Source organism: Prionailurus bengalensis, chromosome A1 (genome assembly GCF_016509475.1).
Source record: "Prionailurus bengalensis isolate Pbe53 chromosome A1, Fcat_Pben_1.1_paternal_pri, whole genome shotgun sequence".
Classification (NCBI taxonomy): domain Eukaryota; kingdom Metazoa; phylum Chordata; class Mammalia; order Carnivora; family Felidae; genus Prionailurus; species Prionailurus bengalensis.
In genome coordinates, this window is record NC_057343.1 from 175,178,710 (window position 1) to 175,250,798 (window position 72,089).

At 41.1% G+C, this 72,089-nt stretch overlaps 1 protein-coding gene across 1 annotated transcript; it reads left to right on the forward strand.

Annotated features, from left to right (window-relative positions):
• The first annotated feature begins 23,340 nt into the window (after positions 1-23,340).
• On the forward strand, positions 23,341-41,353 carry THOC3 (THO complex 3). Its single transcript, XM_043595519.1, has 6 exons — positions 23,341-23,704; positions 24,469-24,625; positions 26,060-26,264; positions 33,575-33,736; positions 33,856-33,956; positions 40,769-41,353. Exons 1-6 carry the CDS (start codon positions 23,438-23,440, stop codon positions 40,930-40,932), a joined length of 1,056 nt encoding a protein of 351 aa, XP_043451454.1. The 5' UTR covers positions 23,341-23,437; the 3' UTR covers positions 40,933-41,353.
• The last annotated feature ends 30,736 nt before the right edge of the window (positions 41,354-72,089 follow it).

A 72,089-nucleotide genomic window follows, 5' to 3' on the forward strand; every position in this document is an offset into this window, starting at 1 on the left:
TAATCACAAAAGGGACCACCAAATGTCTACCTTCTTTGGAAGGGAAAAAGCCCATAAACAGAATTACAAGGTAAGTCCCATCTTTCAGAAGGAGAGTAGAGATCATACACCTAGAAGTGCCTTGCACACTCAGAAATACCTACATATAGGTAAGTACTGCCTTCTTTTCTCCCTGTGACACTGCAGGGCAGTGAAAAGAAGGCTGGCTTCCTGGGTGAGCAGAAGGGGATTTGAATCCCGGCTCCAGCAGAGATTGATGTGAACCCACTTTCCTCTTCTCCTTGGGTTGTTCGGAGAGTTAAAGGACATAACCTATTTGTAAAGCGTCTAGCATAGCAGCTGGCGCACGGGGGATTCTTAGCACATCCCTTCCCCTTGAGGAAGGGCAGCTTCTGATGAGAACACAGAGGCTGTCCGCAGAGACATGTCCGCAGACTGTCCACTTTCTCGGCTCTGTCTCAGATTGTCCACGGTCAGAGCTGTGCAGGCCACGTTTGTCATTCCAGAAGTAGGTGCTGTGAGGAGAGGAGACTTCTCTGTCACACCTCGGCGTGGCGGGAGGTTCAGAGGAGAAATAGTACATCTGCTTACTGTTGCAGTCTGTTTGGGTCTGCGATGGATATGTGTACATGTGAACAGGTGGAGCATACGTCAGAAGTGTGCACACCAGTGGGGGAAGAAAGAGTAGCTGAGATGGCTGGGAAAGGATTGGATGGAGAGGAGGTGGGCTTAGAGCAAGCGTTGATCAGAGAGGGTGCGACTCTGGGGGTGAGGACATGTGAGAAGGGGTGCTGCAGCTTGGGGCAAAGTGGAGGCAGTGGCAGTGTCTTGGGACGTGGAGAAGATTGTCAGGTGGAAAATGAGGTGGGGCTGGAGAGAAAAGAGAGAGAGGGTGTCGGGCTCTGGCGATGTCAGTTGGTACTGGTTAAGGGTATGCCCTGGTGAGTAGGGCAGACCTGGAGAGGCCTGGGTTCAAATCATTCTGGAAGAATCTGGCCAATTACTTCACCTCCCCAATTTTGGTTATCCTTAAAATGTACATAATAACAGTGTAACTTATGAATACTGTCAAATGCCTGGCACATTGTAGATGGTCAGTAAATAGCAGCTATTGTTTTGTAGATGTGAATGTTATATCTGTGGGCAATGTAAACCTTCCTCCCTTATGAGGCTTATCCTGTCCCTGGGCTAATCACATTGCATGCAAAAGGGAGGATTATAGGATTATAAAGAAGGCAGTATAGGCCTTAAAAAAAGGAAGTGAGAACTGGACAAAGGAATAATTAACACTTACTTTCTAGTGCCCATTTATAGACCAAAGACTCATTGTTAGCATTTAAGGACACTAAATTTAAAACTATTCAAAGTTACAAATTTACTACAGTTTCCATGTTTGATTTTTGCTCAGATGGGGCCACAAGCTGTTGAACTTCAAGACATCTATCACCTCAGTCTTTCACCCCTTACAAGAAGCAGGCAGAGTATGAAAATATGTCTTCCCAACCAGCAGTATCATAGTAACAAAGTCCCTGGGTACAATTTACCCAGCTGAAGCTTCACCAAGTCCCTCTTCTGGTAATTAATTACTCTTGAGAGGCGTTGTATCTAAAGGGAAGAGTTGTCCCTGGAGCTACCTTGGGTTGGCCAAGAACGAGTTACTAAACTCACCTTGTTTCTTTTTACCTTCTTGGTATGGGTACTAGAATGTAGGTCAGGCAATGGCACAGATATACAAGGAATCTGTCAAAACATCTCAGAATGTCCTTGAGGACCAAAGGAAATCTGGGCTAGGCACAAGCCCACTTGTACCTGGTCATCAACTATACAAAGAGTGGGGATTAAAGTCAATTTGGAAAAAAGTTTCTCTCTTGAAATGAGATAGCAGCATGGAGTTCAGGTAGAAGATGATCAGGCCTATGATTATTGAACATTTATGACAGACTGTATCTCCACAATGCTTTGTTCAACACGTAGTAGAGCTCCTGCCCTCTTACCCTCTTTGTAGAAAGGAATCTTTGTTGGATTGACCAAACATCTGAGCTCCCTTTGAGTGCTGAGCATTGTATAAGAGACAAAGGGGAAAATCAGACCCTGTACTCTGGACCCATTTTACAAATGAGAGCTGAGGTTCAGGGAAGTTGGAGAACTTACTCAGGGTCACCTGGTCAGTACATTAGTTTGAAGCCCTCCCCATGGGTCCCAAATTCCAACTGTTTAGGTTCAGTCCAATCTAGATGTCGCTTATGAACCACAGATATAAAGATACAGATATAAAGATACACAGATATAAAGGCTTGGGAGTCTTAGAAGATTGTCAACCATCAACACTGGGATTCATCTGGTTCTGGCAAAGCTGTCATGATGGGCAGAAACCAGACAAAAGGTTTGGCTTGGTGAACCAAAGGGAAATAACATATGAGGGGCAAGGAGGTTTATCCAGCTAGCCACTCAACACCCTTTGGCAGTCCTGGGCTGAGCACTGAGGGTACATATGTGAAGATCAGCCAGTTTCTGTGCTCAGGAACCCACAGCCTGGTGTGGAGATGGTGACAATTCAGTGTGAGAGTGGTTTGTAGAAGAGTAACTCATGGCACAAAAACAGACACTCAGATCAATGGAACAGAATAGAGAACCCAGAAATGGACCCACAAACGTATGGCCAACGAATCTTTGACAAAGCAGGAAAGAATATCCAATGGAATAAAGACAGTCTCTTCAGCAAGTGGTGCTGGGGAAACTGGACAGAAACATGCAGAAAGATGAACTTGGACCACTTTCTTACACCATACACAAAAATAAACTCAAAATGGATGAAAGAACTAAATGTAAGACAGGAAGCCATCAAAATCCTCAAGGAGAAAGCAGGCAAAAACCTCTTTGATGTTGGCTAGAGCAACTTCTCTTTTTTTTTTTCTTTTTTCTTTTTCATTTCTTTTTTTTTTCTTTTTTTTTTTTAATTTTTTTTTTCAACGTTTATTTATTATTTTTTTGGGGGACAGAGAGAGACAGAGCATGAACGGGGGAGGGGCAGAGAGAGAGGGAGACACAGAATCGGAAACAGGCTCCAAGCTCTGAGCCAACAGCCCAGAGCCTGATGCGGGGCTCGAACTCACGGACCGCGAGATCGTGACCTGGCTGAAGTCGGACGCTTAACCGACTGCGCCACCCAGGCGCCCCCAGAGCAACTTCTTATTCAACACGTCTCCAGAGGCAAGGGAAACAAAAGCAAAAATGAACTATTGGGACCTCATCAAAATAAAAAAGCTTCTGTACAGTGAAGGAAACAATCAGCAAAACTAAAAGGCAACCGATGGAATGGGAGAAGATATTTGCAAAGGGTTAGCATCCAAAATCTATAAAGAACTTCTCAAACTCAACACCCCCCAAAAAAAATCCAGTGAAGAAATGGGCAAAAGACATGAATAGACACTTCTCCAAAGAAGACATCCAGATGGCCAAGTGACACATGAAAAAATGCTCAATATCACTCATCATCAGGGAGATACAAATCAAAACCACATGAGATACCACCTCACACCTGTCAGAATGGCTAACATTAACAACTCAGGAAACAACAGATGTTGGCGAGGATGCAGAGAAAGAGGGCTCTTTTGCACTGCTGGTGGGAATGCAAACTGGTACAGCCACTCTGGAAAACAGTTTGGAGGTTCCTCAAAAAATTAATTACCCTATGACCCAGCAATTGAACTACTGGGTATTTATCCAAGGGATACAGTTATATTGTTTTGAAGGGGCACATGCACCCCAATGTTTATAGCACCATTGTCAACAATAGCCAAAGTATGGAAAGAGCCCAAATGTCCATTGATGGATAAATGGATAAAGATGTGGTGTATATATACAATGGAGTATTACTTGGCAATCAAAAAGAATGAAATCTTACCATGTACAACTATGTGGATGGAACTAGAGGGTATTATGCTAAGCGAAATTAGTCAGAGAAAGACAAATATCATATGACTTCACTCAGAGGAAGACTTTAAGATACAAAACAGATGAACATAAGGGAAGGGAAGCAAAAATAATATAAAAACAGGGAGGGGGACAAAACATAAGAGACTCTTAAATATGGAGAACAAACGGGGGGTTACTGGAGGGGTAGTGGGAGGGGGAATGGGCTAAATGGGTAAGGGGCATTAAGGAATCTACTCCTGAAATCACTGTTGCACTATATGCTAACTAACTGGGATGTAAATTAAAAAATAAATAAATTATTAAAAAATAAAATAAAATAAAAATGGTGGACCACTGGCGGGGGGCGGAGGGAAGAAGAGTAACTCAGATCATGTCTCTCCCCTGCTAAAAACACTACAGAGGCTTCCCTTTGAACTTTTTTCCAGATCTGGTCTTTCTAAACCATGTCCTTCTTGGCATTCACATCTTAATTCGGAAGGCACTCCCTTTCTTTTTTTTTTAAACAACAGTTTTGGGGCACCTGGGTGGCTCAGTCAGTTGAGTGTCTGACTTCAGCTCAGGTCATGATCTCATGGTTAGTGAGTTCGAGCCCCACATTGGGCGCTGCACTGACAGTGAGGAGCCTGCTTGGGACTCTCTCTCCCTCTCTCTCTGCTTCTCCCCTACTCACGCTCTCAAAATAAATAACAAATAAGCCTAAAAGAAACCCTCCAAAACAAGTTTTATTATGTACATACTGTGATAGGCTGAATGATGGCTTTCAAAGATGTGTACATCCTAATCCATGGAACCTGTGAATATGTTATCTTACCTGATAAAAACAAATTTGGATATATGAGTAAATGAGGCATTGGAGATGGAAAGATTATCCTGTAATATCCTGTGAGCCAGGTGTAATAACAAGGGTCTTTCTAAAAGGGGGACAAATGGATGAGAAAGAGAAAAGGGAAGTATAACATTTGAACCTTTGAGGTTTAAATGATACAAATGGAAGATATAGGAAGAGGCCAATTGCCAAGGAATGCAGGTAGGCTCAATAAGCTGGAAGAGCAAGGAAACAGATTCCTCCCTGGGCTTCCAGAAGGGACACATCCCTGCCAACACCTTGATTTTAGACTTTTGGCCTCCAGACTATAAAAGAATAAATTGGTGTTTGAAACCACTAAGTTGTCATTTGTTGCAGCAGCAATAGGAAAGTAATACACATGCAGTACAATTTGGTGGATTTTTGTATATTCACAGAGCTATACAATTTATCATCACAATCAATTTTAGAACATTTTGTCACCTTCTTCCTCCAAAAACTCCAGCCATTAGTGGTCACTCCTCTTTTCCACTTGTAGGTACCCATGTGGCATTAAATAAGTTCCCTAACTCATGTGAGCCTCTGTTTCTTAATCTGTAGGGGGGATACTGCCCACTTCAAAAGATGTAAGAGTTCAATGAGATAATGTAGTGCTCAGCACAGTGCCTGAAGTCAGCATTCACTAGGCTGTTTATTATTTTTATTAAAATCAGTGAGGAGGCTGTTGCAGAAGTGCCAGGGAGAGGGGAAGGAGAGGCTGAACGAGGCCAGTGGCTGAGTGATGGAGAGGAGGGGATCTGGTTTCTCTGGGAAGCCCCAGGCCCTGTGATCCTCTCTCATCAGAGTCTGGTTTCACCTCCTTTCTTCACTGGGAACTTGGTTTAAATCCGCGGGCTGGTCCCTTTCTGGCCACTAGAGGGCAGTGGAGGCAAGGCCGCACAGAGGTTAGGTGGGCGTCCTGAAGATTGGCGCTGGTCTGTGCATTCAGCCTTTCTTCGTGCTCTGAAGCCTAATTGTGTATTTGCATTGTACTCTCCTCTCCCTCGTTGCTCTGTGTAGCTGATGGCATTTTTTCAAACACTGCATTGGTGGGCACCTCTGAGTTCTTGTTCCATCTGTGGCCTGGGATTAGTCATGGCTCAAGCCTCTCGCTTTCTGGCAGCTGTATTTATTTCTGAAGGGCACAAGTAGCTGCAGAACATGGTGGCCTGGGCTGTGCAGCTCAGGAGAGCCTAGGACAAACCTCAGTTTTTCTTTTGCCAGTTCAAAACATGGGGACTATTCCATCTTGCATTCCTCCCCTGCCCCCCAGGCCACATCAGTACCACCCAAATCGCATGGACTGAGGTGGCAGGTGGTGGAGTGTGGTGGGTATGATTCCTCAAAGGAAATTCAGATGATTTCACTAGAGGAAGGAAGAGTGGATGTTTAGGCAAAATCCACAGATGTCGACTACAGCTACTATGTGGGAAGAGAATAATCCACTGGCTAAGAGCCCTGGCCTGGGACTCCAGTTCCCTGTGAGAGAATCCCAGTTTCACCATTCACAAGTTGTGTGACCGTGGCCGGCTCACTCACCTGTCAGTCTGCCTCTCAGTGTCCCATCTACAAAGCGGGAGTGATGGATCAACATTGTAGGCCTGAATCAGTGGGAAAGCACATTGTAGAGGGATCAGGCAAGCTCCAGAGGGTGTCCCTGCAGTTTGGCGTGGCATGAAGTCTGAAGTCTCCGCGTTGTTACCTGACCAGTTCCAGGGCAGCTGTCCAACAGACAGGCAGCCAAAGTCCTCTGGGTTCAAGTTCTCAATCTGCCACTTACTGGCTACGCGCTTTCCTCCTCCATGAGTGAGGATCATCGTTCCTGCCTCCCAGGGTCGTTGGGAGAAGTGATGAGGTGACGTACAGACAGTGCCTGGCACTGTAGCAGTCTGTAACTAATGATAGACGTGTTCTCAGCACAATTACTACTCCAGAGCATGTTAGGAGTCCAGGTGCGACTCTGGCAGGACAGGCCACGTGCTCTGTGAACAAACAACCATCCTTCTGGATAGAGTGCATTTGGCTATCAGCCAGGGCCTTGGGAGGCTTTGTGTAGCCTGGCCCTTCCCTCCTTCCTTTCAGCTTGAGGAGGGTACACCCTCACAGAGGTTCATGTTTCACTCTTAATTACTCCTCGGGCTCTACTTTCATTTCCACTCCCAGTCAGACAGTTTGAATAGAATCTCATCTGGAGTGTGTTAACTATTCTCCCCATCATTGGCAGAGATCTGGAATCGGCTCTGCATTAGGACAAGCTGTAAATAAACACATATTCGCTTAAATGTGGCTCCTGCTCCTATCCCATAGCCTTATCTTAGATTTGGGCAGCTTTAAGTCATGGAACACAGAGTGTTTGGAAAAGACCTTAGAAATCATTGAATCCAGTCTACCCATTTTACAGAAGAGTAAATTGAAGGTATTTAGTTAAGTCACCCATGTTTACATAGACAACTTGAGGTTACAGATAAAGATGGAAATGAGGTCTTTTAGTCCAAAACTTTCCATAGTAACCCAGTACTGCAGTCAGTCATTCACTCATTCCTTCAAAAATATGCGTACCGAGCATCTCCCTACCTATACCTTGTCCTTTTGTGGGCATTGGAAAAACAGATAAACAAGGAATGATTTGCCCTTGAAGTGCTTATGAACTCTTTGTCCATTGGTCCATCTATCCATCTAATGCGTGTGTCTCTTCATTCATCCATTTCTCTGTGTATCCATTTACGTTTCTCCTGTGCATCTTTTCATCTATCCCTTAATCTTCATCCTTTTGTACATTTGTTTTTGTCCATTTATCGCACCATAGATTGTCCACCACATTTATTTATCTTTCTTTCTGTCTGTTTTCTTGCCCACCTGTCATCTGTTCCTGTTTCCATCCAGTCTACTTCTCTTTTGATCCACCCATTGGTCTCTTCATCTATCCAGAATTTCTTGAGTATCTATATGGCTCCAGGTTTTTGGCTGGTGCTCAGGACTGAGAGAAGTAAGAAGCATTTGTATTTGAGTCTTTGTATGAACATATACTTTCTTATCTTTTTATTAAGTACCTTGGAGTAGAATGGCTGGATCATATGGTAGATATTTATTTAGCTTTTTAAGAAACTGCTAAAATCTATTAGGTATTTACCCAAAGGATACAAAAATACAGATTCAAAGGGGTACATGCACCCACGTACGAAGGGTACATGCTGCTACAACGTTTATAGCAGCATTATCAACAATAGCCAAACTATGGAGAGAGCCGAAATGCCCATCAACTGATGAATGGATGTGTGTGTGTGTGTGTAATGGAATATTACTCAGCCATCAAAAATAATGAAATCTTGCCATTTGCAATGACATGGATGGAGCTAGAGTGTATTATGCTAAGCAAAATAAGTCAATCAGAGAAAGACAAATATCTTATGCTTTCCCTCATATGTCAAATTTAAGAAACAAAACAAATGAACATATGGCATGGGTTGAGGGAGAGAGAAGAAAGGGAAACAAACCATAATAGACTCTTAACAATAGAGAAAAAACTGAGAGTTGATGGAAGGAGGTGTGTGGGAGATGGGCTAGATGGATTATGGGTATTAAGAGGGGCACTTGTTGTAATGAGCAGTGGATTTATGTATAAGTGATGAATCACTGAAATCTGCTTCTGAAACCAATACTGCACTGTATAGTAATCAATTAAAATTTAAATAAAAAAACTGCTAAAGTATTTTTCAATGAGTTTTTACTCTCTTATATTTCTACTGGTTTCTCCACAGTCTTTTAAACTTTTTGCATGATCATTTATTTTAATTTTATTTGTTCTAATAGCTCTAGTTTTGATTTGTTGTTCCCCTATGACAAATGCTGGTGAGCATCTTTGTGTGCTTATTTGCTAGCCGTATATCATTTTGGGAGAGTGTGTGCAAATCTTTTGTCTGCTTAAGAAATTGAATTGTTTTCTTATTGAGTTGTAAGATTTAAATATAAATTCTAGGGGCACCTGGGTGGCTCAGTTGGTTGAGTGTCTGACTCTTGATTTTGGCTCAGGTTGTGATCCCAGGGTTGTGGAATTGAGCCCTGCATCAGGCTGCATGCTGAGCACAGAGCCTGCTTGGGATTCTCTCTCTCTCTCTCTCTCTCTCTCTCTCTCTCTCTCTCTCTCTCTGCCTCTCCCCTGCTCATGCCTTCATGCTTTCTCAAAATAAATAAATAGAGGCACCTTGGTGGCTCAGTCAGTTAAGCGTCTGTCTCTTGGTCTCGGCTCAGGCCATGATCTCATGGTTTGTGAGTCTGGTCTGAGCTCTGCATCAGGCTCTGCGCTGACAGTGTGGAGACTGGTTGGGGTTCTCTTTCTTCCCCTTTCTGTCTGCCCCTCCCCACTTGTACATGTACTCTCTCCCTCTCTCTCAAGATAAAGAAACTTAAAAATAAATAAACATTCAAAAATAAATATATTGGGGTGCCTGGGTGGCTCAGTCGGTTGAGCGGCTGACTTCGGCTCAGGACACGATCTCGCGGTCCGTGAGTTCGAGCCTCGCGTCGGGCTCTGTGCTGACAGCTCGGAGCCTGGAGCCTGTTTCAGATTCTGTGTCTCCCTCTCTCTGACCCTCCCCCGTTTATACTCTGTCTCTCTCTGTCTCAAAAATAAATAAATGTTAAAAAAATTTTTTTTAAATAAAAAAATAAAAAAAATAAATATAAATTCTGGATTAAAGTTGTTTATCAGATAAACACTTTGTCAGATTAACATTTTTTCTCCATATGTGGCTTGTCTTTTCATTCTTTTAACAGTGTTCCAAAGAATAGCACATGAATTTTAGTGAAGTCCAACTTATTAAACTTTTCTTTTATGGATCTGTCTTTATCATAAATTTGTGCCTAGCATAAGGTCACAAAGATTTTCTGCTGTTTTTGTTCTGTAAGTCTTATTGTTTCAGGTTTTACCTTTAGGTCTATGAAGGATTTTGAGGTAATGTTTGTATATGGTACAAGGTATAGAGCCAAGCTCGTTTATTTGTTCTTTTCTTTACCTCTTCCTTCCTCCCTCCCTTCCTTCCTTTCTTCTTTCCTTCCTCTTTCTGGCTCTCTCTGTCTCTGTCTCTCTTTCTCTCTTTCTTTGGCATATGAATATCCAGTTGTTTTAGCATCATTTGTTGAAAATACTGCTTTCTCTGGGGTGCCTGGGTGGCTCAATCGCTTAAGCGACTGACTCTTGATTTCGGCTTAGATCATGATCTCACGGTTGTGGGATTGAGCCGTGTTGTGCTCCTCCCTGTGCATAGAGCCTGCCTGGGATTCTCTCTCTGCCCCTCCCCCATCTCTTTCTCTAAGAAAGAAAGAAAGAAAGAAAGAAAGAAAGAAAGAAAGAAAAGAAAAGGACTGCTTTCTCTAATGAATTGTCCTTGCACCTTTGTTAAAATCAAATATTCACTCCATTAGCAATGAGTACACACCTAATGCCCACATCTTGTTTTTCTTTTCTTTTCTTTTCCTTTCTTTTATTTTCTTTCCTTTTTTTTTTTAATTTGAGAGAGAGGGGGGGGGGTGGAGAGAGGGAATCTTAAGCAGGCTCTATGCTCAGTGCAGAACCTGACACAGGGCTCATTCTATGACCCTGGGATCATGACCTGAGCTGAAATCAAGAGTCAGGCGCTCAGCTGACTGAGTCATCCAACACCCCTAGATCTTGTTTTTCAGTACCACTTGCCAATAAAAAGATCCAGGGCTTCTTGGAGAGGTGGATAATTTTAGGACTGGGGCAGGAAATATGCAAGATGGACCTGGAGCATCTTGCAGCACCGGAAGTGAAGTGCTGAAAAAGGAAAATCCTATGTTGATGGGATTTTGTCAAAAGAACACAGCAGCCAACTCAAGGAGCTCCCGAAGGCCAATTTGCACAATTTGATCAACAGTATGTAAATAAAGTAGTATTGGATTATAATCCAAGGTATAAAACAAATATCCATGAGTCTATAGTGATATAAGTTACTAAATAAATAAATGAGAAGAGAAAAATTTCTTTTGCAAAAGCATTTCAAGTAATTTATGTAGATATTCCACCCTTAAGGAAGCGGGGTATAACTGTCCACTCCTCAGGTGTGGGCTGTGTATAGTGACTTTCTTCTGAAGAGTACAATATAGAAAAGAGGGGAGGGGAAGAATACTTTTACGGTGGAGAAATGTAACAGACACTGTCTCAGGTAATGAAGGTTAACTTCATCAGATAAATCACGTTGATAGTATATAACCTTGGTATAGCATAAGCACTTTTTTCCCAGCCTAGTGAAAAAAACATCAGACAAATCCCAATTGGGGGATATTCTACAAAATACTTGTCCAGCACTCTTCAAACCTGTCAAGGTCATCAAAAACAAGGAAAGTCTGAGAAACTGTCATAGCTAAGAGGAGCCTAGGGAGACATAACAACTAGATGTAATTTGGAACAGAAAAAGATGTTAGTTAAAACTAAGGAAATTTGAGTAAATGATGGACTTTAGTTAATAACAATATATCAACATTAGTTCACTAAATATAACAAATGTATTATATTAATATAGGATGTTAATAATAGGGGAAACTTGATGAGAGACATATAGGAACTTTATGTGCTATCTTCTCAATTTTTCTATAAATACAAAACTATTCTAATAAATGAAATCTACATTGTAAAAATCCATGTGTGTGTGTGTCGAATATGTGTGTGTGTATGTGTATGTGTATATATATATGTATGTATATATATATGTATATATACATATATATATATACATATATGTATTGCATCATTGATCTATTTGCTTTTTTTATGCCAACATTAGACTATTTTGGTTGTTAAAACTTTATAACAAATCTTGAAATCAGGTAGTAGTAGCTTTCCAATTTTGTTCTTTTTTTCAAAGTTGTTTTGGCTATTCTAGTTTTTTTTCCATTTCACATGAACTTTAGAATCAGTTTGTCAATTAAAAAAAATGCCTGCCGCATCTTGATTGGTATTACATTGATCAAACTGGGGAGAATTGACTTCTTATCAATATTGGGTTTTTCAAGCCATGGGCTAGCTCTCCATTTATTTACATCATCTGTAATTTTTTTCTCAGCTATATTTTGTAGTTTTTAGCTTACAGATCTTTCACAGCTTTTGTCGGATTTAACCCTAAGTATTTCATATTTTCCAATGCTATATGTAAAAAGTGTTTTTATTTTAATTTCTGGTTGCTCATTTCTAATATATAGAAATGCAACTGAGTTTTGCATACTGATCTTTATAATAGGAGAGACAGACTGGTCATAGAGATGCTTAGAGAGGAAGGCCATGTGAAGGTGGGGGGAGGTTGGGGTTATGCTGCCATGAGCCAAGGGACACCAGACATTGGGAGAGGCAAGGAAAATTTCTCTCCTGGAGACTTTGTAGGGAATGTGGTCCTGCTGACATCTTGATTTTCTTGTGTTTTTAATTTAAAATTTAAAATTTTAATTCCAATATCATTAACATACAGTGTTATATTAGTTTCTGGTGTGCAATTAGAATGATTCAACTATTCTATACATTACTCAGGGCTCATCATAATAAGTGTACTCTTAATCCCCTTCACCTCTTTCACCCATCCTCCCACCCACCTCCCCTCTGGTAACCATCAGTTTATTCTCTAGAGGTAAGAGTCTGTTTTTTGTCTCTTTTTTTCTTTGTTTTGTATCTTAAATTACACATATAAGTGAAATCATATGGTATTTGTCTTTCTCTGATTTTTTTGCTTGTACTCTCTAGATCCATCCATGTTGGTGCAAATGGCAAGATTTCATTCTTTTTTATGGCTGAAAAATATTCCATTGTGTGTGTGTATACAATGCAATATTATTAGATACAGACACAGATACAGATATTATATAGATATAGACGTAGATATATATACCATATCTTCTTTATCCATTCATCTATTAATGGACACTTGGGGGCTTCCATAATTTGTCTTTTGTAAATAATAGTGCAATAAATATAGAGGTGCATATATCTTTTCAAATTAGTGTTTTTGTGTTCTCTGGGTAAATATCCACTAGTGGAATTGCTGGAAAATAAGGTCTATTTTCAATTTTTTGAGGAATCTTCATACTTGCAATTTGTGAGTTCAATCCCCACATCGGGCTTGCTCCTGTCAGCCGAAGAGCCCACTTTGGATCCTCTCTCCCCCCTTCTCTCTTCCCCTGCCCTGCTTTCATGCTTTCTTTCTCAAAAATAAATATAACATTAAAAAAAATCAAGTGAAAATATTGAGGGGGTAGGACTGCTTGAGCCAGATCCTGGGATTGGGTCTTCATTTGATCTTGTCACTTTTGAAGGCTCCTGAAAATATGCATAGGTACATTTTTTTTCCTTTCTAATGAAAGGATTGGAAAAATAATGAACTTAATATTTGGACATGTGACCAGGTACAAATGGAGGAAGCCAGAATTGTGGTGACTTTGTAGTGCTATTATTACTCTCCCTCCATGGCCTGGGACACAGTTTAGAAGGTGAAGCAGGCAATCAGTAGGCACTGAAGTTAATCTTTTCCTTTTTCTAGTCCAAGCTACTGATAATCTATAAACCTTGATCTCAAATGTGACATGGACTAAACACATACCATGCTCCTATGAGAAGGAATAAATCTGTTTGGAAAGTAAAATATACTCTTTGGAGAATATATTAATAGGAGTGCTATTTTTTCTCTACAGGGAATGAAAGATTTCTGAAATTCTCTACCTAGGAGGAGTTAGAGGAAGACTTTCTGGCTAAGTAGAAGAAGCACACCCACTAAGAGAGAACCCAGTGCAGTGACCAGCACAGCTTGTGGAACCTGACACCCTTGACTCCTGGGAACGTGGAAGGAGTTGCTGCTCTATGAATTCCATCATTTTCTCAGGGTGTCTGTCTTTTTCTCCTAACTGCCTGCTTCTACTTAGAAAATTCAAGCCTTCAGATGCTGTTGCACTTATCACTTTGCTCAAGGTAGGAGGTTCTGTAATCATGGGAATGTCCAGCTGTGGGCTCTGCCTGGGTCTGGGGTTCCTCCTTATTCTGACTTTCCTTCTGTGCATGAAACACATCCTAAACCATAGTCTCCCCTCTGGCATCAGGCCCTTGGCGGTATCCTCACACCCATAAAGCCTATTCTGGTTTGAAAAGGTCCTGGGCTCTCCACAAAGGCTAACACCAATGTGACTTTTTTTTTTTTTAATTTTTTTTTAACGTTTATTTATTTTTGAGGCAGAGAGAGACAGAGCATGACCAGGGGAGGGGCAGAGAGAGAGGGAGACACGGAATTGGAAGCAGGCTCCAGGCTCTGAGCCATCAGCCCAGAGCCCGAAGCGGGGCTCGAACTCTCGGACCGCGAGATCGTGACCTGAGCTGAAGTCGGACGCCCAACGGACTGAGCCACCCAGGCGCCCCCAATGTGACTTTTATCAGAGGACCTTGCTGACATTTGCCTTTTGCCTTGAACTGAAGCCTCTGAAGCAAACGACTCCTTATTTGTCTGAACTTAGTTTTATGAAGAGCCTGTCCCTTCTGTTCCAGGACCTGAGGTGTTCTTGCTTCAAAGGTCTCTGCTAATCTTCTGTCCTGAGAAGGTTGCTCTTTCCCTGGTGTGGAAGGTCTCTAATCCTGCATTTTCTTATAGATGTTCTCCTGATTTGGCTTAGGGCCCTCTTTCACTTCTTTTGGGTCTGCATTTGTCTTCTGACTCTTACCTGGGTCCTGAAGGCTAGGGGCTCCACCATCCTGCATCCAGCATTCTCCTTTGCCCTCCATGTGAATAGAAAGAATCTGGGAAGTGGCCATGTCTCCACTGTGCACACACTGCATATGGGGTTGTGAGCTTTTAGCCACCAAACTGTCCTGAGTCATGTGATTCTTCTGTGGAAGTGCAGTGAGCATGACTATGTGGCTCAACCTTCAATTTGAGCTGTATCTTACTAAAAACATGGTCTTTAAGAAAAGTTTTTGCTAGATCTTGGGTCCACAACATTCTCAGTGGTGGGGCCATTCCTTGGTTACGGACCACTCAGATCCCCATTTAGATTTTGGATGTTTCTCAGCTCAGTAGCTCAGAAGGTCTTTTTTTGGGGGCGGGGGTGATGAGATTCTAGCACCTGTCAAGTGGCTAAATCAATGAAGGACAGCCCCAAGGGCTATTCACGTGACATTCCTGAACCACTGAGGGTGCCAAGTTTCTGATTTCCCTGTGGGTGTGAGACATTCCAGGAGGGAGGTAGAATAAAGTCGGCAGTGAGCCCTGCATGATGTACTTTCACAGGGATCCTACCCTGATTGACTTTGCCCAAGTGTATGCTCGGGGTGTTTTTCCAATTGCTTCTCTACTAGGTTCTCCCTTGGATGCCTTGATAAATCATTGTCTGAATGACTCACCTCCCTTTTTGCTTCCTTCTTAGAGTCAGTTCTCAAACAGTGCATTGGATAACTGAGGCTTTTGATGGATTATCTTTTGGACCCCATCACAGAATATACTCTTGTCCCCTTCACTAATTTCTTCACTAGGCTCCTCACATGGAAGCTTATTGGATTCCTTAATCCAATCTTCTGTGAATACTTGTTGCTTCACCCCTTAAAAACAGCGGGCATTGAGAGTCTGTCAGACAGGGTTCTAGGCAGGAGCAGAGGCTGAGCCTTGGGGTAGGGCAGGGGCTATTTCTGGGGAAACTGTAGGGATTCTTTAACTTGTATTTGGTTTTGAGGGGTAGGAACATTAGATATTACATTGAATGAGACAGCTGGAGATGCTAATGGGGGAATCGCTACCAAAGACCAGGATTGTGTTCATCAGGGACTTGTGCCTGATGAGGACATTCCAGAAGATCCAGCTCCATTTATGTGGCATATGGTTCTCCAAAGTTTTAAGAAATGGGAAATTGTGATGACTGGTCAGCTGCTTGGTTTGCCCCCAGTGCTTCAGAATGGTTGGGAGGCTATTGTGTCCCACTCATCAGCAAGTGATTCTAAGCTATATCTTGAATTTATACATGATTGCTTTTTTGTTCCTTTCTTGTCCCAAGTTCAGAAATCCATTCTTGTTATAACTGGTGTCTTCAGATGCTCCTGAAGATATAAAGTGTGTGGGAAAAGATGCTGTTAGTTTCCATACACCTGCTTATAGGGTCTCCCCAGAGGAAGTTGAAGTGGAGGAAGGTTTTGCTGGAGAACAGTGTCAGGAAGTGGAAAGGAACAAGTATTTGGCAGATGCTGGCCACCAGGGGAAGGTGAAACAGGCAGGTGTCAGTGGCCCATTCCTGAGAATATTGACATAGAAGAGGCCAACAGTAGGTGCTAGCTGGAGAGTAGCTCTGTGAAATGGTGTTCAGCGGGATGGAAATCAAATCTGAATGAATTAATTGAATTCTAGTGGTGGTAGAATAGGGAACTTTGGAAGTTCAGAATGCCAGGAGAATGATTCAGTGGGATCCAGGACCTGGGTTAATTGGTAAGAGATTGATATCATGAGAGCGTAAGGTCATGTGAGGCCAGTCTTTTCTTTACTCTGTGTTTACACTAAGGGACAAGAAAAGAATGAGCAGCTGGGAATCACACTATACTGTCTCTAGGCAAGAGAGTTATTCATTATTCATGAACAATATGTCTTCTGCATTGAATTCATGGATCTCTGTGTTCCTTCTCTGTTATTCATTTTTAAAATGGATAAAAATATTTTCTATTGATGTTTATTTGATAAATTCAAGTAAGAACCTGTTTTCAATATGTGATCTGCAACAACCTTTCAGTCAATTATCCTCCTGCTTAAGAAGGGGGCAGATTCTCAGACATAGAGGGGCAGTTTACTCTATCAGGTAGGATTCTGGTCCTGGAGGCTAGAGCTGGGTTTTTGGAATCTTCTCAAAGGCTTTTAGAGGATCATCATTGCTCTGCATTTTAGCCTTGACCTAAGGGTTTGGCCCAGAGACCAAGATTCTGTATAGGAAGATAACTGAAAAGTGAGTATTGTAGGACTCTGTTCTGCTGTGGGTATGCTGAACTTTTTAATTATCCAATCCAGGACCTTGATATCCAGAGATTTTCCCCTGGAGCTCTGTATATGGCCCCCTAGATTTGACTGTGAACTTTGAATAGGAGTCCTAGTTGCCACTCTACCCTCTACCCAGTCTATCCTATTCCTCTAGAAGGATGATGTTCTAATATTTCTCAAGAATTTCCACTTCAGGTGTGTTTCTTTACAAATGGTTTATTAAAGTGGGAAGAAGAACAGATAAAACAAGAGTCAGTGTGTTCTGGAGGTTAGGTATAGGCATCCCTTACTTGATTTATATCTCTATTTTTTTTTTACAAATACTGATAAAAACAGATTTCAGTTTTGGCCACGTATATTTTGATGATCTGTCAATAGGTACATAAATGTTTATAATTGTTATATCTTTTAGCTGTATTGAGCCTTTAATTAATACACAATGTCTTTCTTTGGCTTTTATAAACTTTTTTGGTTTAAAGTCTGTTGTGTTTGATATTAATAAGGCCAACTTGCTCCCTTTTGGTTATTTTCATGGAATATCTTCTTCCATTCTTTCGCTTTCAATCTATTTGTGTCTTTGGATCTAAAGTGAGTTCTTATGGACAGCATATAGTTGGTTCACATATTTTATCCATTCTGCCAATCTCTGTCTTTTCATTGGAGAGTTTAATCTGTTTACACTTAATTACTTATAAGGAAGGATTACTTCTGTCATTTTTCTATTTATTTTCTACATATCTTATGGCTTTTTTTCAGTCCTTTATTTCCTACATTAATGTCTTCTTTTATGCTTAGTTGATTTTTGTCTCAAAATATTTCAATTCTTTTCTAATTCCTTTTGTATATGTTCTATAGCTATTTTCATTGTGGTTACTATATGGATTATATTTAATATCCTAAAGTTTTAACAATCTAACTTAGCTTGATTTCAACAACATACAAAAACTCTGCTCCCTTAATAGCTTTGTCTTCACCCTTTTTAGTTGTTGATGTTACAGAATTACATCTTTATACGTTGTGGGGCCTCAAATGTAAAGTACTAATTCTTTTTAAAGAATTTTAAAGTATTTTTAAAGAATTTAAAGTAATTTTTTTAAAGTTCATTTATTTATAGGGGCGTCTGGGTGGCTCAGTCAGTTAAGCATCTGACTTCAGCTCAGGTCATGATCTCATAGTCTGTGAGTTCGAGCCCCACATCGGGCTCTGTGCTGACAGCTCAGAGCCTGGAGCCTGCTTCAGATTCTGTGTCTCCCTCTCTCTGTTCATGCTCTGTCTCTATCTCTGTCTCAAAAATAAATAAACATTAAAAAAAAATAAAGTTCATTTACTTATTTTGAGAGAGAGAGAAAGAGAGAGAGAGAGCAAGTGAGGGAGGGACAGAGAGAGAGAGAATCCCAGGCAGGCACCTCACTGTCAGTGCAAAGCCTGACGCAGGGCTTGAACTCACAACCATGAGATGGTGACCTGAGCTGAAGTCAGATGCTTAACCAACTGAGCCACCCAGGTGCCCCTGTAAAGTAGTAATTCTTTTAAGTGCTTTAGTTTCTTAATTTATGTAGAAAACTAAATGTGGAGTTACAAAAAAAGGTTACAATAACACTAGTTTTTAGACTCATAATTAAAAAAATATATTAGTCTCTTAAATCATGTAGTAAATAAAACATGAAGTTACAAATCATTGTTACAAAAATACTGGCTTTTGTAATTGCCCATGTATTTACCTTTATTGAGATCTATATTTTTTCATATTGTTTTGAGTTTTATTTTCTGTTGTTTTTTTCTTTTCATCCTGTAGGACTTTTGAGCATTTCTTATAGGAAAAATCTAGTGGTAACAAGCTCCCTTAGCTTTAGTGTATCTAGGAATGTCTTAATTTCTCTCTCACTTTTCAAGGACAGTTTTGGTGGATGTAGGATTCTTGGTTGACACTTTTTTTGTTGTTCTGGCACTTTGACCGTATCAACTCACTGCCTTATGGCCTATGAAACTTGTGATGAAAATGTTCTCATGATCTTATTGAGGATCCCTTGTATGTGACGAGTTGTTTCTCTCTTGCTGCTTTCATGATTCTCTGCTTTTATACATTCTGGTTTTTGAAAATTTGCTTATAATCTGTCTTGGTGTGGGTCTTTTTGAGTCCATCTTACTTGGAATTTGTTGAGCTTCTTGGATGTTTATATTTGTCTTTTATCAAACTTGGGAAGTTTTTTTTTTAAAGTTTATTTATTTATTTTGAGAGTGAGATATGTGTGTGTGTGTGTGTGTGTGTGTGTGTGTGTGTACAGAGAGAGAGAGAGAGAGAGAGAGAGAGAGAATGAACCCCAAGTAGGCTCCACACTGTCAGTGCAGAGCCTGACATGGGGCTTGAACTCATGAACCATGAGATCATGACTTGAGAAACCAAAAGTTGGACACTTAACTGACTGAACCACCAGGTACCCCAAACTTGGGAAGTTTTAAGCCCTGATTTCTTCAAATACTTTCTTAGTACCCCTTTCTCTCTCTTGGGCCCCTATAATGTGTATATGTTGGTTTACTTGATAGTATCACACAGGTTCCTTACACTCTGTTCACTTTTCTTCAATCTTTTCCCTTTCCTGTTTCTCAGATTCAATAATGGCCATGATCTTATCTTCAAGTTCATTGATTTTTTTTCTTTGGCCTGTTCAAATCTGCCTTTGAATACCTGTAGGGAATTTTTCATTTTAGTTATTGTACTTTTCATCTCCAGAATATCTTCTTGGTTTCTTTTTAGGTTTTCTATTTCTTTATTTGTATTTGCATTTTGTTCACATATTTTTTTTTTTTACTTTCTCCATATCTTCAATTCTTTAAAATTTTTTTAATGCTTATTTATTTTAGAGAGAGAGAGAGAGAGTATATGTGAGAGACAGAGCACAAGTGGGGTAGAGGAAGAGAGAGACAGATCACAGAATCTGAAGCAGTCTCCAGGCTCTGAGCTGTCTGCACAGCCTGACATGGGGCTCGAACTCACGAGCTCCGAGATCATGACCTGAGCTGAAGTCGACTGCTTAACTGACTGAGCCACCCACATGCCCCTCTTCCTTTAATTCCTTGAGCATCTTTAAGACAGTTGTTTAAAGGGTTTGTGTAGAATATCTGCCATCATTTGCCTGAAGTGACAGACTCTTTCCTGTTTTCTTTTGTAACAACAGCTTCTCCAAAGCTCCCCACTATCAAAGGACTTAAACTTCAAGCTTCCTTCTTTCCTTGTCTACTCTTCCTTCACTGTAGGATGTCTCCCTCGCCCCCTGAAAATCCCCTCTCCACATCCTGTCATCTCTGTTATTATTTATATCTCTGTTATTATTTATATCTCTGTTATTATTTATATCCTGATTCTGCCCTGAGTGACCCTAAAAATCCAAAGACTCCCATATGTAAAAATATCCTTCAGAGTTGAGCAAAGATCAGCACCTGAAAGAGAAATTTTGGTGACAGAGGGACTATTAAAATGGTCCATCAAACAAATTCTTTAAAAATATGAATATCAAAATGATTACAGAAATGCTGAGGGATTTTTATAGATTCAAGGAGACTAAGGAGATATGATAACTCAATAGAATATCAGATCCTAGACTAGATCGTGTACTGGAGAAATGCTCTAAAGGCTATTACTGGCTAAACTGACATCACTGAAATACAGTAGATAAAATTCTATGTTATTGTTCAAATTAACAAAGTTTATAACTATCCTGGAGATAGGAAACAGAATATCCTTGCTCTTAGGAAATATTCACTGCAAGGTTTAGGGGCAAAGTGTAATGATATATGCAACTTACTCCCAAACATTTAGGAAAAGATATGTATATGGGTAGAGAGAGCAAAGGAAACAAAATGCTAAAACTAGGTGAACCCGGGCCATAGGATTAGCAGTGTTCTTGCAACTTTTCTGTAAATTTGATTATTTTTCTAAATACAAGTTTAAAAAAATGGCCAATGCCTCTGTTTCCCTGAATTTTATCTCTCCTTTGAGATTCTCTGCCTTCAATCACATAGCCCCCACACGTATGCTGTTCCACCTTCAAAACAGTTGTACCATGCGCTGTCTCAGTGAAGACCAGCAGGATACACTTATCACAACTGAGGTCCTAATGTTTCTGTTTACAGAATATAGAAAAAGAGCACAAGGGAAAATGAAATAAAAAACACACATAATGTACAAAAATATAAAATTAATATAGAAATACGAAGAATTATGTTTATAACATGGAGGTTTCAGGAACTGAGAATCAGAGTGTAGGTTTTGGAATCAGTCACAGCTGAGTTCTAATCTTTGCTCTGTCCATTAACAACCATGTGATCTGGAGCAGAACATCTTGCCTTTTTCTTCTTTAGTTTCCGTATCTGGAACCCAGAGACAGAAATCCTCTGTGTTTGTAGGGGAAAAAAAAAAAAAGCCAAAAAAAAAAAAAAAAACTAGCATATGAAGAAAATTCCTGAAAAGAAAAGTTTAAGGAAGGAAAGCTAGACACCAAATGGTCTCCTACCCCAAGATTTTCGTGGACTTCATGGGTATTCTTTGGAGTCTAAAAAGCTTTGAAGTCTATAAGAATTTGTGGTTGCACTGGGGTAGAGAAGAATATGGAGGAAAGAGAAGGGCCTTATTTGCTAAGGCCTTCATCAGAGTATGTGCTTTACGTGTGGATTCATTTAGTATTTAGGATCTTATGACACTTCCCTATGTTGCCGATGGAAATAGAGATTGTTAGAATGCTTTCTTTTTGGCAATATCTATTCAAATAAAAAAGTGCATATGTGCACAATGAAACTTGCATAGGCAAGTTTATAAGCATATTTACTGCAGTATTGTTCTTTTTTAATATATATATTTTTATTTTTTAAGTTTGTTTGTTTATTTATAGCAGGAGCAGAGGAAGGGCAGAGAGAGAAGGAGAGAGAGAGAATCCCAAACAGGCTGTGTGCTGGCAGCACAGATGTGGGGCTTGAACTCATGAACTGTGAGATCATGACCTGAGCCAACAGACAACCTGAGCTTAACAGACTGAGTCCCCCAGGGCGACCCTTCTGCAGTATTGTTCTAAAAGCAAATTCAAGGACACTATCGATTAAGGGGATCAGTTAAATAAACTATTATACATGCATGTCATTAAAGACTCATCCATGAAATAGAATGAGACATTAGCATATACTATAGATTATGTGTGTTTACCAAAGAAAACAATTTATGTAAGGAAGGCTACTATTTTTGCCGGGCGGTGGTGGTGTGGGAAGGATATATACAGACCAATCTACCTTTCCAAAGGTGCTTTTTTACACTTAAACTGTCTCTGGAAGACCACACAAAAATTTAATAATGTTTTTCAGAAGGGGAATTTGGAGACACAGGAGGTAAACTTACTCTTTTTACTCTATTCCCTTTTGTATTTTCTATATTTGTTACCAAGTGCTCATATCACTTTTTTTTTTATATTATCCTTTTAAAAAAAGGTTTGTTTTTAAACAAATTTCCAGCCACCTGCTTACCTCCAAACCCCTCTCCCAGCCCACAGTCCTTCTCCAGGGCTTTGGTTGTCGTGGCAACTTACCACTGGTTTCTTCAGCAAGAAACTGCTGGACTTGTGGTTTAAGGTAGGCGTGGTAAGGATGGAAATATATAATCAAAGAGGGAGTGTGTGTCACAGGTAGGCATTTATTGTTTACCCTGTATCTTTTATGTTTTTGCATATGGAATCATGTGCATATATATGGTGTTGCGGGATCATTGAACGCTGATCGTCAAGAAAGAATTCTTGAGATGTTTTACAGTGCAACTTAGTAAGTTTATTTAAATGGCACCGGGACAGGACGTGGGCAGAAAGATCCACGCTTTTGCTATATGCAGCCAGTGGTTATATGCTTACTGTTAAAGGGGACGGGGATGTGCAGGGAGTATTAGATCATAAATGTTTTCTTTGAATTTCTACTCGTAAAACTATTTTTGCAAGACTTCTCCGGTGCTTATCATTTAGCTGGATATTAACTAGTGGTGGGATATACAGGCAATCATGGGACCTTTTAAGAATGTAGCAACCAGTACGTATATGCTCCTTATCAGAACTATGCAGGCTGTATAGATCGGCCTTCTGCACTAAAGTGAACATATTTCTGCTTCTATCACTCACCAGTAGTACCTTTTAAAAGCGGAGAATTTGCCTATTTAGAGACTTCCCTGGACTCTTTCTCAGTCCCTCCCCTCCTGAACTGTGGACACCCACAAACCCCTAGTTCACCAGCCAGAGTGTGGAGAGCCTTCTGCTCCAAGGGAGGGGACTGAGGGTGGGGATCAACCCTAGAAAAAAATGTCTTTCACTGATGGGGGGAACTGAGGTTTAGAAGGATTGCATTGGTTTTCTTTTTCAATTAAATAGGGATACAAATATATCTACCTGGCAGTAGGTAAGGGGGAAATAGGCCCTAAAATCCTTAGAATCATTAACTGTGAAAGATACTTAAATCGTAATCGTATTTGAAAAGTAAGGAAGCTCGCGCGCTGCATGCCGGGATTTGTAGTCCCCTCCGGATGGCCCACAGTGCGGCTGTGCAGGGGAGAGCCGCTCTTCCGGGCGCAGGCGTGCGGCAGCGGCGGCAGGACTGACTGGGCCAAAGCGGCCGTGTCCTCGCGGGCCACCGGGAGCTTGTCATGGCGGTTCCTGCGGCGGCCATGGGGCCCTCGGCGCTGGGCCAGAGTGGTCCTGGCTCAATGGCTCCCTGGTGCTCAGTGACCAGCGGCCCAACACGCTACGTGCTGGGAATGCAGGAGCTGTTTCGCGGCCACAGCAAGACGCGCGAGTTCCCTGCGCATAGCGCCAAGGTGCACTCGGTGGCCTGGAGCTGCGACGGGCGTCGCCTTGCCTCGGGGTCCTTCGACAAGACGGCCAGCGTATTCCTGCTGGAGAAGGACCGGTTGGTGAGCTGTCAGGGACCGGCCCAGCAGGAGAGAGGGGCCGTGGTAAAGGGCGGTGTGGTGTTGAGGGAGAGAATGGGGGTGAAAAGGGGGGTGGAGGCAAGGGGTGTGGGGATGTTGGGAGTGTGCAGTGCACGAGAGAGGAGTGTGGGAGTGATGAGGCTGGTGGTTAGGGGTCAGGAGGGGGTGTGGTGGAGAGGTGGACGGCGGTGGTAAGAGGGAGGTGGGGGTGCGAGGGAGTGTAGTAGTGAGGAGGAGTTCAGATGAGGGGGGCGGGGGGGGAGATGAAGACGAGTGGTGAGGAGGGTGGATGGGACTGGGGTGAGATGGGGGTGTACGAGAGTGTTAGGAAGGTGTTGTGTAGTGTGAGGAGTGGCTAGGGTGCTGTGGTGCTGGTGAGGTCCCCATGGTGGTGAGGGGGGCCCTTTTGAAAATAATTAGGGCTTTCTGTGGGGATGAGCAAGACTGGGAACCTGGGTGGTAGAGTAAGGATGGAAAACCAGAAAGAAGGAGGAAGGACAGGGAGGACAAAGGAGTAAGGCCATTGGTATGGAACCCAAACCTCAGAACAGTTTAGAGTGACTGGGGAGGAAGTGTGGGTGGGTATTGGGAGTAGTTTGGCAGAAAGGGCTTGGAAGGATTGGTGTCTTTTAAATTATCCAGATCTTTGTTGGTCACAAGGTACTTTAGTTTGAATAAGGTTAAAAAAATTACATGTGGAGGCAGGTACTTTTGTGTGTAGTGATGTTTGGATTCTCTTATTTCAGGTTAAAGAAAACAATTATCGGGGACATGGGGATAGTGTGGACCAGCTTTGTTGGCACCCAAGTAATCCTGACCTCTTTGTCACTGCGTCTGGAGACAAAACCATTCGCATCTGGGATGTGAGGACGACGAAATGCATTGCCACCGTGAACACTAAAGGTGACTCTTCAGAGAAAGGGCAATAGGAATGAGCTACTTCTAGTCATTCAACAGGCCTTTCCTGAATTATCTTCTCTATTTGTGGCCTTGTGTTAGGTATGAGACATCCTGGGCTGAATAAGACAATCTCCAGCTCCTAGGACCTGTAATGGGTTTAGTGCAGGGAGAGAGACGTACGTGTAAAAAAAACCCTACGTGATATGACATGGTTCGTCCTAACTGGAGAGGTCTAAAAGATGGACACTCAGAATGGAAATGCTTAAGTCTGCCTGTGGAGACAGGGAGGGTCTCACAGAATTTGAGCAAACTCTTAGAATAGCTAATAGGGATTTAGTGGTCAGGGTACAGTGGGTTGGTGGGGGATAGGAGGCAGCTCTAGGAGGGCACTGCATGTACAGATGTGTGGAGAATTTATGAAACTGTTGATAGGCTAGAATGGCTGATCTTGGAATGAATGGTCTTGGTGGTCTGGGACAAAATGAACTGGAAGTCGTGCAGTATGTTTGTAGAATCTGTTCTTCACCAGGTATTGTTCTGTAAACCTTGAGGCCATTTATTATATTTTATTGACTAACATGTCATTGATTACAAGATGCACCGATATTTTATGTGCTAGTAGGAAAGAAGATAAAGCTTCTAGGTAACCATGATGCACCAAAAATTTTGAGAGGCATCCTGTTGTATTTTAAGGTACATTATAGATAATAAAGTGTGAAAAAAATATGCATCATAGAATTGGTAAAGTTGATGACATTTCTAATCAATGTGTTCACTGTGGGCCACTGGACTTTTTGACAAGACTGGTACCTGGACATGGAATGTTGTAGTGCTTTCTCCAGGTAGATGGCTGGTAATGCATGTGTGATTTAAGTGTAACATGGATGAACATTCAAAACTGGCTGTGTCTATATCTTAATACCTACCAGAAAAAAAGAACTAGCCTGTAAAATTCATTGCTAAATTGAAACTAAATTTATTTAAGAAATTTTTTGAGTCAAATTTTTTGACTTTTAAGAAAAGTCTTGAGTAAAGAAATATAGCTGTTAACACAGGACAAAATTGTGAAAGTGGCATTCGAATGACTGGAGTTTGGGAAATGTTGGTGTAAGAATAAGAGGCTTTGGAGTTAAATCTGGCTTAGATTTTGGCTCTATTACGTCATAGCTTTGACATTTTGGCTCATCTCTCTTATCTTCCATTTCTTCATATGTAAATTGGGAATAATGAAGTGTCCATTAGAGAATTATTGTGAGGACCCAAAGGGGGGAAATTTGTAGATGAATGTGCTGGTCTCAAAATTGTTGAGTAAGTGGTCATTCCCTTCTATTGACTAGGACCTTAGTGAATAGCTCTGGTCTTTGTATGATAAAAAAAAGTAAACTTCTGGAGGATTATGGGCAAACAATATCTTGCTGATTATATCTGGGTTTCCAGGGGAGAACATTAATATCTGCTGGAGTCCCGATGGACAGACCATTGCTGTGGGCAACAAGGATGATGTGGTGACCTTTATTGATGCCAAGACACACCGTTCCAAAGCGGAGGAGCAGTTCAAGTTTGAAGTCAATGAAATCTCTTGGAATAATGACAATAACATGTTCTTTCTGACAAATGGCAATGGTTGTATCAACATCCTCAGGTGAGAGGATTCTAGCTTAGGAACTGTCTGATCTTTGTGCTGGGTGCTGTGGTGGATATAGAGATGAATTAGATGTTGAGTCTGTCCTGAAGGAGGTCAAAGGACAAGTGGAAATAAAGAATCCTAACCTCTGTTGAGCACCTTTGAGCCAGGCACCTTATATTTTACTTAAGTCATCACAGAAATTCTAGGGGGTTGATAGTATGCATCTTATTTGACAGATGAGGACCTGGGATTCACAGAGGTTAAATCACTATCAACTAGTGAGCACTAGAAGTAGATGCACCTTGAATTGTGGATAATTTGTACCCATAAAGTCTTAGCTTAAATATCACTTACCCTCCAGGGAAGCCATCTTCATCATCTTCCTACTTCCCCAGGTTAGAAGCTTATTTTTTTTATTAAAAAAAACAAACATTTTTTTTATGTTTATTTTTGAGAGGGAGAGACAGACAGACAGAGCGTGAGCAGGGGAGGGGCAGAGAGACAGGGAGATACAGAATCTGAAGCAGGCTCCAGGCTCTGAGCTGTCAGCACAGAGCCTGACATGGGGCTCGAACTCGTGAACTGCGAGATCATGACCTGAGCTGAAGCCAGATGCTTAACGAACTGAGCCACCCAGGCGCCCCTGAAGCTTATTTTATGTACTTCCTGTTGGAAGCATTTCTCATTCTATGTTATAATTTCATGTTTATTTGTATCTTCCATTAGACTATAAATTCCATGAGGGTAAGGACCGTGTGTAACTTGTTTACTCTTAAATCCCTAGTGCCTAACTTAATACCTGCTACACAGAATTAGGATCTCATTAAATATTTATTCTGTAAATGAATGAAATGGTGGAATTGAAATTCAGGCCTGTCGATTCTATTCTTTCTGTTATTCTGGGTGGGTAATGCAAGGCAGTATGAAATAGGTTATGTTAGAGAGTCTAGGAGTTTGCTATGGAACCCCAAGGAAAGAAATTTATATGGACTGTGGGAGTTGGAGCTTGAAGGAGGCACCTTTTGAGCTTGACCTTGAAAGTTGAGGAGAATTTTAAGAATCAGCAAAAGGGAACCATACAGTGGACGAAACTGGTGTGAACGAGCATGGTCTATTTGGGGAATAGTTGGTAGGTCAGAGTTGCTGGGAGTGGTGACAGATAAGGTGTCTGAAGAGCGGGCCTGAAAATGGGAAGATAAAGTTGAAATATAATCTGGGACCAGATTATAAAAGGCTGGAATTCTATGCTTAGCAGCTTGAATTTTATTCTGTAGTTAGTAAGGATTCTATATCTTTTTTCTTTTGAAGCCTTTTTATCAGAAAATAAAACACAGATACAGAAAATCACTTAAAACAATGTATAGCTTGGGGCGCCTGGGTGGCGCAGTCGGTTAAGCATCCGACTTCAGCCAGGTCACGATCTCGCAGTCTGCGAGTTCGAGCCCCGCGTCAGGCTCTGGGCTGATGGCTCAGAGCCGGGAGCCTGTTTCCGATTCTGTGTCTCCCTCTCTCTCTGCCCCTCCCCCGTTCATGCTCTGTCTCTCTCTGTCCCAAAAATAAATAAATGTTGAAAAAAAATTAAAAAAAAAAACAAACAATGTATAGCTTAATGAACCATTATATGCCCAACATCTTTGTAACCCCACCCAAGTCAAGAAATGTAATTTGTTGGCCATCCCAGAAGTCCAAACATGTGCTTTTCCTGCTCATATCTCCCCCTCCTCAAAAGGAAACACTATCTTGATTTTTATAGTATTTCTTTATAGTTTTAGCGACCATGTATGCATTTCTAGATACTCTAGTTTTGTGTATTTAAAAAAATTGGATGTCTTTTAAGTATGTTACACTACCAAGTCACTTTGCATCCTTCTTTTACTTCTAATTTAGTCGTTGAAAACCTGCAGATATTCTCCTAGTCTGAATTTAGCTGATTTCACATGCTTATTTATTTGTTGGAATATAGGGTATTTCCTCTCATCTGCTATTTGGTTAATTATTACTATTATTTATTACTATTATTTTTGAAATTAATTTTATTTTTTTTAATTTACATCCAAATTAGTTAGCATATAGTGCAACAATAATTTCAGGAGTAGATTTCCTTAATGCCCCTTACCCATTTAGCCTATCCCCCCTCCCACAACCCCTCCAGTAACCCTCTTTTGTTTTGTCCCCCTCCTGGTTTTTATATTATTTTTGCTACCCTTCCCTTGTGTTCATCTGTTCTGTGTCTTAAAGTCCTCATATGAGTGAAGTCATATGATATTTGTCTTTCTCTGACTGACTAATTTTGCTTAGCATAATACCTTCTAGTTCCATCCACATAGTTGCAAATGGCAAGATTTTATTCTTTTTGAGGGGCAAGGAGGTTCATTCAACCATCCATTAAACATCTACCCTGTGGCAGACCTGGGCTGAGTGCCAAGAGTATAGATGTGAAGATCAGCTAGTTTCTGTGCCCCGGAACCCACAGTCTGGTGTGGAGATGGTGACAATTCAGTGTGACAGTGGTTTTGTAGAAGAGTAACTCAGATTGCTGAAAACACTACAGAGGCTTCCCTTTGAATTTTCCCCAGATCCAATCTTTTCAGGCTGTGTTCCTTTCTGTGTCTAGGTCTTAAATTACCTCTTGTTTTTTTTTTTTTCCCCCCAGCAATGGCTGTGTAAATTCTTTAATTTAATTTAATTTCGTTATTTTATTTTAATTTAATTAAAAAAAATTTACAAACAAGTTAGTTAGCATATAGTGCAACAGTGATTTCAGGGGTAGATTCCTTAATGCCCCTTACCCATTTAGCCCATCCCCCCTCCCATAACCCCTCCAGTATCCCTCTGTTTGTTCTCCATATTTATGAGTCTCTTATGTTTTGTTCCCCTCCCTGTTTTTAGATTATTTTTGCTTCCCTTATGTTCATCTGTTCTGTGTCTTAAAGTCCTCATATGAGTGAAGTCATAGGATATTTGTCTTTCTCTAATTTCGCTTAGCATAATACCCTCTAGTTCCATCCATATAGTTGCAAATGGCAAGATTTCATTCTTTTGATTGCCGAGTAATACTCCGTTGTATATATATACCACATCTTCTTTATCCGTTCATTCATCGATGGACATTTGGGCTCTTTCCATACTTTGGGTATTGTTGATAGTGCTTCTATAAACATTGGGGTGCACGTGTCCCTTCAACACAGCATACCTGTATCCCTTGGATAAATACCTAGTAGTGCAATTGCTGGGTTGTAGGGTAGTTCTATTTTTAATGTTTTGAGGAACCTCCATATTGTTTTCCAGAGTGGCTGCACCAGCTTGCATTTTCCCACCAACAATGCAAAAGAGATCCTCTCTCTCTGCATCCTCACCTACATCTGTTGTTGCCTGAGTTGTTAATGTTAGCCATTCTGACAGGTGTGAGGTGGTATCTCATGTGGATTTGATTTGTATTTCCCTGATGATGAGTGATGTTGAGCATCTTTTCATGTGTTGGTTGGCCATCTGGATGTCTTCTTTAGAGAAGTGTCTATTCATATTTTTTGCCCATTTCTTCACTGGATTGTTTTTTGGGTGTTGAGGTTGATAAGTTCTTTATTGATTTTGGATACTGGCAAATAACTTCTCCCATTCTGTCGGTTGCCTTTTAGCTTTGCTGATTGTTTCCTTTGCTGTGCGGAAGCTATTTTGATGAGGTCCCAATAGTTCATTTTTGCTTTTGTTTCCCTTGCCTCTGGAGATGTGTTGAGTAAGAAGTTGCCCTGACCAAGATCAAAGAGGTTTTTGCCTGCTTTCTCCTTGAGGATTTTGATGGCTTCCTGTCTTACATTTAGGTGTTTCATCCATTTTCAGTTCATGTTTGTGTATGGTGTAAGAAAGTGGTCCAGGTTCATTCTTCTGCATGTCGCTGTCTGGTTTTCCCAGCACCACTTGCTGAAGAGACTGTCCTTATTCCATTGGATATTCTTTCCTGCTTTGTCAAAGATTCGTTGGCCATACGTTTGTGGGTCCATTTCTGGGTTCTCTGTTCTGTTCCACTGATCAGAGTGTCTGTTCTTGTGCCAGTACCATACTGTCTTGATGATTACAGCTTTGTAGTATAGCTTGAAGTCTGGGATTGTGATGCCTCCTTCTTTGGTTTTCTTTTTCAAGAAGAAAAGCTTTGGTGATTTGGGGTCTTTACTGGTTCCATACAAATTTTAGGATTATTTGTTCTGGCTCTGTGAAGAATGCTGGTATTATTTTGATAGGGATTGCATTGAATATGTAGATTGCTTTGGGTAGTATCAACATTTTAACAATATTTGTTCTTCTTATCCAGCAGCATAGAATCTTTTTCCTTTTTTGTGTGTCATCCTCAATTTTTTTTCATAAGCTTTCTCTAGTTTTCAGTGTCTAGATTTTTCACCTCTTTGGTTAGATTTATTCCTAGGTATTTTATGGTTTTGGTGCACTTGTAACTGGGATCGATTCCTTGGTTTCTCTCTCTGCTCCTTCACTGTTGGTGTATAGGAATGCAACTGATTTCTGTGTGTCGATTTTATATCCTGCAACTTTGCTGAATTCATGAATCCGTTCTAGCAGTTTTTTGGTGGAATCTTTAGGGTTCTCCATATAGAGTATCATGTTAATCTGTGAAGAGTGAAAGTTTGACTTCCTCCTGGCTGATTTGGATGCCTTTTATTTCTTTGTGTTGTCTGATTGCAGAGGCTAAGACTTCCAATACTATGTTGAATAACAGTGGTGAGAGTGAACACCCCTGTCTTGTTCCTGACCTTAGGGTGAAAGCTCTTAGTTTTCCCCATTGAGGATGATATTAGTGCTGGGTCTTTCATATTTGGCTTTTATGATCTCGAGGTATGCTCCTTCTATCCCTACTTTCTTGAGGGTTTTTATTAGAAAGGATGCTGTATTTTGTCATATATTTTCTCTGCATCTATTGAGAGGATCATATGGTTCTTGTCCTTTCTTTTATTGATGTAATGAATCACGATAATTATTTTGCGGATATTGAACCAGCCCTGCATCCCAGGTATAAATCCCACTTGGTCATGGTGAATAATTTTTTTAATATATTCTTGGATCCAGTTGGCTAATATCTTGTTGAGGATTTTTACATCCATGTTCATCAGGGAAATCAGTCTATAGTTCTCCTTTTTAGTGGGGTCTCTGTCTAGTTTTGGAATTTAATTTTTTTTTTAATGTTCATTTATTTTTGAAAGAGTGCGAGTGGGGGAGGGGTAGAGGGAGAGGGAGACACAGAATCTAAAGCAGGCTCCAGGCTCCAAGCTGTCTGCACAGAGCCCCACTCAGGACTTGAACTCACAAAACGTGAAAACATGACTTGAGCCAAAGTTGGATGCTTAACTGACTGAGCCACCCAGGCGCCCCTACTATTTGGTTACTTAAGAATATTGTTTACTTTGGGGCACCTGGGTGGCTCAGTTGGTTAACTGTCCCACTCTTGGTTTGGGCTCAGGTCATGATCTCATGGTTGTGAGATGGAGCCCCTCGTCAGGCTCTGTGCTGGGTGGGGAGCCTGCTTGGGATTCTGTCTCCCTCTCTCTTTGCCCCTCTTCCGTTTGTGCTTGCTTGCGCATGCACACTCTGTCTCTCTCTTTCAAAATAATAAATAAAAATAAACTTAAAAAAAAGAATATAGTTTACTTAGAAAAGACAGGATAAATGCTTCTTGTCGTCAGATAATGAATTAGTTCTCTATCACTTACAAAGATAATCAGCTAGTTTTAAGACTCATTATAAACTCATGTATTTAAGCATGGTAGATGTGTTTCAATCTATTGGAATAATTATCTTTATGGAAGCTCAAATTATCCCATCTTTAGCCAATGGGAGCCTCTTCAAGTTGATTCCTGAGTCATTTTTTTGACAGTGTTAGTAGTCTTCAGTTTCTTGCTCTCTGGTATGATGAATATTCCAAGTTCCTCTTGTATGCTTCCTGCCTCAGACCTTTAATCAGAAAATTCTCTAAGAATCAATCCCTGGATTCTTTTTCTGAGAAATAATATTGGAGCTACCGATGTCCATATTGATACGTTGATTATTATTTCTAGACCTTTCCAGTGGATAGAGCAAGGAAGCATATGTGTATGTATGTATTTGTTTTTTTATTAAATTTTTTTAATGTTTATTTTTGAGAGAGAGAGAGAGACAAAGTGAGAGCTGGGAGGGGCAGAGAGAGAGGAGACACAGAATCTGAAGCAGGCTCGAGGCTCCGGGCTGTCAGCATAGAGTCCCAACACGGGGCCCGAACTCACGAACTGTGAGATCATGACCTGAGCTGAAGTCAGAAGCCCCAGACTGAGCCACCCAGGTGCCTCTGTGTGTATTTTTAAAAATAAAATATCTTGTGAATTCATATTGATAAGTTCCAGTTAAAATTCAGGACTAGAGGAATTTTACTAAATATCTTCTATATTATAAGTAACTCTTTCCTTCAAACTGAGTATTCAGGTTCTCAAGGACACGGGATTACAGACTTAGAATATCCCACAGTTACTTATTACCTTTATCCATGTTATATGTGGAGATATCTCAGAATAACAGTATTACCACTACCACCACAATACATACACAAGAAGCTATATATGTAATGCTCATTGACAGTCCTATGCTGATGAATCTCTAGTCATTTGATTGTTAAAGCTCATTCTTTAGCTTCCTCAGGAACAGGGTTCATGGGAACAGTTTTCCCTGAGTTCATACTTATTATAATTTATAGACTTAATAAAACTTACAACTACTTTATTATATTATGCTTAGTATTTGAGCTTTTTATAATTGATAGTCACTTTTGCTAGACATAAAAATCCTCGTGGCCTGGAGCCTGCTTCAGATTCTGTGTCTCCCTCTCTCTCTGCCCCTCTGCCACTCATGCTCTGTCTCTCTCTCTCTGTCAAAAATAAATAAACATTAAAAAAAAATTAAAAAATCCTTGGGGCACTTGGGTGGTTCAGTCAGTTAAGTGTCTGACTCTTCATCTCAGCTCAGGTCTTGATCTCAGGGTCGTAAGTTCAAGCTCCACATTGGGCCCCATGCTAGGCGTGAAGCCTACTAAAAAAAAATCCTTGATTCATATTTTCTTCCCTGTATAGCTTAAATACGTTAGTCCATTTTCTTTTGGCAGAAAGTCTTATTGTCAGAAAGGTCTGATGATAATCTAATTTTATTTTTTTAAAGTTTAGAAAAGTTTGTTTGAATTATAGTCTGATATTTGTTTTGTTGTCTTACTTTGGTTTTCTTCTTCAGCGTCTCCTGTTGTTGTCTCAGTACCATAGTCCTCTTCCCATAGTTTGATTGCCATCTGTCTTGTTTCTCAGCTACCCAGAGCTGAAGCCTGTGCAGTCCATCAATGCCCATCCTTCCAACTGCATCTGCATCAAATTTGACCCCATGGGGAAGTACTTTGCCACAGGAAGTGCAGATGCTTTGGTCAGCCTTTGGGATGTGGATGAGTTAGTGTGTGTTCGGTGCTTTTCCAGGTAAGCAGCCCTGCCAGTACTTTCCTTGCTGGATAAGTTAATTTTACTTCATTTTGGGTGAAATTGTGCCCTCCTCTTATTGGGTTATTCTAATGTCTCCTCTGTCTACTCTGTTATAGGCTGGATTGGCCTGTGAGGACCCTCAGTTTTAGCCATGATGGAAAAATGCTGGCATCAGCTTCAGAAGATCATTTTATTGACATTGCTGAAGTAGAGACAGGTAACTGAAACCCTCACTACCATAATGATCTTCTCTCTGTCATCTGTGGCCATCAGGACTTCTGTCTTGTATTTTCATCTTCACATTACTACTTCACCAGTATTAGCATAAATGAATTTGTCTGCTTAAGACAGGTTTGTTTATTATGACTGCTATAGTCGGGTCATGAGGGAGCAGAGAGTTAAAAGAAAGGTCTGAAAGAAAGTGATTTAGGAAAATATTTTGCATTTTATTAACTTTTAATTCTATTATAATGAAAATTTTAAAATACAGAAAATAGGAGAAAGAAAAAAGTATGACCTGTGGTCCCACCATCTAAATACAATCTCTTTAAGTGTTGTGGTGTATATTTTTTTCTATATTTTGCTTGTGTGTAACTTAAAAAATACATATTTTTTAATAATTTTAGGAATTATCAAATACATGTGATTTGCTTTAAAAACAACCAACAGAATTTGAAAATAGAAAAATGGGAGAAGAGTATCCATTTTACAGAAGAATTTCCTCAGATTTACTTATTTTTAATTGAAATTTTTTTTCGTTATGGAGGGATAGTTGACATATAATGTTATATTAATTTCATATAAGACAGTGATTTGACAGTTATATGCATTATACTGCAGTATAATGTAGTAAATTGACTACAGTCATTGACTGCAGTAAATGTAGTCAACATACAACATTATTACAATGTTGACTGTATTCCCCTTGCTGTACTTTACATCGTCATGACTTTTTTTGTTCCTGGAAGTTTGTGCCTCTTAATCACTTCACGTATTTCACCCATTACCCTAACCCATTCCCCTCTGGCAACCACCAGTTTATTTTCTGTATTTATGAGTCTGTTTTCTATTGTTTGTTTATTTACTTGTTTCTTTTTTTTTTTTTTTTTTAGATTTCGTGTATAAGTTAAATCATATGGTATTTGTCTGTCTCTGTCTGACTTATTTCACTTAGCTTAATACCCCATAGGTCCACCCATGTTCTTGCAAATGGCAAGATCTCATTCTTTTTTCATGACTGATTAATATTCCACTGTGTATATATACACCACATCTTCTTCATCCATTCATCTATCCATGGACACTTGGGCTGTTTCCGTATCTTCACTGTTGTAAATAATGCTGCAATAAATGTAGGGGTGCATGTATCCTTTCCAGTTGGTGTTTTTGTTTTCTTTGGGTAAATATCCAGTAGTGGAATTAGTGGATCATATGGTATTTCTGTTTTTAATTTCTTGAGGAACCTCCATACTGCAAAGTTTTTGCTGAAAGATCAGCTGATAAGACTCATGGGTTTTCCCTTGTATGTGACTGTTTGCTTTTCTTTTGCTGCTTTTAAGATTCTCCCTTTATCTTTAATTTTTGCCATTTTAATCATTATGTCTTGGTGTGAACCTTTTTGGGTTCATCTTGTTTGGAGCTCTCTTTGCTTCCTGGATTTGGATATCTGTTTCCATCCCCAGATTCAGGAAGTTTTCAGGTATTATTTTTCCCCCTTTCTTCTCTCTTCTCTTTCTGAAATCCTTATAATGGGAATGTTGATTATGCTTGATAATTTTGCAGAGGTCCCTTCACCTATTCTCACTTTTATTATTCTTTTGTCTTTTTGCTGTTAGTTTTGATTGTTTTCTGTTACCTTGTCTTTAAGATCTCTGGTCTGTTCTTCTGCATCCCCTAATCTGTTCTTGATTTTCTCTAGTGTATTTTTCATTTCAGTTACCATATTCTTCATCTCTGACTGGTTCTTTTTTACATTTTCTGTCTCTTTGTTGAAATTCTCACTGAGTTCATCCACTCTTTTCTCAAGTCCAGTTGAGTATCTTTATGACTATTACTCTGAACTCTTCATCACGCATATTGCTCATCTCTGTTTTGTTTAGTCCTTTCTCTGTGTTTTGTCTTATTTTTTCATTTGGGACATATCCCTTGTCTCCTCATTTTATCTAACTGTCCGTGTTTGTTTCTATGTGTTAGGTAGGTCAGCTACATCCCCTGACCTTGAAAGTAGTGGCTTTATGTAGAAGAGGTCCTGTGGTGCCCTGTAGTGCTATCCACCCTGGTCACTGGAACCAGGTGCACCAGGGGTGCCCCCGTATGGGCTGTGTGCACCCTCCTGTTGTGGCTGAGCTGTGATTGCTATGGGCATGCTGATGGGTGGGGTTGGCCTTCAGCCCAGCTGGCTGCAGTAACCCGCTTTGCCTGCTGCATGCGCACTGGGCAGGGTTTGCTGCCCATGCTGTTGAGAGGCCTGGCTGCAGCTGCCATGGGCTCAGTTGTGGGGGGCGTTGGCACTCAGCCTAGCTGCCTGTAATTAGCCTCTGTGAACAGCTGCAGGTACATGGAAGGGCAGGGCTAATTCTTTGTGCAGCCAGCTAAGAGGCCTGGCTGTAGGAACTGTGGGCAAGCTGCTGTGTAGGGTATCTCCCCTGTCCTCTAGGGGAGGTGTCACTTTGGAGGCGTCCCATCTGGGGCTGCTTGCTGGGTGTGGCAGGGCAGGAGCTGTTTTGGAGGGGTGCCTGCGGAGGCCAGTGGGTTGGGTAGGGTGGGTGGTAGGAGAATGCTGGGGTGGGGCATGTGTTGCTAGTGAGGAGGATGGAGAGAGTTAGAACTGGTTTCTGCAAGCGTCCAGCTAGAGCTAGGCTCAGGGAAGGCAAGAAAAATGGCACCTGCCAGCACTTTTTATTCCTGGAGAAATCTGCAGATCTCTGCCCTTCTGGCACACATCCTAAAATTAGTCGATAAATATCCTTCATGTATACCCTAGGTGCTTTTCAAGTTGCTGCTTCTGTGCTGTCTCTGACTGAGAAACTTAGTGTGTTGACTCTTCTGCCCTCTAGTTCTCCTGTAGTTAAGCCCCGCTGATTTCTAAAGCTCCCAAAGTTAAGCCTTGCTGATCTTCAAAGCCAGACATTATGGGAACTCGTCTTCTCAGTGTAGGTCCTTAGGGCTAGGCTTGCCCTGTTTGGGATCTGATTCCCTCACTCCATGCTTGTGATGTCCCTCCCGTTTGTCGTTATTTGCACCAGGGGTTTGGTTCCTGACTCACGTCTCCACCTCTTCTACCCTTTCAGTGTGGCTTTCTCTCTATATTCAGCTGTGGAAGATCTCTTCTGCTGGTCTTCAGGTCATTTTCAGTTAGTTATGATAGACATACTTGTTGTCTCAGTGTGTCTCTGAGAGGAGGTGAGCTCAGGATCCTCCTACTCTGTCATCTTCTGTCATTACCCTCAGATTTATTTTGTAATGTAGCTCTATTGTTTTTGGAAATACATGATACTTTAGTAAAAGAATTGAAACTGTGTAGAAAACATCAAACAATAAAATAAAAAGTTGAGATTCCACAATTTAACAATGCTTCTGTTGATGACACTGTGTTGAGTATTGTCCAGCCATTCGGACATGCAGCTTCTTTGTCACCCTTGTTAATGTGATGCATGGATACTCTCCTGCTCCAGGATGTGGCTGCCTCACTTGAGGATGTTATAGCTTCTTACATGGCCGTGGCTGTTGAGCTCTACTGCCACTTTTTTTTTTTAATGTTTATTTATTTTTGAGAGAGAGACAGAGTGTGAGCGGGGGAGGGACAGAGAGAGAGGGAGACACAGAATCCAAAGCAGGCTCCAGGCTCTGAGCTGTCAGTGCAGAGCCCCATGCGGGGCTCGAACTCACGAACTGTGAGATCATGACCTGAGCCGAAGTTCGATGCTTAACTGACTGAGCCACCCAGGTGCCCCTCTACTGCCACTTTTCATGCAGTTTAGAATTCCATTGAATTATATCAGTATATACTTAAACTGCCAGTATATACATATATATGCCTGTAGATACTTTAGTTGCCCATCTATTTGGTGGCTTCTCATCTGCACCATTATAAATAATGCTGTGAGAAATATACTTATGCCCTTCATTTTACTAATGCGGTCATCCTTTTGGGTAAACTACTGAAGTGAATGTTTGAGTCCAAAGTGCTCACATTTTGTAAAGGACTAAACCACTTACTGAAAGGTTATTGTAGTGTTTGCTCTTAAAACAGTGTAAGTGTGTGCTATTTTTCCCATGCCATCTTTGTGCAAGTTTAATTGTCTGCCTCACCTAATACATATAAAATGTGATTTAGTTCACATACAATCTTCAGAACTATATCAAATATGGCTGTATTAATTTTTGTAAATAGTTCAAATACTTTTAACAAGTTTTTTTTTTATTTTCTTTATAACTGAGGCTAAAAACTAAAAGTCAAATGATTATCAAAGGGAAGCACAATTATATTTACAGCGTTGTTTTATGCACAAATGGGAAATAGTCCAAATTTTCATTATGATGAGCTAATTAAATAAATTGTGATGCATCCGTATTACAGTGTGCCAAGAGAAAAAACATAGCTCTGTATGTGCCGAAATGGAAGATTGGCAAGGCATTTTACTGAATGAGCAAAACAAGTAGCCAATCAGTGCATGTGATGTGTTCCCATTTAGGTGAAGAAGCTAAAGCTAAGTTGGTAGAAAGACTTTTGAAAGAATTTATTTCAGGGACACCTGAATGGCTCAGTTGGTTAAGCGTCTGACTTCGGCTCAGGTCATGATCTCATGGTCCGTGAGTTTGAGCCCCGCATCGGACTCTTTGGCATCAGCTGACAGCTCAGAGCCTGGAGCGTGCTTTGGATTCTGTGTCTCCCTCTTTCTCTGCCCCTCCCCTGCTCATGCTCTCTCTTTCTATCTCTCAAAACAGAATAAATGTTTAAAAAAATATATTAAAAAAGAAAGAAAGAATTTATTTCAGACTTAGAAGATTGGGAGAAGACTGCAGTAGGGAAAAAGGATAAATTAAAAAAAAATTTTTTTAATGTTTATTTATTTTTGAGAGAGAGGGAGAGACAGAGCGTGAGCAGGGGAAGGGCAGAGAGAGGGAGACACAGAATCCGAAGCAGGCTCCAGGCTCTGAGCTTTCAGCACCGAGCCCGATGTGGGGGTCGAACTCACAAACTGTGAGATAATGACCTGAACCGAAGTCAGACACTCAGCCGACTGAGCCACCCAGGTGTCCCCCAAAAAGATAAATTTTAATTTAAATTATAATGTAATTATTATTATGAAATCAGTTAAATAAAATGAGAAGTTCTGTTCTTCAGTCACCCTAGGCTCATTTTAAGGACTTTAGTAGCCGCATGTAGCTAGTGGTTTCTATATGGATGGCACAGATGTAGAATGTCTCCACCATAGAAGTTTCTGTTGCCTAGTGCTGCTCTGTACCCTTGTACTGTTTGAATTTTATGCAGTAAGCATGTCTTTGTATATTAGTTTGTAAAATAAGAGTAATACATGTTCATTGTAGAATATTTAGAAAATGCTAACAAATATAAAGAAGAAACTAACAGTCACATATAGGCCTATAATTTGGAGATAGCTGTTCCTAACATATTGGTATATTTCCTTCCAATCTTTTCATATATAGATATCTATATCGCTATATAGATATTTTATATATAGACATCTATGTGTGTGTGTGTGTGTGTGTGTATACACTATATTTGGAATCATGTTTAGTAAGATTTTATATCTTACATATTTTTATGTTTAAATGTAAAACAAAGTAAGAATTTTATTTCTGATAGCATACGTTTTAAAAGTCCACTTATTTTCAACTTTTAGACACATCATACGTATTACACCAAGTCTTTTGGAACTTTGGTGGTCTGGAGTGGTAATGTCAGTCCCACCCAGATAGCACCTTCTTTATCATTCAGAGATTAAGCTTTCCAGTAAAACTGTCAAGATGTTTATTTAGGAAACATTTTAGAAGTCCTCTTCATATCTACCCTGGTTTTCTTGAACTGCCTAAATTTCTTTATCTTAACCAATCCCAAGTGAATTTGACTAATGACTTCGAGTTAAAGGCCTAAAGAGAAGTAAAAGGGGAGTAGCAGCCTCTGAAACTATTCTTGGTATTTGTATAATACAGACATTTGCTCAGACGTATAGCTGGACTGCCAGATCCTAGCATCATGAAGAGTGGTTAATTGTCCCTGAAATAAGATTACTTAAAAAAAAGAATCTCTCTTACTCTCCCTATACACATATGTATTTGCATATGTATATAAATATATACATATATATTTAAAGAGCTTTATAGAAATATAATTTATCATATAGTTGACCAATTTCAGGTATATAATTTAATGCATTCTGCATCTTTAACACCACATCGCTAATGCTTTACTACATTAATCTTAACCCTAAGGTTGAAGAAAAGTAAAGCAGGACTAAAGGGATAATGGCTTTAGAAAAATCCTGTTTAATTTCAATAAGTAGGAAAAATAACGTTTTTGGAAAAAGAAATCTATCTATTTGCAAGACATTGTGATTTAGCAGAAAGATCTGTAGCTTTGAAAACAGACTTCATGTGCTGACTGCTGCTTCCTTGAGGTATGACTTAACTGTTAAGTCACTTGTTCCTTTATAAAATGGGGTTTAAAACGTTACCTATCTTGCTGGGATGTTATTGTGCTTTATTAAAATAAAATAGAATTCATCTGATTCCTAAGGGGTACTCAACAAATGGTAGCTGCTACTACTGTTTTCCTAGGGAGACAGAGTACGTTCAGAGCACAGCCTCTGCATTCAGATCTTGCTCTGCCACCTACTGACTTGTGCCCTCTTTGTGCCTCAGTGTTCTCTGTAAAATGGGGTGATGACTGTATCTATCCTATAGGGTTAATAAGGGGATTAAGTGAGTTAATGTAGGCAAGTACTTCATGAATGTGGTTTCTTGTTATTAACATATTTATTGGTTTCTCTATATTGATTTTTATAGGAGACAAGCTATGGGAGGTGCAGTGTGAGTCCCCGACCTTCACCGTGGCTTGGCACCCCAAAAGGCCTCTGCTGGCATTTGCCTGTGATGACAAAGATGGCAAATATGACAGCAGTCGGGAAGCAGGAACTGTGAAGCTGTTTGGGCTTCCTAATGACTCCTGATAGGGGGACCTGATGTAGGGAGAAGAGGCACTGGCAGAGGCCTTCCTTTGTGTGTTAGTTTGGTCTGTTCTCTTGGAGTTGGTGGGCACCTCAAGTATTTGTAAATTGGTATAAATTATATACGTCTTTGTCAGTCTGCCTATTCCAGTTCCCTTCTTGTATTATGAGCTCTTCCCATTCTTTCCGCCCTGCAGGAGGGCTCTGCATGATAACACCAGCATATCTTGTCCTCTGGGGACCTCCTGTCTTCCCTGCTTTTAGATGTATGGTAGACTTTGTTGTGTTTGCTTCTGTGTGGACAATACCTACTTTGGGGGAGTGAGTGAGGGAGGGTGAGATGGGGATGGAGATTTTTTATAATAAAGAAATGTACATACTTTTGAGAATTGAGCATTTAATAAAACTGAATTTAATTATGGGACTTCTAAGACTTGAAAAGTTATGGTATTTTTGCTTTTTTTTTTTTTTTATATTATTACAGGGAGATGTAGTTTTGCATTAAAAAAAAAAAAAAAATCTCAGATTGAATTTACAGGTTGTATTTCTATCATTTTATGTCCTAACCAAGAACTCTGGAAATGCAGGGACCTAGCATGATGTGTATGGCAATAGCAATCCTTAGAGTCTTCAGTTTATGTGTATGTATAACTGGTCTAAATGTACAAGGATTTGTAGACAATAAATTTATGATAAACACTGAGAAAAGTAATAAAATATAAGTAAATCCCAGATCAGGATAAGACATATAGATTAGAATAGAATGTCAAGACTGGGGAAATTAAAATAGAAATATGCAAAGAATGAGGGCCTGAGGCCGTGCCCCCTGGTGGCAAAGTGAAGAAGGGATAAACCAGTTAATTCTTAAAAAGCAAAGCACATGCCAGTTCCTCAAGGAAAACAGAACTTTTGTTAGCTCTTACCTCCAAAAGAAATGGCTCCTATAGGAGATTACCTGTGAGCAATATCTTGATCCTCATTGTGTTTTACTGTATTTTGGCATTAAAAAAATAGAAATATGCCTCAATAAATGATGTTTGTAGAAATTTTGGAAAAAGATAAGCAAAAAGAAGAAATCATATTTCTCCTCCCAAGAGATAATCACTAGTATCCCATGCTCATAGTTACAAATGGTAACATGTTTATACAAATCCTGCAGGGTAGACAAATCAAGTATGACTAGATAAAGCAAGAAAAGTGCTCAGCATCATGTTAGGTAGTATTAAAACAGTCTTAATAGAAATTTTTAGTTACTAGACACTCCTTATGTCTGGTACTGTAATGAGCACTTTACTCAAGTTTTGCAACAGCCTCTGAGGTTCGATGTTATTTTACTACAGGGAGTTTAACTCAGTGTTACTCATTAAGTGACGCTATTCAGATGTAGGTTTGCTTAAAGGTCCACATGCCTTCTATTGCAATGGCTATTCTATTTCCATTCCCATTCTACAGATAAGTAAACCTTGGCTCTGAGAAGTTGACTCTTGGCCTAAGTTAGTGAATGAGTGAGATCAGTTGAGTCCCGTCTTCAGGCTCAGTAGTATTTCCTTCAGCCCCCAGAACAGCCTCTGCCTCCATCCTTCCCTGGGGATGGTCTTTTTAGTTGCAAACCAGCATGCCACCTCATTATGTCAGAAGTTGAGTGTTCATGTTACTGGGAGTAAACCGTGGCACATTGATTCTTGTTTTTACAGTGATCTGTCATTCCTGTGGTTGCTGCTTTGTTTCTCTGTATCTCCGCCTTAGCATTGGAACCAGACACCACGGTTCAGTCTAGATCTTCGTATTTGATCAATTGCCTCCTCTTTCATCCATGTGGATTTTTTCCCTCTGGGTTTGTGTAAAGTAGCAATCCACTCAACTTTTCATTTAAGAGGTCTGTTGCTTTCAACTAGTGGGATGCTTAGCAACAGGAAAGCACTTACCTGTGAGGAAAGAGCTCGTTTGTGGCAGCTTTTGCTGACTCTCAGGATCTTGCTGACAACATTTCTGTGCCTCGACTTTAGAGTCCTGACGAGGCTCAGAAATTGGGTCCCTCTTGGAGGAATGGCATAATTTGTCCCAGACCTGATACCCCTATGGTTTGAGTGAGTTTTCTAATTCAGAGCAGGAAGGGGACCATTCAGAGTCACCTGGCAGTTGACATATTTGGTCAATCCAGCTGTGTCATACAGTTACTGCTCCAAACACTAACAAGTCAGAAGTGGGTGGTGACTTGTGCTTTGAGCTAGACTGTAGTTGGTAAAGAAAGTTGGGGATTTGCTATGCCAGTGACCCATTGCTGTGTAGACTTGAGTTACAAGTCAGGCTAAGAAATAGGTAGTTAAAATTACAGTATATTTTGTGCTAGGATCCTGATTTCTCTATGGCATGAGATACAGGGGAGGCTGAAACCTGCCAGATGTTAAGCTTGTGTAAAGTGTATGTGTGTGCCTTGAGGATTATTCCCTCACCCTAACCTTTGTAGGAGTAGGGCATGGCTGGGGGGTGGTGTCCTGGCAGGGTGGATTGAGAGGCTAGTACAAGGAGTTTTGGCCAGAGGCAATTAGATCCAAAAAGAGGAATCAGGAAGCAGCCAATACTGTGAGGTCCAGAGTGTGTGTGTGTGTGTGTGTGTGTGTGTGTGTGTGTGATCTGGTTGGGGTGTGATGTGTCAGTGGTCTTTTAGTTTAGAATGACCAGGAATGGGGTAGATACACCTTTACTCCCTTTCCTGTTTCAAAGATGTATTCTACTCCCTAAGGATTTTAGTCATAAAAGGGACTGCCAAATGTCTACCTTCTTTGGAAGGGAAAAAGCCCATAAACAAAATTACAAGGTAAGTCCCATCTTTCAGAAGGAGAGTAGAGATCATACACCTAGAAGTGCCTTGCACACTCAGAAATACCTACATATAGGTAAGTATTGCCTTCTTTTCTCCCTGTGACACTGCAGGGCAGTGAAAAGAAGGCTGGCCTCCTAGGTGAGCAGAAGGGGATTTGAATCCCGGCTCCAGCAGAGATTGATGTGAACCCACTTTCCTCTTCTCCTTGGGTTGTTTGGAGAGTTAAAGGACATAACCTATTTGTAAAGTGTCTAGCGTAGCAGCTGGCGCACGGGGGATTCTTAGCACATCCCTTCCCCTTGAGGAAGGGCAGCTTCTGATGAGAACACAGAGGCTGTCCACAGAGACATGTCCGCAGACTGTCCACTTTCTCGGCTCTGTCTCAGACTGTCCACGGTCAGAGCTGTGCAGGCCACGTTTGTCATTCCAGAAGTAGGTGCTGTGAGGAGAGGAGACTTCTCTGTCACACCTCGGCGTGGTGGGAGGTTCAGAGGAGAAATAGTACATCTGCTTACTGTTGCAGTCTGTTTGGGTCTGCGATGGATATGTGTGCATGTGAACATGTGGAGCATACGTCAGAAGTGTTTACACCAGTGGGGGAAGAAAGAGTAGCTGAGATGGCTGGGAAAGGATTGGATGGAGAGGAGGTGGGCTTAGAGCAAGCATTGATCACAGAGGGTGCGACTCTGGGGGTGAGGACATGTGAGAAGGGGTGCTGCAGCTTGGGGCAAAGTGGAGGCAGTGGCAGTGTCTTGGGACGTGGAGAAGATTGTCAGGTGGAATATGAGGTGGGGCTGGAGAGAAAAGAGAGAGAGGGTGTCGGGCTCTGGTGATGTCAGTTGGTACTGGTTAAGGGTGTGCCCTGGTTCAAATCCTTGTTCTGCCATCACTAACTGGGAGACTTAGGCCAAATCACTTCCATGAGCTGCAGTTTGTTTATAATGTCCATAATAACAATACAGGTTATGAGGGTTAAATGATTTGCCACATGTCAAATGCCTGGCACATCATGGATGTTAAATCAATAGCTATTATTATGTAGGTGTTAACATCAAATCTGTGTGCAATATAAACCTTCTTACCTTATGAAACTTCACTGTCTCCTAAGCTTATCACATCTTATGCATTAAAGGTAGGGAGCGGGATGGGGTGGGATTTAGAGAACATGAATATTTAACAGTCATTTTTAAATACCCAATTATGGAACTAAGGCTCTGTGATATTTAAGGATATTAAGTTGAGAACTCTTCAGTGGCTCATATCTGTTAAATGTCCAGCTCTTGATTTTGGTTGAGGGCATGATCTCATCGTTCATGAGATTGAGCCCCATGTTGTCTTGCTCTGCGCGGACAGCGCAGAGCCTGCTTATTATTTTCTCTCTTACTCTCCGCCCCTCCTCTGTTCTCTCTCTCTCTCTCAAAATAAATACACCTTAAAAAAATTGAGAACTATTCAGCCAATAATTGCAAATTTACTAGCAGTTTACATGTTTGAAATTGTTGCAACATGGAGCCATGACTGATGAACCTCAAGGCATCCAACATCTTAGTCTTTCACCCCTTTGGTAAAGCAGGCAGATTGTGAAGACATGCCTATCCAACCAGCAGCGTCATAGCAAACTGGGTATAACTTGCCCTGGCTGGAATGCCAGTGCGGACCACTGGGGCCACGATGAATTTGCCAAGAACAAGTTGTTAAAAATCACATTTTCTTTTATTTTCTTGGTAAGACTGCTTCAATACAGGTCAGGCAATGGTGCAGGTGTGGCAAGGAATCTGTCAAAATATCTCAGGATGTCCTTGGGGACCAAAGGAGATCTGAGCTAGGCATAAGCCTATTTGTACCTGGTCATCAACTGTACCCAGGGTGGGATTAAAATTAATTTGGAGAAAAGTTTCTCTCCTGAAATGAGATAGCACCATGGAGATCAGGTTGAAGATCATCAGGTCTATGATTATTTATTGAACACTTATGATGGACTGCATCTCCATGATGGTAGCTGAGGTGCATCTTTAACACATAGTAGAACTCCTGCCCTCTTATCCTCTTTGTAATAAGGAATTTTTTTTTTTAATTTTTTTTTTCAACGTTTATTTATTTTTGGGACAGAGAGAGACAGAGCATGAATGGGGGAGGGGCAGAGAGAGAGGGAGACACAGAATCGGAAACAGGCTCCAGGCTCTGAGCCATCAGCCCAGAGCCCGACGCGGGGCTCGAACTCAGGGACCGCGAGATCGTGACCTGGCTGAAGTCGGACGCTTAACCGACTGCGCCACCCAGGCGCCCCAGGAATTTTTTTTTTAAGAGCACAAGCATGTGGGCATGCAAATGTGCAAGTTGGGGAGGGGCAGGAGGAGAGAGAGAGAGAGAGAGAGAGAGAGAGAGAGAGAGAGAGAGAGAGAAAATCTCAAGCAGGCTCCACCCTCAGCACAGAACCCAATGCGGGACTTGATTTTATGGCTGAGATCATGACTTGAGCTGAAATCAAGAACCAGAGGCTTAAATGACTGAGCCACCAGGCACCCCTTTTTTTCCTTTTCCTTTTTCTTTTTTTAAAAATAGGCTTCATGCCCAACGTGGGGCTTGAACTCATAACCCTGACATCAAGAGTAATATGCTTTACTAACTGAGCCAACCAGGTGCCTTGTTGGATTGACCAAACATCTGAGCTTCCTCTGAGTGCTGGGCATTATACAAGAGAGAGGGGGGGAAGTCAGACTACCATAACTTGGGCTCATTTTTCAGGGAGGTTGGGGAACTTGCCCAGGTCCATGTGGTCAGTACATTAGTTTGAAGCCCTGCACATGGGTCCCAAGTGTTTAGGTTCAGTCCAATCCAGATGTTGCTCACCAACCACATAGATATAAAGGCTTTGGAGTCTTAGATGATGTCAACCATCAACATTGGAATTAATCTGATTCTCTGTGGTAAAGCTGTCATGATACTGATGGGCGGAAACGAGACCAAAGGCTTGGCTTGGTGAACAAAAGGTAAATAACATGAGAGGCAAGGAGGTTCATTCAACCATCCTTTAAACATCTACCCTGTGGCAGACCTGGGCTGAGCGCCAAGAGTAGAGATGTGAAGATCAGCTAGTTTCTGTGCCCAGGAACCCACAGTCTGGTGTGGAGATGGTGAAATTCAGTGTGACAGTGGTTTTGTAGAAGAGTAACTCAGATTGCTGAAAACACCACAGAGGCTTCCCTTTGAATTTTCCCCAGATCCAATCTTTTTCAGGCTGTGTTCCTTTCTGTGTCTAGGTCTTAAATTACCTCTTTTTTTTTTTTTTCCCCAGCAATGGCTGTGTAAATTCTTTAATTTAATTTAATTTAATTTAATTTAATTTAATTTAATTATTTTAATGTAATTTTTAAAAAATTTACAAACAAGTTAGTTAGCATATAGTGCAACAGTGATTTCAGGGGTAGATTCCTTAATGCCCCTTACCCATTTAGCCCATCCCCCCTCCCACAACCCCTCCAGTATCCCTTTGTTTGTTCTCCATATTTATGAGTCTCTTATGTTTTCTCCCTCTCCCTGTTTTTATATTATTTTTGCTTCCCTTCCCTTATATTCATCTGTTCTGGTCTTAAAGTCCTCATATGAGTGAAGTCATAGGATATTTGTCTTTCTCTGACTAATTTCGCTTAGCATAATGCCCTCTAGTTCCATCTACATAGTTGCAAATGGCAAGATTTCATTCTTTTAGATTGCTGAGTAATACTCCATTGTGTATGTATGTATGTATATATATATATATATATATATATATATACGTATATATATATATATATATATGTATATATATATATATATACACACACACACCACAGCTTCTTTATCCATTCATCCATTGATGGACATTTGGGCTCTTTCCATATGTTGGCTATTGTTGATAGTGCTTCTATAAACATTGGGGTGCACGTGTCCCTTCAACACAGCATACCTGTATCCCTTGGATAAATACCTAGTAGTGCAATTGCTGGGTCGTAGGGTAGTTTTATTTTTAGTTTTTTGAGGAACCTCCATACTGTTTTCCAGAGTGGCTGCACCAGCTTGCATTCCCACCAACAATGCAAAAGAGATCCTTTTTCTCCACATCCTCGCCAACATCTGTTGTTGCCTGAGTTGTTAATGTTAGCCATTGTGACAGGTGTGAGGTGGTATCTCATGTGGATTTGATTTGTATTTCCCTGTTGATGAGTGATGTTGAGCATTTTTTCATGTGTCACTTGGCCATCTGGATGTCTTCTTTGGAGAAGTGTCTATTCATATCTTTTGCCCATTTCTTCACTGGATTCTTTGTTTTTTGGGTGTTGAGGTTGATAAGTTGTTTATTGATTTTGGATACTGGCAAATAACTTCTCCCATTCTGTCGGTTGCCTTTTAGCTTTGCTGATTGTTTCCTTTGCTGTGCGGAAGCTATTTTGATGAGGTCCCAATAGTTCATTTTTGCTTTTGTTTCCCTTGCCTCTGGAGAGGTGTTGAGTAAGAAGTTGCTGTGGCCAAGATCAAAGAGGTTTTTGAATGATTTCTCCTGGAGGATTTTGATGGCTTCCTGTCTTACGTTTAGGTCTTTCATCCATTTTGAGTTCATATTTTTGTGTATGGTGTAAGAAAGTGGTCCAGGTTCATTCTTCTGCATGTCGCTGTCCGGTTTTCCCAGCACCACTTGCTGAAGAGACTGTCCTTATTCCGTTGGATATTCTTTGCTGCTTTGTCAAAGATTTGTTGGCCATACGTTTGTGGGTCCATTTCTGGGTTCTCTGTTCTGTTCCACTAATCAGAGTGTCTGTTCTTGTGCCAGTACCATACTGTCTTGATGATTACAGCTTTGTAGTATAGCTTGAAGTCCGGGATTGTGACACCTCCTTCTTTGGTTTTCTTTTTCAAGAAGAAAAGCTTTGGTGATTTGGGGTCTTTACTGGTTCCATACAAATTTTAGGATTATTTGTTCTGGCTCTGTGAAGAATGCTGGTGTTATTTTGATAGGGATTGCATTGAATATGTAGATTGCTTTGGGTAGTATCAACATTTTAACAATATTTGTTCTTCCTATCCAGCAGCATAGAATCTTTTTCCTTTTTTGTGTGTCATCCTCAATTTTTTTTCATAAGCTTTCTCTAGTTTTCAGTGTCTAGATTTTTCACCTCTTTGGTTAGATTTATTCCTAGGTATTTTATGGTTTTGGTGCACTTGTAACTGGGATCGATTCCTTGGTTTCTCTCTCTGCTCCTTCACTGTTGGTGTATAGGAATGCAACTGATTTCTGTGTGTCGATTTTATATCCTGCAACTTTGCTGAATTCATGAATCCGTTCTAGCAGTTTTTTGGTGGAATCTTTAGGGTTCTCCATATAGAGTATCATGTTAATCTGTGAAGAGTGAAAGTTTGACCTCCTCCTGGCTGATTTGGATGCCTTTTATTTCTTTGTGTTGTCTGATTGCAGAGGCTAAGACTTCCAATACTATGTTGAATAACAGTGGTGAGAGTGAACACCCCTGTCTTGTTCCTGACCTTAGGGTGAAAGCTCTTAGTTTTCCCCATTGAGGATGATATTAGTGCTGGGTCTTTCATATTTGGCTTTTATGATCTCGAGGTATGCTCCTTCTATCCCTACTTTCTTGAGGGTTTTTATTAGAAAGGATGCTGTATTTTGTCAAATATTTTCTCTGCATCTATTGAGAGGATCATATGGTTCTTGTCCTTTCTTTTATTGTTGTGATGAATCACATTAATTGTTTTGTGGATATTGAACCAGCCCTGCATCCCAGGTATAAATCCTACTTGGTCATGGTGAATAATTTTTTTAATGTATTCTTGGATCTGGTTGGCTAATATCTTGTTGAGGATTTTTGCATCTATGTTCATCAGGGATATTGGTCTATAGTTTTCCTATTTAGTGGGGTCACTGTCTGGTTTTGGAATCAAGGTAATGCTGACTTTATAGAAAGAATTTGGAAGTTTTTCGCCCATTTCTGTTTTTTGGAACAGCTTGAAGAGAATAAGTGTTAAGAGTTCCTTAAATGTTTGGTAGAATTCCCCTGGAAAGCCATCTGGCCCTGGATTCTTGTTTTTTGGGAGATTTTTGATTACTAATTCGATTTCCTTACTGGTTATGGGTCTGTTCCAATTTTCTATTTCTTCCTGTTTCAGTTTTGGTAGTGTATATGTTTCTGGGAATTTGTCCATTTCTTCCAGATTGCCCATTTTATTGGCATATAATTGCTCATAATATTCTTTTATTATTGTTTTTATTTCTGATGTGTTGGTTGTGATCTCTCCTCTTTCATTCTTGATTTTCTTTGTTTGGGTCCTTTCCTTTTTTTTTCTTGATCAAACTGGCTAGTGGTTTATGAATTTTGTTAATTCTTTCAAAGAACTAGCTTCTGATTTCATTGATCTATTCTGCTGTTTTATTTTGGTTTTGATAGCATTAATTTCTGCTCTAATCTTTATTATTTCCTGTCTTCTGCTGGTTTTGGGTTTTATTTGCTGTTCTTTTTCCAGCTCTTTAAGGTGTAAGGTTAGGTTGTGTATCTGAGATCTTTCTTTCTCTTTTAGGAAAGCCTGGATTGCTATATACTTTCCTCTTATGACCGCCTTTGCTGCGTCCCAGAGGTTTTGGGTTGTGGTGTTGTCATTTTCATTGGTTTCCATATACTTTTTAATGTTCTCTTTAACTTCTTGGTTAGCCCATTCATTCTTTAGTAGGATGTTTTTCAGTCTCCAAGTATTTGTTGCCTTTCCAAATTTTTTCTTGTGGTTGATTTTGAGTTTCATAGCATTGTGGTCTGAAAATATGCATGGTATGGTCTCAATCTTTTTGTACTTGCTGAGGACTGGCTTGTGTCCCAGTATGTGGTCTATTCTGGAGAATGTTCCATGTGCACTGGAGAAGAATGTATATTCCACTGCTTTAGGATGAAATGTTCTGAATATATCTGTTGAGTCCTTCTGGTTCGGTGTGTCATTCAAAGCCATCGTTTCCTCGTTGATTTTTTGATTAGATGATCTGTCCATTCCTGTGAGTGGGCAGTTGAAGTCTCCTACTATTAGGGTATTATTATCAGTGAGTTTCTTTATGTTTGTGAATAATTGGTTTATATATTTGCAAGCTATCACATTTGGAGCATAAATGTTTACAATTGTTAAGTCTTCTTCGTGGATAGACCCCTTAATTATGATATAATGCCCTTCTTCATCTCTTGATACAGTCTTTATTTTAAAGTTTAGATTGTTTGATATAAGTGTGGCTATTCAGGCTCACTTTTGTTGACCATTAGCATGATAGATGATTCTCCATCCCCTTACTTTCAGTCTGAAAGTGTCTTTAGGTCTAAAGTGGGTCTCTTGTAAACAGCATATGGATGGGTCTTGTTTTCTTATCCATTCTGTTACCCTATGTCTTTTGAGTGAAGCATTTAGTCCATTGACGTTTAGACTGAGTATTGAAAGATATGAATTTATTGCCATTATGTTGCTTGTTGAATTGGAGTTTCTGGTGGTGTTCTCTGTTCCTTTCCAGTCTTTGTTGCTTTTGGTATGTATGTATGTATTTCATCTTTTTCCCCTCAGAGAGTCCCCCTAAAATTTCTTGCAGGGTTGTTTTAGTGGTCACAAACTCCTTTAATTTTTGTTTGTTTGGGAAACTTTTAATCTCTCCTTCTATTTTGAATGACAGCCTTGCTGGATAAAGAATTCTTGGCTGCATATTTTCTGATTCAGCACATTGAATATATCCTGCCACTCCTTTCTGGCCTGCCATGTTTCTGTGGATAGGTCTGCTGCAAACCTAATCTGTCTTCCCTTGTAAGTTAAGGACTTTTTTTCCCTTGCTGCTTTCATGATTCTCTCCTTGCCTGAGTATTTTGTGAATTTGACTATGATATGCCTTGTAGATGGTCGGTTTTCGTTGAATCTAGTGGGAGTCCTCTGTGCTTCCTGGATTTTGATGTCTGTGTCTTTCCCCAGGTCAGGAAAGTTTTCTGCTATGATTTGCTCACATAACCCTTCTCCCCCTATTTCTGTCTCTTCATCTTCTGGGACCCCTATGATTCTGATGTTGTTCGTTTTTAATGAGTCACAGATTTCTCTAATTCTTAAATAGTGCTCTTTTGCCTTAGTCTCCATCTTTTTTTTTCTGCTTCATTATTCTCCATAAATTTGTCCTCTATATTGCTGATTCTCTGCTCTGCCTCATCCATCCTTGCCACCGTGGCATCCATTTGAGATTGCAGCTCAGTTATAGCATTTTTTTATTTCATTCTGACTAGCTTTTATTTCTTTTATCTCCGCAGAAAGGGATTCTAATCTATTTTTTACTCCAGCTAGTGTTCTTATTATGGTGATTCTAAATTCTGTTTCAGACATCTCACTTGTATCTGTGTTGGTTAAGTCCCTGGCTGTCGTTTCTTCCTGCTCTTTCTTTTGGGGTGAATTCCTTCATTTCATCATTTGAAGGGAGAAAAGGAGTGAATGAGGGAAAACATTTTTTTCAAATTAAAATAAAAAATTAAAAACAACAAACACATAAAAAAATCGAATAAATGATGGTAGATCCTAGGTGTGTTTTGGTCTGGGTGTTGAAAGAGGCTTGATAGATTAGAGAAAAGAAGCGGAAAGGAAAAAAAAAAAGCAATCATTTGAAAATTTGAAAAAATTAATCCACTGAAATAGAATAAAGTGAAATGATGGAAGTAAAATCGAATTTGAAAAAATTTACACAAAGGTTAAAAATATAGTAGAAAAAAATTAAAGAAAAATATTTTTAATAAAAATTGAAAATAAAAATTTTTTTTCATTCTGTATTCAAGAAAAAGAAAAGAAATGAAAAAGAGGAAAAAAAGGAAATAAAAAGATAATTGAATGGATGGACCAGTGAACAGCCTGAGACATGATTGAAATTACTTCTATTTCACCTAGAAGTCAAACTTTGAAGCTCTTTATAGTCTGTAAACCAAGCAGGCAGAGACTTGTGTTGAAGAGTTAGGTTGGCCCAGTTGGGCTGGGCTTAGTGTAATGGCTCTGTTCTCCAGTAGATGGCGCTGTTTAGCTTACTGGGGTGGATTGTTGTGGTGCTTGTAGGTGTGTATGCGCATGTGTGGGAGCGGTGGAAATGGAGTCACCCAGCTACCCAGTCTCTGGTATTGGAACTCTGTTCTTCCCAATCAGCAATGGCGCATCCGTCCTTTGTCTTCTGCTTCTGTCCACTCCCTGCTTTTATGCTGTCCATGACCAAGCCCCAGGCAGTACCTCCCTCCTGAGTTTTATCTTAGATGTGGCTGTGTTTCCCAACACCTTACTTCTGAAGGACTGCAGCTTTGACCTGTTCTGCCCCTCTGCAGGAGGGTCTCACTGAGCAATGGCTGGGTGCTGGCTACACCCAGGAATGTTGGCAGGACTGTGCTGCTGCCAATGCCCAGAGACTGTGTCTGGCTGCCAGCCTGCCCCAGAACAAGTTCACGTGATTGTGTAAAAGCAGCGTTTCAGCGATAATGGCAAATCACAACACACATCTGGCACCAGACTTCACCTCCAACAACCTTGTTCCAGCACCAGCAAATGTGGTTGTTCTCCTGGGTCCACTGGGTCCTTTGGGGGAGCCACACAGCCTCTACCAGATGGCCTCCCAGCAGGGGAGCCACCTCTTCCTGTGTGGCCTGAAGATCCCTGGACCCCCCTCTGCTCCTGGGGATTCGCCCTTCCCACCAGGGCACCACCAGGTATCAAGCTGTTGAGCTTCAGACTCTGAACTCCCCGTTTATAGCGTCTTAATGGAATTTAAGCCCTCTCCTTTCTCCTTTCTCCCTTTTTAGGTCAGTCTCTGCAGCTGTTTCCACTTTTCCACTTTCTCTCCAGCTGCTTTTGGAGGGGGGTGCTTTTACCTTATTCTTCCCCCCATCTCCGTCCGCAGTCTGCGAGCAAAAACAGCTCTCTGTTCTCCGTGGCACCTCTCTCCCCCAGTTCACCTCTCCATGCCATGTACCTACTGAATTCTGTGGTTCACGTTGTGCAGATTGTTGTGTTAATCCTCAGATCAGTTTTCTAGGTGTGCAGGATGGTTTAGTGTTGATCTGGCTGTGTTTCATGGATGTGAGACGCAAAAAACCTTCCATGCTGTTCCACCATCTTGGCTGCTCCCTTACCTCTTCTTTAAGGAAGCCTCATTTTGTCCCATTGGTATACTGGGGATCTGACTTGTTACACATTCACTTCTTATCAGAAGTCCCTCATTTGTTTTCCTGTTTTGTGACTGTCTCCCCAACTTTTCTGCTATATCCCCAATCTCTAGCAGGTGCCCAATACTACCAATCAGATGCTCAGTAAAATTTTATTAAATAGATGACTGATGGGAAAGCAGTGAACAGTTTGGGCAGAATTCCCACCAGGCTGTCAGTACTTGCTTTTGTGAAGGGTGGGTTTGTGGGTAGAGCAGAGGAGGGAAAGAATTCGGGTCATGGGGGGCTGAGAAAGTTAAGTCCTCATTTAGCACTCACAGTGACCCAGAGAGGTGGGCGGCATAGCCCCCAGTTCATACTATATGAAACAAGCTTGGAAGGATTGGTTTCCTTGCTCAAATGGTACAGCTCTCAGGTGGAGGAGCAGGATTAAAACCTCTGTGTGAGGCTCCAAAGCCCAGGTCCTTCCCAGTAGGTCGGTCACACCCTGGAACCACATGCCATTCAGGCCCTACTTGAACCAAACTCCCCGGGGGATTCTAACATCCTGCTAGGTTGGGAATCATTGCCCTGGCCCCTGCTGATTCTCCAGACTGTGGAAAGGTGGGTGGCGTCACAGGAATGGCACAGGAGTCCTTGGTGCATAGAGGAAGAAGGCTTCCTGAAAAAGGACTTGGCTTGGTCCTAGAAGAGTGGGTAGGAACAGGCAGGCAGCCCATGGAGGAGGTTTGAGGCCGCAGGCTAGTATAGGCAAAGATGTGGAGACATGGACCATCCTGGCCAGGTGTGACTGACAAGGAGCTTGGGCAGCAGTGGGGGACTGTGGAGAGATGGGCTTTCCTTTAACAGTCCTTGTGCTGAGGAGAGAGGGTTCACCCAAGCTTTGGACTGTTGTGCTTTGTCATGACAACTCACCTCCTCTGGGTCCGGTTATGTAAGGGTCCTATTAGGGCTTTGGCCTCTCTAAGCTCCTGTCCCACTATTATTAGAGTCACAGAGAGGTAGTTAAAGACTGGGATTTTCCCGTGAAGGAATTTTGGGTAGAATTAGGTGGACTTTGGCCTGGTGACTCCATTAAATAAAGACGAGACCTTGTATGGGAAGCCTATACTCATTCAGACTTCAGAGCCTGCAGCATGGGGCCTCAGCCCAGCTTCCTAACCAGTTTGGTCCCATCTGGGTGGGAAGTGCTGGGTCTGTGGTGTCAGATAGTGCCAGGCTCTTACCTGGGCCTTGCCACTTGCTGGCTGTGTGAACAAAGACATGTCTTGTCACCTCTCTGAGCTTCAGGTTCCCCCTTCTGGGAAGTGAAACTTTCTTACAGGCGAGGAATTAAGTGTCATCCTGTATGATCAGTACTAGGGGAGAGCTTGCACACAACACAGAAAGTGCTTGATCAGTGTTAGGCTCTTTCCTCTCATGACCCCTTTCTGGATTTAAGGAAGGCGTGACAAGAATGGGGCTACAGAGGTAGATTGGGGCCAGCTGTGAAGGGACCTAACCACTAGCTCCTTAGAGTTAGACCTAAGGCCTGCCAGCGAGGTTTTAAGGGCTTCAAGCAGCTGGGAGTTGTGTTTTAGGAAGACCATTTGGGGTGGCATGGAGACTTGACGATTCAGGGAGCAGCATGTTTCTGGAAGCAGCATGGTGTAATGCAGAGGAGTCCTCTGGAGGGCTTGTTTAAAGCAAATACTGCTAGGTCTTGCCCTCAGAGTTTTAGTTCCCTGCAGTGGGGTTGGGGGCCTGAGAACTTGAAGTTCTAACAGGTTCCTGGGGGCTTCTGCTGCTGCTGCTGCTGGTGAAGTGGATAGGGACCAGGGCCCAGCCCAGGGTGCTGCTGGGTGTGAACTCCAGATCTTCCACTTTGTAGTTAGCCATGCAGACTGGGCCAAGTCCCCAGACCCGTGTGAGCCTGTGTGTGTTTCCTCATCTGTAGGTGGGGGGTGGGGGGGGGGATACTGCCCACTCCCAAAAGATGTTGTAAGAATTCAGTGAGATAATGTAAGTGCTCAGCCCAGTGCCTGAAGTCAGCATTCACTAGGCTGTTTATTATTTTTATTAAAACCAGTGAGAAGGCTGTTGCAGAAGTGCCAGGGAGAGGTGAAGGAGAGGCTGAACGAGTCCAGTGGCTGAGTGATGGAGAGGAGGGGATCTGGTTTCTCTGGGAAGCCCCAGGCCCTGTGATCCTCTCTCATGAGAGTCTGGTTTCACCTCCTTTCTTCACTGGGAACTTGGTTTAAATCCGCGGGCTGGTCCCTTTCTGGCCACTAGAGGGCAGTGGAGGCAAGGCCGCGCAGAGGTTAGGTGGGCGTCCTGAAGATTGGCGCTGGTCTGTGCATTCAGCCTTTCTTCGTGCTCTGAAGCCTAATTATGTATTTGCATTGCGCTCTCCTCTCCCTCCTTGGCTGTGTTTGCTGACGTTTTTTGGAAAACACTTCTAATCGCAGGGCACCTCTGAGTTCCTGCTTGTCTGGTGGCTGAGGATTAGCCATAACCGAAGCGTCCTGCTTTCTGGCAGCTGTGTTTATTTCTCAAGGGCACAAGCAGAGCAGAACATGGGGGCCTGGGCCCTGCAGCTCAGGAGAGCCTAGGATGAACCACAGTTGTCCTTCTGCCAGTTCAGAACTTGGCCTGTTCCATCTTGCATTCCTCCCCCGCTCCCCAGCCCTCGCCTGCACCCTTTGATCCTGTGGGTGGAGAAATAAAGGGAATTCCAAATCCTTAATCCATTTTGAAGGCTGGCTGGAAGCAGGGCTTTCTAGGGGCCTGGTAAAACAGCACCGGTGGAGTCATTTCAGAGAAGTGTGAGTGCTCTTTCAAGGTCATAGAGTGTGGTGACGGAAGGAAAAAGACGAGACGCACATTTATACTATTTGATGGTATACCTTGTGCCAAGCCCTGTACTTTGATGAGTTGCTTTATTCTACAAGAATAATGAAAGTACCAGTGACAGCTACCTGCTCTTACTGATTGTGCTAAGTGATATTCCCGTATTTGCTCTCTTCACCCTCTTAACTGCCCATGACGCATTATTAATTAATCCTGAAGAAACGGACTTGGAGAGGTTACAGTGGGATGCATTGGGCCAAAGGATGGTGCTATTGGAAATTCAGACTGATGCGTCTCACTCCAGAATCTAAGTGTTTCTGTCAGCAATATTGGGTATGGGCAGTTCTATTTTAGCTCCTTCCAAAGTGGGGTATATAGACAATAGGAAGGAGAAGGCCAGCCTGATGACAGAACAGCCTACTAAGTACTCATGATCCCATATTATGGTAGACCAATTAAAAGTATGGATCTGGAGCCAGATTACCTGGGTTCAAATCCTGACTCTGCCACCTACTGTCTCTGTGGCGTTGGGCAAATTCTTTGGCATCTGGGCCTCATTTTCCTCACTTGTAAAATGGGAGAAGATAATAGTAGCTACCTCACTAGTGTGCTCTGAGGGTTAAATGAGTTAATACATGCAAAAGGCTTAGATCAGTGCCTGGTACAAATAACTCACTAGGGGCGCCTGGGTGGCTCAGTCAGTTAAGCCATCTGACTCCTGGTTTTCGCTCAGGTCCTGATCTCACAGTTCGCCGGGCTCTGTGCTGACAGCATGGAGCATGCTTGGGATTCTCTTTCCTTCTCTCTCTGCCCCTCCCCCCACTCAGACTCACTCTCCCTCTCTCTCTGTCTCTCTCTCTCTCTCTCTCCAAATAAGTAAACTTAAAAAATAAAAATAACTCTAAATGTTAGCTCTTATTATTGTCATTGTTTTTAACCGTCATGCTATCTTCACCTCTGTTATCTTGGTGCCTGGCATATACTAGGGGTTGGCGTATGTTTATCGAATGAGATGAGCCCTTGGATTCAGGAAATATTTTCTGAGCTCTGGATGGTGCCAGGTGCTAGCTTGGTATATAAATGGTTCCATTTTAGGCTTCTCAGTCTGGTGGAGACGTCAGGCATGGGCGCTCATTACTGCACAAGGCAAAAACATTCCATGGAGGTCCTGATGTGAGTAAGAGAACTTTTGGAGTGGGGTAGGGGTGTGGGCCAGTTTCAGAGAAGACAGCCTTTGTATTAGACCTTTAAAGATGGGTGGAGGAGGAGGGAAGAGTGGGCCAGGCCAGAGAATTCAGTCTTCTTGGGCCCAGTATGCCTCCAGCTTCACAAAGGATCATCAAGTCAAGTTGGATTTTCATTCATTCAATAAATATTCATCAGGCATGCCTGGAGTCACGTACTGAGACACAGTGGTGGCCTTGACCCAGTCCCTGCCCTCAAGTGACCTGGGTCTAACCAGTCAACACCCAAGGACACAACTGATGATAGTTCAGTGTGATGAAGGGGCCATATTGACTCAGAGCCTGTTAGATACATGTGAGAGACAATTGATTCTGACTGGTTTAAGTAGAAAGGTGATTCAGTGGCTCACGTACCTGGAATATATTCAGGTGTGACTGGATCCAGTCTCAAAAGAGGTCCTTAGGAAATTGTCTCTTCCCATGTCTTCTCCTTGCCTTTCTCTGTGTTGGCTTCATTCTGTGACAGTCTGTCCCTTTGCAATGCCTCAGGTGCCCCCCAGGAGCTTCTGGCTTCCCTTTTACCAGCTCAGAAATCCCAGTAGAAAGAGGGTGCCTTGTTTTCAATGGTTTGCTCTAATGTCATGGGACTTAGTCTCACTGGACATCTTTGGTCACATGTATTCATTGGGGCCAAGGGGATCATCTACTCACCCTGCATGGAATTGGGAAAGTATAGGGCATATAGTTCTGCCCAAATAACATGAATTGAGGTAGTAGATGGTGGGGTGTGAATGTGAATCCCCAAAGAAATTCAGATGCTGTTACCAGAGATAGGTAGAATAGATGTTTAGGCAAAATCCACAGATGTCCACTACAGCTACTATGTGGGAAGAGAATAATCCACTGGCTAAGAGCCCTGGCCTGGGACTCCAGTTCCCTGTGAGAGAATCCCAGTTTCACCATTCACAAGTTGTGTGATCGTGGCCGGCTCACTCACCTGTCAGTCTGCCTCTCAGTGTCCCATCTACAAAGCGGGAGTGATGGATCAACATTGTAGGCCTGAATCAGTGGGAAAGCACATTGTAGAGGGATCAGGCAAGCTCCAGAGGGTGTCCCTGCAGTTTGGCGTGGCATGAAGTCTGAAGTCTCCACGTTGTTACCTGACCAGTTCCAGGGCAGCTGTCCAACAGACAGGCAGCCAAAGTCCTCTGGGTTCAAGTTCTCAATCTGCCACTTACTGGCTACGCGCTTTCCTCCTCCATGAGTGAGGATCATCGTTCCTGCCTCCCAGGGTCATTGGGAGAAGTGATGAGGTGACGTACAGACAGTGCCTGGCACTGTAGCAGTCTGTAACTAATGATAGACGTGTTCTCAGCACAATTACTACTCCAGAGCATGTTAGGAGTCCAGGTGCGACTCTGGCAGGACAGGCCACGTGCTCTGTGAACAAACAACCATCCTTCTGGATAGAGTGCATTTGGCTATCAGCCGGGGCCTTGGGAGGCTTTGTGTAGCCTGGCCCTTACCTCCTTCCTTTCAGCTTGAGGAGGGTACACCCTCACAGAGGTTCATGTTTCACTCTTAATTACCCCTTGGGCTCTACTATCAGCCTGTCTTTCATTTCCATAAAAAGGCTCTCAGCCAGACAGTTTGAACAGAATCTCATCTGGAGTGTGTTAACTTTTCTCCCCATCGTTGGCAGAGATCTGGAATCGGCTCTGCATTAGGACAAGCTGTAAATAAACACATATTCGCTTAAATGTGGCTCCTGCTCCTATCCCATAGCCTTATCTTAGATTTGGGCAGCTTTAAGTCATGGAACACAGAGTGTTTGGAAAAGACCTTAGAAATCATTGAATCCAGTCTACCCATTTTACAGAAGAGTAAATTGAAGGTGTTTTGTTAACTTGCTAACATTCATACACATCACTTAATGTGGACAGAGATGGAAATCAGGTCTTCTGACTCTTAGTCTGAAACTTTACCAGAATAACCTGGTGTTTCAACTTCATTCCTTCAGCAACATATGTTGAACATCTGGCCCTATTCTAGGTGCTGTGCAAATGAATAAGAAACAGTCTCTGCCCTTCAAGTGCTTATGATCTCTTCATCTATCCAGCCAGCCAGCCATCCATTGTCTGTTCATCTTTCTATCAGTCTCCTTTTCTCTCTGCCCATTCCTGAATCATACATCTGCTTACCTCTTTATCCATTCATGCAGCCATCAATGTGTCTGTAAGGTCCCCAGTCCTGTGCTTGTGCGAGGGAACGAGATAAGTACAAATCAATCTTTGCTCTGTGGGCTTTCACATATTGTGGAGAAAGACACAGAAAGTAGCGTCTAAAGTATGTGTGATGGGCTCTGGTTGTACACAAAGGGGGACTTACAGTTCTTCCTATTATTTCTGAGAAGGCTCATTCTGAGGGTAAAAATAGAGCTGCACCTTGGGTAGGAGTTTCCTAGTGGGGAAGGTGGGGGAAAAAAAAAACCCTTCTAGGTGAGGGAACAACAGGGGAAAAGGCATGAGGATGCCTGGTGGGCTTGGGAGGGGGAGGAATTCCATTTCATTTGATGACTCCTCCAAGGAGTGAACTGGCTGGCTGATAGTCAAGACAGGATGTTGAAGGCTGTTTTTTTTATTTATTTATTTATTTATTTATTTATTTATTTATTTATTTATTTTTATTTTTATTATTAAAAAAATTTTTTTTAATGTTTATTTTTGAAGGACAGAGAGTGAATGGGGGAGGGGCAGAGAGAGAGGGAAACACAGAATCCAAAGGAGGCGCCAGGCTCTGAGCTGTCAGCACAGAGCCCTACGCGGGGCTCAAACTCACCAACCGCGAGATCATGACCTGAGATGAAGTCGGATGCTCAGCCGACTGAGCCACCCAGGTGCCCTTGAAGGCTGTTTTAAAAGGAACTTGAATGTCATACCTGAAGCCAGAATGTCACTCTATGGGCATTTGGAAATCGCTGTGGTCTTTAGGAAGAAGGAAGTTAGGGCATTGGGCATTTTAGAAAGATCATCCTAAGCAGCAGAGTCAGGGGGAAAGGCTGGAAGTACAGGAGTGTTTTTAAGGCCTCTTCTGACAGCCCAAAGGGAGTTGACATCAGGGCCTGAATAAAGATGTGGACAGTGGAGATGGGGCCTAAGTGGTGGGATCTGAGTGACACGTGGAGGAGGAGTTAGCAGAACTTGAATGGTGTCTTACTGTTTTGGGACCCTAAGAGAGAGAGGGACGAGTCGGAGAAGACTTTGAGAAGTCTGATGAGTGATAGGTGCCATTTGCTGAGTTCAAGACCAGAGAAGGAAAAGGTTTTGGGGGGTGCAGGAACAATTATGCATTCAATTGTAGTCATGCTGCTTTTGAGGCATCTGTGAGACAGCTAGGGAGACATGTAGGATGCGGTTAGCTGTAGGATCTGGAGCTAACGAGCGATAGGGCTGGGGGTGGACATGGTGGACTGTCTAGAGTGTGGAGTGTTGATTGCATACGGAGTGGCAGGCATAAAGCTGGAGCCGAGATTAGGACCTAGACCTTGTTACTGGAGAGGACTGGTCTGTTGGACCGCAGCAGGCTGCCCCGGAGAGGGAGAAGAAGGAGTGGTGGAATTGTGTGCCTTTGGATAACTGTGCCAGCTTATGTAAGTTGTTAACATCAGGGGAGCTGGGGGAAGGGTATTTGGAAACTATCTGTGCTGTCTTTGCAATTCTTCTGTAAGTGTAAAATTATTTAAAAATAAAAGTTAAAACAAAAACGATCTGAAGTGAATTGTACTGGTTATAGCAGTTATCCTTTATGAATGCATTATCTTTTTTCCTTTTTACAGATTTTTTGATGTACATATTGCCATACAATAAGCTACGTGTACTTAAAGTGTGTAGTTTGCTAAATTTTGGCATAGGCATTCTCTCATGAAACCCATCACCAAATAAAAGTAGTGGACATACTTGTCACCCACAAACATTTCTTCATGTCTATCTCTATTTCCCACCTGCCCACCAAACAACCACTGATCACGTTTGTGGGATTATAGATTAGTTTGCATTTTCTAGAGTTCCATATAAATAGCATCATGTAGCATATACTCTTTTGTCTTGCTTCATTCAAAAAGCACAGTTATTTTGAGATTCAGCCATGGTGCTGTTTGTATACACAACGTTCCTTTTTGCTGCTAACTCGCATTCCATCGGATAGATACACCACGCTTTGTTCATCTATCACTTATTGATGGCCATTTGCTTTGTTTCCAGTTTTGGGCTATTATAAGCAAAGCTGCTGTGAACATTTATGTATAGTTCTTTGGATATATATTTCCTTTTTTTTTTTTTTTTTGGGTAAACAACGTGGAATGGCTGGATCGTATGGTAAGTATATGTTTGACTTCACCAACATGAGGTTCTAGTTCCTCCACATCTCCACCAACACTTACCATGGTCATTCTTTTTAATTGAAGCCATCTTACTGGGCGGGTAACAGTATCTCATTGTGCTTTTAATTAGCATTTCCCTAATGACTAATGATGTGGAGCATCTCTTCATGTGCTTATTTGCCATCTGTACATCTTCTTTAGTTAAGAGTCTGTTCAAATGTTTTGCTCATATTTTTAAAAATTGGGTTGTTTGTTTTCTTACTGTTGAGTTTTGAGAGTTCTTTATTTATTCTGGATATCAGACATATGTTTCACAAGTATTTTCTCCTGGTGTGTGGCTTGTTGTATTTTCTTAAAAGTATCGTTCAAAGAGGAGAAGTGTTTAATTTTGATGGAGCCCAATTTATCTATTTGATCTTTATGGGTTATCCTTTTGGTGTGTGAGCTAAGAAATCTTTGATGTGCTGTGTTACCCAGGGCCACAAAGATTTTTTCCTATGCTTTCTTCTAGATGCTGTGTAGTTTTAGGTTTACATTTAGATCTATGATCCCTTTTAAAAAAATTGAGATATGTCCATCAACTGATGAATGGATAAAGAAATTGTGGTTTATATACACAATGGAATATTACATGGCAATGAGAAAAAATGAAATATGGCCTTTTGTAGCAACGTGGATGGAACTGGAGAGTGTGATGCTAAGTGAAATAAGCCATACAGAGAAAGACAGATACCATATGGTCTCACTCTTATGTGGATCCTGAGAAACTTAACAGGAACCCATGGGGGAGGGGAAGGAAAAAAAAAAAAAAAGAGGTTAGAATGGGAGAGAGCCAAAGCATAAGAGACTGTTAAAAACTGAGAACAAACTGAGGGTTGATGGGGGGTGGGAGGGAGGAGAGGGTGGGTGATGGGTATTGAGGAGGGCACCTTTTGGGATGAGCACTGGGTGTTGTATGGAAACCAATTTGTCAATAAATTTCAGAAAAAAAAAATTGAGATATAATTGACATACAGCATTATATTAGCTCCACATGTGCAACACAATGATTTGATATGTGTATATTTTGTGAAACATTCACCACAGTAAGTCTAGTTAGCATCCCTCATCAGACATAGTTACAAAATTTTTTTTCTTGTGATGAGAACTTTTAAGATTTACTCTCTTAGCAACTTTCAAATATGCAAGACAAAATTATTAACTATGGTCACCATACTGTACATCTCCACGACTTATTTATCTTATAACTGGAAGTTTATATCTTTTGACTCCCTTTGCCCATTTTGCCCATCCTCTGCCTGTCTATGGAAACTACTGATTTGTTCTCTGTATCTCTGAGCTTCTGTGAGTGGTTTTTCTTAGATTCCACACACAAGTGAGATCATACGATATTTGTTTTTCTCTGTGTGATCCATTTATGAGTTATTTTTATAGATGGTAACAAGTATGGATTGACAATTGTTTTTTTTTTGTATATGGATATCCAGTTGTTCCAGTATCATGTGTTGAGAAGGCTGTCTTGTCTTTACTGCATTCCCTTTGCACTATTGTCAAAAACTCATACATGGGTGGGTCTATCTTTTTTTATACTTTTTTTTTTTTAATTTTTTTTTTTTTTTCAACGTTTATTTTTTATTTTTGGGACAGAGAGAGACAGAGCATGAACGGGCGAGGGGCAGAGAGAGAGGGAGACACAGAATCGGAAACAGGCTCCAGGCTCTGAGCCATCAGCCCAGAGCCCGACGCGGGGCTCGAACCCATGGACCGCGAGATCGTGACCTGGCTGAAGTCGGACGCTTAACCGACTGCGCCACCCAGGCGCCCCATCTTTTTTTTATACTTGTATTTGTATTTTAGTTAATTTTTTTATTTTTTAAAATTAATTAATTCATTCATTTTTGAATTTAAACCCAAGTTAGCATATAGTGCAACAGTAATTTCAGGAGTAGATTCCTTAATGCCCCCTACCCATTTAACCCATCGCCCCTCCCACAACCCCTCCAGCAACCCTCTATTTGTTTCCTATATTTGTCTCTTTATTAAAAAAAAACATTTTTTAATGTTTACTTTTGAAAGAGAGAGGGGGGGCCAGGCAGAGGTGAGGGAAGGAGGGGCAGAGAGAAAGGGAGACACAGAATCCAAAGTAGGCTCCAGGCTCTGACCTGTCAGCACAGAGCCCAATGCAGGGCTCAAACTCACAAACCGCAAGATCAGACGCTAAACTGACTGAGCCACCCAGGTGCCCCTAAGAGTCTCTTATGTTTTTGTCCCCCTCCTGTTTTTATATTATTTTTGCTTCCCTTCCCTTATGTTCATCTGTTTTGTATCTTTTTTTTTTTTGGTTCTTGAATTTTAATCACATCTGTAAAGAATATGTCCATAATATTTATGTAGAAACATATATCACTGGGAAGAAATATACCACAATGCCGTTTCACACTTGAAATATTTTGAATGATTTTTGGTATATTCTTTTTCTACGAACTGTGTATATATCATTTTTATGATTCTTTTTTAAAATTTTTTTTATTTTTTAAATTTACATCCAAATTAGTTAGTGTATAGTGCAACAATGATTTCAGGGGTAGATTCCTTAATGCCCCTTACCCATTTAGCCCTCTCACCTCCCACACCTCCTCCAATAACCCTCTGTTTGTTCTCCATATATATGAGTCTCTTCTGTTTTGTCCCCCTCCCTGTTTTTATATGATTTTTGTTTCTCTTCCCTTATGTTCACCTGTTCTGTGTCTTAAAGTCCTCATATGAGTGAAGTCATGAGATTTTTGTCTTTCTCTAACTGACTAATTTCACTTAGCATAATACCCTCCAGTTCCATCCACATAGTTGCAAACAGCAAGATTTCATTCTTTTTGATTGCCGAGTAGTACTCCATTGTATATATATATATACCACATCTTCTTTATCCATTCATCCATTGATGGACATTGGGCTCCTTCCATACTTTGGCTATTGTTGATAGTGCTTCTATAAACATTGGGGTGCATGTGTCCCTACCAAACAACATACCCGTATCCCTTGGATAAATACCTAATAGTGCAATTGCTGGGTCATAGGGCAGTTCTATTTTTAATGTTTTGAGGAACCTCCATACTGTTTTCCAGAGTGGCTGCACCAGCTTGCATTCCCACCAGCAGTGCCAAAGAGATCCTCTCTCTCTGCATCCTCGCCTACATCTGTTGTTGCTTGAGTTAATGTTAGCCATTCTGACAGGTGTGAGGTGGTATCTCATGGTGGTTGTGATTTGTATTTCCCTGATGATGAGTGGTGTTGAACATTTTTTCATGTGTCGCTTGGCCATCTGAATGTCTTCTTTGGAGAAGTGTCTATTCATGTCTTTTGCCCATTTCTTCACTGGATTATGGGTTTTGAGGTGTTGAGGGTTTTGAGGTTTTGAGGGTTTTTGGTTGTTGAGTTTGAGAAGTTCCTTATAGATTTTGGATACTGACCCTTTATCTGATATGTCGTTTGCAAGTATCTTCTCCCATTCTGCCGTTTGCCTTATAGTTTTGCTGATTGTTTCCTTCACTGTGCAGAAGCTTTTTATTTTGATGAGGTCCCAATAGTTCATTTTTGCTTTTGTTTCCCTTGCCCCTGGAGACGTGTTGAGTAAGAAGTTGCTCTGGCCAAGATCAAAGAGTTTTTGCCTGCTTTCTCCTCAAGGATTTTCATGGCTTCCTGTCTTACATTTAGGTCTTTCATCCATTTTGAGCTTATTTTTCGTGTATGGTGTAAGAAAGTGGTCCAGGTTCATCTCTCTGTATGTCGCTGTCCAGTTTTCCCAGCACCATTTGCTGAAGAGACTGTCTTTATTCCATTGGATATTCTTTCCTGCTTTGTCAAAGGTTAGTTGGCCATATGTTTGTGGGTCCATTTCTGGGTTCTCTATTCTGTTCCATTGATCTGAGTGTCTGTTCTTGTGCCAGTACCATACTGTCTTGATGATTACAGCTTTGTAGTACAGCTTGAAGTCAGGAATTGTGATGCCTCCTGCTTTGGTTTTCTTTTTCAAGATTGTTTTTGCAATTCAGGGTCTTTTCTGGTTCCATACAAATTTTAGGATTATTTGTTCTGGCTCTGTGAAGAATGCTGGTGTTATTTTGATAGGGATTGCATTGAATATGTAGATTGCTTTGGGTAGTATCAACATGTTAACAATATTTGTTCTTCCTATCCAGGAGCATGGAAACTTTTTCCATTTTTGGTGTCTTCTTCAATTTCTTTCATAACCTTTCTATAGTTTTCAGTGTATAGATTTTTCACAGTGTATAGATCTTTGGCTAGATTTATTCCTAGGTATTTTATGGGGTTTTTTTTGGTGCAACTGTAAATGGGATCTATTCCTTGGTTTCTCTTTCTGCTGCTTCATTGTTGGTGTATAGGAATGCAACTGTGTGTCGATTTTATATCCTGCAACTTTGCTGAATTCATGAATCAGTTCTAGCAGTTTTCTGGTGGAATCTTCAGGGTTCTCCATATAGAGTATCATGTCCTCTATGAGGAGTGAAAATTTGACCTCCTCCTGGCCGATTTGGATGCCTTTTATTTCTTTGTGTTGTCTGATTGCTGAGGCTAAGACTTCCAATACTATGTTGAGTAACCGTGGCGAGAGTGGACATCCCTGTCTTGTTCCTGACCTTAGGGGGAAAGCTGTCAGGTTTTCACCATTGAGGATGATATTCGCATTGGGTCATTCATATATGGTTTTTATGATCTCGAGGTATTCTCCTTCTATCCCTACTTTCTTGAGGGTTTTTTATCAAGAAAGGATGCTGTATTTTGTCAAATGCTTTCTCTGCATCTATTGAGAGGATAATATGGTTCTTGTCCTTTCTTTTATTGATGTGATGAATCACATTAATTGTTTGTGGATGTTGAATCAGCCCTGCATCCCAAGTATAAATCCCACATGGTCGTGGAATAATTTTTTTTTAATGTATTGTTGGATCTGGTTGCTAATATCTTGTTGAGGACTTTTGCATCTATGTTCATCAGGGAAATAGGTCTTTAGTTCTCCTTTTTAGTGGGGTCTCTGGTTTTGGAATCAAGGTAATTCTGGCTTCATAGAATGAGTTTGGAAGTTTTCCTTCCATTTGTATTTTTGGGAATAGCTTCAAGAGAATAGGTGTTAACTCTTCCTTAAATATTTGGTAGAATTCCCCTGGAAGGCCATCTGACCCTGGACGGACTCTTGCTTTTTGGGAGATTGTTGATTACTAATTTGATTTCCTTACTGGTTATGGGTCTGTTCCAATTTTCTATTTCTTTCTGTTTCAGTTTTGGTAGTGTATATGTTTCTGGGAATTTGTCCATTTCTTCCAGATTACCCATTTTATTGGCATATAATCGCTCAGAATATTCTTTTATTATTGTTTTTATTTCTGATGTGTTGGTTGTGATCTCTCCTCTTTCATTCTTGATTTTCTTTGTTTGGGTCCTTTCCTTTTTTTTTCTTGATCAAACTGGCTAGTGGTTTATGAATTTTGTTAATTCTTTCAAAGAACTAGCTTCTGATTTCATTGATCTATTCTGCTGTTTTATTTTGGTTTTGATAGCATTAATTTCTGCTCTAATCTTTATTATTTCCTGTCTTCTGCTGGTTTTGGGTTTTATTTGCTGTTCTTTTTCCAGCTCTTTAAGGTGTAAGGTTAGGTTGTGTATCTGAGATCTTTCTTTCTCTTTTAGGAAAGCCTGGATTGCTATATACTTTCCTCTTATGACCGCCTTTGCTGCGTCCCAGAGGTTTTGGGTTGTGGTGTTGTCATTTTCATTGGTTTCCATATACTTTTTAATGTTCTCTTTAACTTCTTGGTTAGCCCATTCATTCTTTAGTAGGATGTTTTTCAGTCTCCAAGTATTTGTTGCCTTTCCAAATTTTTTCTTGTGGTTGATTTTGAGTTTCATAGCATTGTGGTCTGAAAATATGCATGGTATGGTCTCAATCTTTTTGTACTTGCTGAGGGCTGGCTTGTGTCCCAGTATGTGGTCTATTCTGGAGAATGTTCCATGTGCACTGGAGAAGAATGTATATTCCACTGCTTTAGGATGAAATGTTCTGAATATATCTGTTAAGTCCTTCTGGTTCAGTGTGTCATTCAAAGCCATCGTTTCCTCGTTGATTTTTTTGATTAGATGATCTGTCCATTCCTGTGAGTGGGTGGTTGAAGTCTCCTACTATTAGGGTATTATTATCAGTGAGTTTCTTTATGTTTGTGAATAATTGGTTTATATATTTGCACGCTATCACATTTGGAGTATAAATGTTTACAACTGTTAAGTCTTCTTCGTGGATAGACCCCTTAATTATGATATAATGCCCTTCTTCATCTCTTGATACGGTCTTTATTTTAAAGTCTAGATTGTCTGATATAAGTGTGGCTACTCTGGCTCTCTTTTATTGACCAGTAGCATGATAGATGATTCTCCATCCCCTTACTTTCAGTCTGAAAGTGTCTTTAGGTCTAAAGTGGGTCTCTTGTAAACAGCATATGGATGGGTCTTGTTTTCTTATCCATTCTGTTACCCTGTGTCTTTTGATTGAAGCATTTAGTCCATTGACGTTTAGACTGAGTATTGAAAGATATGAATTTATTGCCATTATGTTGCTTGTTGAATTGGAGTTTCTGGTGGTGTTCTCTGTTCCTTCCAGTCTTTGTTGCTTTTGGTATTCATTCATTCATTCATTCATTCATTCATTTGTATTTTCATCTCTTCTCCCCTCAGAGAGTCCCCCTTAAAATTTCTTGCAGGGTTGTTTTAGTGGTCACAAACTCCTTTAATTTTTGTTTGGGAAACTTTTAATCTCTCCTTCTATTTTGAATGACAGCCTTGCTGGATGAAGAATTCCTGGCTGCATATTTTTCTGATTCAGCACATTGAATATATCCTGCCACTCCTTTCTGGCCTGCCATGTTTCTGTGGATAGGTCTGCTGCAAACCTAATCTGTCTTCCCTTGTAAGTTAAGGACTTTTTTTCCCTTGCTGCTTTCATGATTCTCTCCTTGTCTGAGTATTTTGTGAATTTGACTATGATATGCCTTGTTGAGGGTTGGTTTTTGTTGAATCTAATGGGAGTCTTCTGTGCTTCCTGGATTTTTATGTCTGTGTCTTTCCCCAGGTTAGGAATGTTTTCTGCTATGATTTGCTCACATAACACTTCTCCCCCTATTTCTACCTCTTCATCTTCTGGGACCCCTATGATTCTGATGTTGTTCGTTTTTAATGAGTCACAGATTTCTCTAATTCTTAAATAGTGCTCTTTTGCCTTAGTCTCCATCTTTTTTTTCTGCTTCATTATTCTCCATAAATTTGTCCTCTATATTGCTGATTCTCTGCTCTGCCTCATCCATCCTTGCCGCCGCAGCATCCATTTGAGATTGCAGCTCAGTTATAGCATTTTTTATTTCATTCTGACTAGCTTTTACTTCTTTTATCTCCGCAAAAAGGGATTCTAGTCTATTTTTGACTCCAGCTAGTATTCTTATTATGGTTATTCTAAATTCTGGTTCAGACATCTCGCTTGTATCTGTGTTGGTTAAGTCCCTGGCTGTCATTTCTTCCTGCTCTTTCTTTTGGGGTGAATTCCTTCATTTCCTCATTTTGAAGGGAGAAAAGGAATTCATGAGGTAGAAAAATTAAAATTAAAATAAATTAAAATAAAAAAATTAAAATTAATAAATTAAACACACACACACAAAATCGAATACATGATGCTAGATCCTAGGTGTGTTTTGGTCTGGGTGTTGAAAGAGGCTTGATAGATTAGAGAAAAAAGGGGAAGGAAGAAAAAAAAAAGGAAATCATTTGAAAATTTGAAAAAATGAATATAGTGAAGTAGACTAAAATGAAATGATGGACATAAATTAGAATTTTTAAAATTTACACAAAAGTAAAGAATATAGTAGAAAAATTAAAGAAAAATATTTTTAAAACAAATTAAAAATAAAGATGATTGTTTTCTCTTTCTGTATTCAAGAAAAAGTAAAGAAACAAAAAAAAGAAAAAAAGGAAATCGTTTGAAAATTTGAAAAACTGAATACACTGAAGTAGACTAAAATAAAATGATGGAAGTAAAATAGAATTTGAAGAAATTTACACATAAGTAAAAAATATAGTAAAAAAATTAAAGAAAAATATTTTTAATAAAAATTGAAAATAAAAATGAGTTTTTTCTGTTTCTGTATTCAAGAAAACGAAAAATGGAAAAGAAAAAAGAAAAAAGAAAAAAAGAAAGAAAGAAAATTGAATAGATGGGCCTGCTAACAGACTGAAATACGTCTGAAATTACTTCGTTTTCCCCTAGAAGTCAGACTGTGAAGTGCTTTATAGTCCATAAACTAATCAGGTGGTGAGACTTCTTGAAGAGTGAGATTCGCCCAGTTGGGCAGGGCTTAGTGTAATGGCTCCGTTTTCCACTAGATGGCGCTGCTAGCCTACTGGGGTGGAGTATTGCGGCGCTAGTAGGTGCATATACGCATGCGCGGGATCAGTGAAAATGGCGTCACCCAGCTACCCAGTCTCTAGTATCGGGACTCTGTTCTCCCGGATCAACAATTGCCCACCCGTCCTCTGTCTTCAGCTTTTGTCCACTCCCCTCTTTTACACTGTGACAAAGCCCCAGGTAGTAAGTACCTCTCTCCTGAGTTTTGTCTCAGATGTGGCTGTTTTCCTCGCCCCTTACTTCTGAGGGACTGTGGCTTTGACCTGTTCTCCCCTCTGTGGAGTGTCTCACTGAGCAATGCTGGGTGCCGGCTGCACCGTGGAAGGTTCGCGGGACGATGCTGCTGCCGATGCCCAGAGACTGTGGCCAGGTGCCAGCCCGCCCCAGAAAAAGTTCGCGAGATAGTGTAGCAGCAGCGTTTCAGGGATTATGGAAAATCACAACACACATCTTGCACCAAGCGTCAGCCTTAAAGACCTTGTTCCAGCACCAGCGAATGTGGCCGTTCTCTGGGATCTGCTGGGCCCAGGTGGCCTCACAGCCTCTACCAAATGTCCTTCCAGCAGTGGAACCACTTCTCCCTGTGTGGCCTAAGGACTCCTGGACCCCACTCTGCTCTTGGGGATTTGCCCTTCCCACCAGAGCACCACCAGGTATCGAGCTGCGGAGTTTCAGACTCTGCATTCCCCCTGTTTATAGTCTTAATGGAATTTAAACCCTCACCTTTCTCCTGTCTCCCTTTTTAGTTCAGTCCCTGTGGCTGTTTCCCATTTTCCACTTTCTCTCCAGCTGCTTTTGGGGAGGGGTGCTTTTCCTGTATTCTCCCCACCTTCTCTGTCCTCTTTCTGCACACAAAAACACCTCCCTGCCCTCCGTGGCTTCTCTCTCCCCCAGTTCACCTCTCTGCACCACATACCTGCTGAATTTTGTGGTTCGGTTTGTGCAGATTGTTGTGTTAATCCTCAGATCAGTTTTCTAGGTGTGCAAGATGGTTTAGTGTTGGCCTGGCTGTATTTCATGGATCTGAGACACACAAAAAACTTCTGTGCTGTTCCGCCATATTGGCTCCCCCCCACCCCGTTTTGTATCTTAAATTCCTCACATGAGTTAAATCATATGATATTTGCCTTTCTTTGAGTAATTTCACTTAGCATAATACCTTCTAGTTCCATCCACGTAGCTGCAAATGACAAGATTTCATTCTTTTTGATTGCCAAGTAATACTCCATTGTATATATATACCACATCTTTTTTATCCATTCATCTGTCGATGGACATTTGGGCTCTTTCCATACTTTGGTTGTTG

Excerpts from the sequence above, each read along its gene's own strand:
- THOC3 (XM_043595519.1), top strand. The coding sequence starts at position 23,438 with ATGGCGGTTCCTGCGGCGGCCATGGGGCCCTCGGCGCTGGGCCAGAGT. Across the intron at positions 24,626-26,059 it reads TGCCACCGTGAACACTAAAG|GGGAGAACATTAATATCTGC; the intron begins GTGACTCTTCAG and ends CTGGGTTTCCAG. Across the intron at positions 33,957-40,768 it reads CATTGCTGAAGTAGAGACAG|GAGACAAGCTATGGGAGGTG; the intron begins GTAACTGAAACC and ends TGATTTTTATAG.